Genomic DNA, 72,089 nt, shown 5'->3' on the forward strand with positions numbered 1-72,089 from the left:
TTTTTGAGGTTTTTTTTTCTCAAAGTTTTGATTTTAAAAACTCGGGAAACATCAAAACAAAAATAATTCTTGGCCAACATTTTTGGTTTTAGATAGACGCATTTATTGGGCGTCGTTTAAGATATTGTTCATCAGAATCTGTGGATAAACGGTCAATTTGGAGCCGTTTGACCAAAACAACTCAAAAACAATTTTACCTGAAATGAATGCTTTTTTTCACATAACTTAAGTATCTTACATCTGGTTGCATAGAACTTTGCAGTTCTGAAAAGCTGACAAATGCAGCTTAAAATCCGACCGAGACACTTAGTATCTGCAGCAGCAGTCTGGAAGATATTAAGCTTTCAAATTCGAATTTCATATTTTTTTGCGTTATTTTTTCCCAAAATGTTTACTTTAAAAACTCGGGAAAAGTCGAAAGTCGTTTCTCCATAGATTTTAATGAGCAATACCTTTAACGACGCCTAATTAATGCGTCTATCTAAAACCAAAAATGTTGGCCAAGAATTATTTTTTTTTCGACTTTTCCCGAGTTTTTAAAATCAAAATTTCGAAAAATAATACCGCAAAAAATTATGAAATTTGAATTTGAAAGCTTAATATGTTCCAGGCGTTAAGCTGCAGATACAAAAGATCTGGGTCGGATTTATAGCTGCGTTTGTCAGCTTTTCAGAAATGCAAAAAGATATAAGATACTAAAGTAATGTGAAAAATAGAAGCACTACCACTGAAAAAAACCAAGAAAAACGAGAAGGAACGTGTGAGTCGCTTCTGGGGACGCGACTCTACTTATACCCGTACTCAGTCAGTATATACATTTTTGAGCTTATGATTTTAAAGAATTTTAGAAAAAAAAAAAAATTTTACATTTTACATTTTTTTGCTACAAGTTATCTACATCTACATATATTATGTATATTCTACATCTAATATGTAGATTATTCATATACCATTAAGATTCTACATCTCCTCCGCTAAGGGTTGCTCGCGCACTGAACGCGGCAGGGTGGGCGAGCGAGAAGGAAAATGAGTTGCGTTGTCGATTGTTGGAGGAGGGGCAGGGGAAGCGACTGAAAATTAATTTCTTCATTCTGGCTATAATTATGATCCGATCTTATTCAGATTCGGCAATCCGGTAGATATGGGCATTCCCTACGATACTGCGTTTTTAGTTTTATCGTATCTTTTAAAAATGTGCCTGCCACAGATTTTCGTGCTTTGTGTTGGCGGAAGGGGGCGGGGCGAAATTTTGAAATACACTTGTAGCAGTGTGATATCACATAAGTGTGGAAACCAAATTTGGTTGCACTAGCTCTGAGATCTAGGCGCTCAACAAGACGGACAGACAGACAGACAGACAGACGGACAGATAGACAGACGGACAGACAGACATGGCTATATCGACTCGGCTATTGATGCTGATCAAGAATATATATACTTTATGATGTCGGAAACGTTTCCTTCTCTGCGTTACACACATCCACTTTTACCACAAATCTAATGTACCCCTTAACTCTTTTTTGAGTACGGGTATAAAAACCAGATTTTTAAAATTAAAAAAAAAAAAACGAGAAGGAACGTGTGAGTCGCTTCTAAAGACGCGACTCTACTTATACCTGTACTCAGTCAGTATTTACATTTTTGAACATATGATTTTTTAGAATTTTAGAATTTAAGAAAAATTTTACATTTTTTTTGCTACATCTGTTATCTACATCTACATCTACAATGTATATTTTACATCTAACATGTAGATTATACATGTACCATTCAGATTCTACATCTTTTCCGTTAGGGGTTGCTCGCGCACTGAACGCGGCAGAGTGTGCGAGCGAGAAGGAAAATGAGTTGTGTTGTAGTGGTCAGGAGGGGGCAGGGGAAGCAACTGAAAATTAATTTCGTCATCTTGGCTATAATTATGAACCGATCTGATTCAGATTCAGCAGTCTGGTAGATATGGGCATTCTCTACGACACGAAAATCGGTGACAGGCACAATTTTAAAGATACGATAAAACTAAAAACGCAGTATCGTAGAGAATGACTATATCTACCAGATTGTCGAATCTGAATCAGATCGGATCATAATTATAGACCAAATACTCATTCTCTTTCTCGCTCGCACATTCTGCCGCGTTCAGTGCGCGAGCAACCCCTATCGGAGGGGATGTAGATTATAAATGGTACATCCATAATCTACATGGTAGATATAAAATATACATTGTAGATGTAGATAACAGATGTAGCAAAAAATGTAAAATTTTTTTTTTAATTCTAAAATTCTAAAAAATCATGCTCAAAAATGTATATGCTGACAGAGTACGGGTATAAGTAGAGTCGCGTACCCAGAAGCGACTCACACGTTCCTTCTCGTTTCCTTTAATTTTAATCAAAGTTTATATTAGCAGATAGTTGCTGATCCTCTTCAATAAATAAATAAAATAAATAAATAAAATGCGTTCTCGAAAATCGAGCTGTAGGGTAGCCGTACCCTTTCTTGCAGCTCACGTAGCCGCGGACATACTTTCTCAGAGTTTAACGATCGACGCCAGTTAGTTCGGTGCCAAAGTTTCTGTCGAGAACACGCAAGAAGCAAATGCGCAGCTTTCTATTATATCCAATATTACAACCTCATTTTAAACATACACCCATTGTAACCAGAGCAAATATCTAATAATAATACAAATAAAACATTAAATATAATAAACACTGTCGTCCTGGATAATTTTAACAACTACGGAAAACCCGGGGCCAGAATTTTTGGGGGCTCTTTCGGGATTTGAACAGTTACAGTCGGAAAGTCATCAAACTAGAATTTGTGTTTAAAAAGATATATTGGAACATTAATTGAATCGCTTCGGAGCTGCGGACCGGAACATTCTGGAAACAAAGGCCAAAGGTCTGCAGGAAAAAGACTGCGTGTAAATCGGCAAGACTGTGCGGGCAAGAAATGAGACGCAGCAGTCAAAAAATGTAAAAGCAGAAGCAGGCGGAATAGAGAGGAACAACGTGAGCAGCACGGGCGATAAAGGAACGCAGTACTCAACCTGAGGGAACGCGAAAATATGTGGATGACCAGCAACGTGCAGTAGGCAGGATCACTGGCGGTGGACATCTGGACAAAGCAGAAAGCGTGGATCAGGGAAAGTAGCTGGCAGACCGCAAGTGCTTGGCGTTGGAAAAGTCAGGAGCATCATTTCGACGAGAAGAAGACGAGAAAATTTTAAAGCTGTATTGGTGTGGCGACAACAATTCTGGAGCTGTGTTGGTGAGAGGACGACGAAAATTCTGAAATTGGTTGGTGAGGGTGAGTGGCAGCGGAATATTGAAAAGCGAGATAAGTCTGTTCCCGAATTTCGACTGACAAAGAAGAACCGACAAACAACCTGGAAAAGCAGACAGGCAGAAATTTTGTTGTTGTATGGGAAGAATAACAGGTTGCATTTGGCAATTGTGCTGTTGTTTAACAGAGTCATTTAACATAGTGTTAAGTTTACATGTTCAATAACATAACATAATAATTAACATCAAGTTTGAAGAACGGAACCTGTTAAGTATTAAAGTCTAAGAAGCGCTGAGATTCTCAAACTGTATTAGCCGAGCGAACGGCATAGATCCATTTCTTATTCTTTCATATTGTTGTAAAAGTTTGTAAAAATTAATAGAGACGAGATTTTGGCATTGGCTGTGGCAGGGTTGCGTGAGAAATAAGCCGAAATAGGTTTAAACAGAAACGGAAGAAAAGCTGAGTTGCATGACAGACTGCTGGCTCACTATGGTATTCAGACAAATCAGAATAATGATGAAGTAAGTGACAAAGAAGAGATCCAAGATGACGTTAATGAAGGATTATCTTTTACAACGGCAGATTCGAATACTGCACAGCAGGGTAGAAGGGAAAGGCGAGAGGAAAATCCAAGTGGATCGGGTCCAAAGCGTCAAGCAGACATGTTTAGTTCAGGTAGATCCTGGTTTACATTGAAAGATGTAGAAGGCAGTGTGTCGCAGTTTTCAGGTGTAAGTGTGTGTAAATCAATGGATAGAAGAACTTGAAGAGTGTGCGCTGACGGTGGAATGGAACAAATTGCAGGTGTTTATATATGCAAAACAATTTCTCAGTGGGGCAGCGAAGTTGTTTGTAAGGAGTCAGTGCGATATTCGTGATTGGAATGGTTTGAAGAGTGCATTGATCGACGAATTTGGTGTGAGGGTGTCATCAGCGGAGGTACATCGTAGACTAGGTAAACGGCAGAAGAAAAAGAACGAAACGTTGCACGAGTATCTGTACGCTCTGATGGAGTTGGCAAAGACGATCGATATGGAGGACGAAAGCTTAATCGAATATTTTGTTAACGGGATTCCAGATTCTAATGCAAATAAGGCTTTACTGTATCAGGCTAGGAGTATGCGGCAGTTAAAGGTGCAAATCGAGGCATACCAGAAGATGTCAGGGTCAGTGAGACTGCAAGGGAAGTTTGACTCACACTTCAAAAAAGGAGAAAAAGAGTTAGTGAAAGGTGCTGAAAAGTTTAAAAAGTGTTATAATAATATACCAGTTGGGACATAGGGCTGCTCAATGCAAGGTCGAGATGACAGTTAGACAGGAAAAAGCAAAAAATCTAGTGCTGGAGAAAGGTATGACTAAGCCATCAAGCACGTTCATGTCTTCCGGATTAGAATTGAAATCGGTAAGGTATGGAAGATTAGCGTTTAAAGGACAAGTCGATACAGGTGCCGACTTGTGTCTGTTACGCAGAAGTGTGTTTTTGAAAATCGGTAAAGAAAGATTGGCAGGACATGAAAAATGTCTAAAAGGAATTGGTGAAATGCAAATTATAATTCTTGGAAGCATCACCATACCTGTACAGATTGATGATATTGACTTAATATTAGAATTTCATGTGATTGCGGACGAAGACATGGCCTTTGAAGCTATCTTGGGTAGAACTCTTCTAGAGAGAGTAGACGTGAAGGTGACAAGGGATGGCACGTCCTTTGTTCTTGGGTGCTGCAGGAAAGGTTCAGGAACATGCAGATAAAAAAGAAGAAGTTAATTCATGCATGGAGTTGATGAATGAGTTTAGGAGTTTGTGTATGGTGAGTTTTGAGCAGAATGAGACCATTGATATTGATTTGTCGCATTTGCCCTATTCACAGAGAGGTCAAATAAGAAAGATAATTAAGGAATACAAGCCGAGGCGAGATGTACAGTGCCATATAGAGGTGAAAATTGTGCTAACCGATGATTTACCTGTGTATCAGCATCCCAGACGTATAGCTTATAGCGAGCAGAACATAGTAGACGAGCAGGTCAACGAGTGGTTGACGCAAGGGATAATCAAGCCCAGTACATCGGAATATGCCTCTCCGATTGTATTAGTGCCAAAGAAGAATGGGCAGAAACGTTTATGCTGCGATTATCGCAAGCTAACGAGAGAATAGTGCGGGATAACTTTCCGATGGTACAGATGCAGGATGTTATCGATAAATTGCAAGGAGCTTTGATTTTTACTACATTAGATTTAAAAAACGGTTATTTCCACGTACCGGTCGAAGAACTTCTCAAAAGTATACAGCGTTTGTAACACAGAAAGAACAATATGAGTTTCTTTTTGTACCGTTTGGTATTTCGAATTCGTCAGCAAGTTTTACCCGTTTCATAGTAGCGGTAATGAGAGAACTAATTCAGAACGGTGACGCGGTAGTATATATGGATGATATTATTATACCGAGTATAGATGTTGAGAAAGGATTAGAGAAGTTGAAAAGAGTGCTGGAGGTAGCAGAAAAGAATGGTTTAAAGATAAACTGGAGTAAAGGACAAATTTGGAAAACTAAGGTAGATTTCTTGGGGTATATTATGGAAAATGGAACACCCAGCGACGAGAAAACGCAGTGTGTAGCAAACTTTCCTATACCTAAGGATAGAAAGGCTATACAAAGATTAATTGGTTTAACTTCGTATTTCAGAAAGTTCGTTGAAGGATACGCGTTGATAGCCAGGCCATTGTCAGATTTACTAACGAAAGATGCTAAGTTCGAGTTTCAGGACTTGCAGCGAGTAGCATTTGAGCAGTTGAAAACAGCTCTGACGAGCAAACCAGTGTTAAGATTGTACAATCCTAAATGGTCGACAGAGATACACACGGACGCATCTAAATTGGGGTTTGGAGCTGTACTACTACAAAAGGACCCAGAAGATGGTCAGTTGCACCCAGTAATGCATATGAGTAAGAAAACAACGCCATGTGAGGAAAACTATCATTAATACGAACTGGAGGTTCTAGCGGTGATAGGGGCTTTAACTAAATGGCGTATGTATGTGCTAGGACTGGAATTCAAAATCATTACGGACTGTAACGCATTCGCGATGACAATGAAAAAGAAAGACGTTCCATTGAGAGTAGCTAGGTGGGCGATGTATCTGCAAGATTACAACTATGTAATAGAACATAGTTCTGGATCGAAGATACGACACGTAGACGCACTCAGTCGGACTGCTTGTTACATGTTGACAGAGAGTATGATGCACAGGCTTAAGGAATCACAGTGTGCAAATGAATGGACCAAGGTAATTAGGAATCTGGTGGAAAATAAGGGTTACGAGGATTTTTATATAGCAAATTAAGTACTGTTTAAAGACCCGAACCGAGAGTTGATAGTAGTTCCATCGCAAATGGAAACGGAGATAATACAGATTGCACACAGACAAGGACATTTTTCAAAGAAGAAAACTCAAGATATAATCGAGAAGTCTTATTTCATTCCTAAGTTAAAAGATAAAGTAGACAAAGTAGTAGGCGATTGTGTGGAGTGTATTTTAGTTAATACCAAAGCAGGCAGACAAGAAGGGTACTTAACTCCCATTGATATAGGTAATAAACCATTGGTTACCTATCACATAGACCACGTCGGACCGATGGAGATTACAAAGAAGAGATATAATCACATTTTGGCTGTTGTTGACGCATTTTCAAAATACGTTTGGTTATATTCGACACGTAGTACTGGAGTAGATGAGGTGGTGAATTGCTTAGAGAGGCAGGCAGTATCGTTTGGTAACCCATTCAGAGTTCTAACGGACCGTGGCGCGGCTTTCACATCACACTTATTCAAGGAGTACTGTGAGAAGCAGAAGATACAGCAATTGTTAATAACAACAGGCGTATCTCGAGGAAATGGACAGGTCGCGAGAATACACAAGATAGTAGTACCGATGCTGTCTAAGATGAGTTTGGAAAGTCCAGGTAATTGGTATAGGCACGTAGGTAGAGTGCAGCAAATGATTAATAACATTGAGCCTAGGAGCACCAAAGTAACTCCGTTTAAAGTGCTAACCGGAATAGACATGCGTATAACTGGTATAGCTGAGTTGAGAGAATTGGTGCAGCAGTCCCTCATAGATGAACTAGATGAAGATCGTGAGCGTTTAAGGAAAGATGCTAGGGACAATATTCAGTCATTGCAGGAAGAGAATAAACGAGCCTTTGACAAAGAGAGAAAGGATGAAAAGGAATATAGGATCAACGACTTAGTTGCGATCAGGCGTACCCAATATGGTGTTGGTTTGAAGTTGAAGGGGAAATTTCTGGGGCCCTATAAGGTGGTCAAGGTTCGCAAGCATGGCCGGTATGATGTAGAGAAAGTAGGAGAAGGTCCTTTTAAGACCTCTACAGTTGCGGAATTTATGAGAAGCAGAGTCTGTTAAGCTAACAGCGCCCGTAACAGATAGAGAGACCAGAAGCGGCAGTCGAAAGAATAAAGAGAACAAGAGTTCAACGATTGACGCCAGTTAGTTCGGTGCCAAAGTTTCTCTCGAAAACACGCAAGAAGCAAAAGCGCAGCATTTTATTATATTCAATATTATAACCTCGTTTTAAACATACACCCATTGTAACCAGAGCAAATATCTAATAATAATACAAATAAAACATTAAATATAATAAACACTGTCGTCCTGGATCATACTAACAACTACGGAAAACCCGGGGCCACATACATGAGATGGTTTTCCGTATTCCGAGGTTTCCTGCGGTTGGTTGATCATGGCGTTCGGTGAGTAGTCTTGCGCAGCAGTCCTTGTCCCAGTCCTTTGCCCATACAAAATTTTTAAAATGTGAAACTTGAAAATTCTCTTAAATAAAACCATATCCGACCAACAAAAAATTGTTGCACCTAAATTGTTTATAATTCTCGATCTATCGACTTTTTTTTTGTTTTTGAGCAAAGGTTAGTAAATTAAAATTTTCTTGAAATTTTTGATAAAAATTACGAAATTTTGCAATTTTCTGAAAAAATAGCAATTTTTGACTGTCAGTTAGTTTTTGTAAATTCTGTCAATTCTTTATAATTTGCGGTCTATGAACGGTTTTTTTCTCTTCTTTTTTACTATGGGTTTCTGATTTAAACACATGCTCAAATTTTGCTTAACTTGGCCAAAAGCGAATATTTTGACCTCGGTCAAACGTTAACCGATTTCAAAAACTTTGTTTGACCTTGTTTTAAAATACTTTAACACAACTTTCTACGTTTTGTTTCCCTGCTGGATAGTGGACATCATATTGGTACTTTTGGAGTTCGTGCGCCCATCTCGCTATTCTACCATAGGTGCTTTCCAGGGTAATCCCATCCCCTCGAACTTTCGGATTGTCCAAATGATGGCTAGGCATTCTTTTTCGGTAGCGGTGCTATCTCGCTGCATTAACGAAGTTAGTTCGAGTTCTTTAACGGCGGCAATCTTATCTTGGTCGGTGTGAATGCCTTCTTCGCTGATCATGTGGCCAAGATATTTGATTGGACTTTGAAAGTAAGTGCATTTTTTCGAATTAATGCGTAGATTAGCTCTTCGTAGTCGAGAGAAAGCTACCTTTAGGTTCTGCAGATGTTCGTTGAAGTCTCGTCCGACGATGACAATATTGTCCAAGTGCGCGAATGCATAGGGATCAATGTTGGCACCGATCACGGTGTCGAGGGCCCGTTTGAATGTTGCCGTTGCAGAACGTAGTCTGAAAGGCATCACTTTCCATTTGTAGAGATCCTTGCCTGGAACCGTGAAAGCGATTGCTTCCCGACCACCGTCGGATATTGGTATTTGCCAGTATCCATTCTTTAAATCGAGGATGTTGATAAAACAACCGTTTAGTAGCAGTTCTAGTGATCCTGTGCAACAGGTACAGGTCAGGAATAAAGTGCTCGTTGATCTGCCGGTAATCCACGCATATACACCATTTCTCGTTCTTTTTGCGGACGAGTACACTTGGCGCGCTTTGGGGGTTTCGTGAGGGCTCGTTTAGACCCTCAGTTATCAATTTGTTCACATGTTCGTCGATAATTCACATCTTGGCAGGGTTCTTGGGATAGTATCGCTGCTTCATAGGTTGATTAAATTACTCGAAAAAACGGAACATTTTTTTCCGCTTCGAACCAAACTAACTTTTTCTGATAGTTTTGGGGCTTTCATTTTGTTTAAGAAATATGGTTCTATGGCAGAACCTTTAAAGAATTGTTTAAGTCTGGATTTTTTTAAAGCTTTTTTCAGAGGTAGCGCTTTTATTATTCCACATAACTTAAATGTCTTACAGTATCTAGAAGATTGGTAAGGAGCAGAACCAGAACCGCATCCATCCATCCGACTTGAGTAAGAGTGCGTTAAGTAATTGTACTTTATTGTCTGTGATAATTGTCTTCATAAATCTAAAAAAAAAACATGATTCAAACACCGAAATTGTGTTTTTTATAGTTAGGCCAGAAACTTAAATAGCAACCTACGTAGATGTGGGTATACAATATTTCTCGTTTCTCCAGTCTGCTCCACTCATATGAAGGCTGTCTGGTTTAACGACACGGAAACAGGCAACATACAATTGTCCGTGTGAAAAGCAATCCAAATCTATATCTAGACCACACAATTGCAGAGATTGGCCTGAGCTTTATTTATTGGCATTGCAAATGCCAATCGAATGGGAAATTGCAATCTTTTGAATTGAAATGGTGTATCAGTCGGGATAATGGGAATGAAAACAATTTTATCTTTAAAAGGTCTAGTTAAGATCGTTGCTTCGACGACGTTGTTGCAGAGTTTTGGCTGATCAATATTACGGAGCATGATAGTTGGCACACCTGTTATCATTTTATCGACAACTCTTACTGCATTCCTCTCATCGTCGATTTCGTATGTACTGATTATATCATCACCAAAAATTTACAACAGCAAAGAATTAGTCTGGACCACTGTCATAGCGAACATGTGACATCTTCAGTATATTCCTGCATGTGACTATGTATGAAGATGACAAAATCATAAGCTTTCCAACGTTAGTTAAATGTTTAGGAATTCATCGAAATTAAACAATGATAACACTACTCGACAAAATCGAACTTTTTTTCCTCAAGGAACCAAACCGACTTTTTCTGATAGATTTGGGCTTTACATTTTTTTAAGAGGTAGCGCTTCTTTTTTTCACATAACTTAAGTCTGACATTCTGAAAAGCTAAGAAGTACAGCTATAAATTAGACCCAAGTACTTTGTGGTTTAGCTTACCGTCTGGGAAATATAAAGCTTTCAAAAGCAGAAATGATGATTTTTGTGCGGTATATTTTACGAAATTTTTACTTTAAAAACTCAGAAAAAGTCGAAAAAAAATGATCCTGGGCCATTTTTTTTTTTTGGTTCATTTAATCGACGTCGTTTAAGGTATGGCTCTATAAAATATATGGCTGATCTACTATTAGTTCACCAAAAAACCTCCAAAAATCACATATGACCGGTAAATCAACGTTCACTCAAACTCTGAAGTTCATATATCAACAAAAAAGAAAACGTTGACAACAAAATTGTGCAACCTTTCACAGGATTTTTGATTCGTGGTGATAGAATGGATATACATGAAGATATAGCGACTCTAGCATTTTTAAAGTTTCTGCATTTTGATTTAAAAAAAAAAATGTTCGTAGAGTTTATTTTCGGACGGTCTGAAGCGGCGAAATCGTGAAAAAAACACTGCACAGGGTTTTCCAAAAAGCTAACAAAATATATGAGCCTTAGCTGAATTTCCTAATTTTCAGTAAAAAATAAAAAAAAACCATATCAATATGAACTAGTTTCCAAGTAACAATATTAATTGAAATGAGAAGGAACGTGTGAGTCGCTTCTTTGGACGAGACTCTACTTCTATACCCGTACTCATTCAGTAATAAATAGGCTGGGCCAAAATATGACCAAAAAATTGTATTTTTTTTTTCAAGGGGACACACAGTGGTCGATTCTGCCAATCTGGCAGGCAATAAATGATAAACGCGAAGGAACGTGTGAGTCGCTTCTGGGGACGCGACTCTACTTATACCCGTACTCAGTCAGTATATACATTTTTGAGCTTATGATTTTTTAGAATTTTAGAAAAAAAAAATTTTACATTTTACATTTTTTTGTTACATCTGATATCTACATCTACAATGTATATTCTACATCTAACATGTAGATTGTACAATGTACATGTTCCATTTAGATTCTACATCTCCTCCGCAAGGGGTTGCTCGCGCACTGAACGCGGCAGAGTGTGCGAGCGAGAAGGAAAATGAGTAGCGTTGTCATTTGCTGGATGGGGCAGGGGAAGCAACTGAAAATGAATTTCTTCATTCTGGCTATAATAATGATTCGATCTGATTGAGATTTGGCAATCTGGTAGATATGGTCATTCTCTACAATACTGCATTTAGTTTTATCGTATCTATAAAATTGTGGATGCCACAGATTTTCGTCCTTTGTGGGGGCGGAATGGGACGGGGCGAAATTTTGAAATACACTTTTAGCAGTGTGATATCACATGAGTCTGGAAACAAAATTTGGTTTCTCTAGCTTTTATAGTCTCTGAGATCCAGGCGTCAAACAAGACGGACAGACAGACATGGCTCTATCGACTCGGCTATTGATGCTGTTCAAGAATATATATACTTAATGGGGTCGGAAACGTTTCCTTCTCTGCGTTACATACATCCACTTTTACCACAAATCGAATATACCCCTTAACTCTTTTTTGAGTAAAAATTAAAATGTCGAATCTTATTAATTTTTTTTACTTTTTGGAAAGTAAACATCCCATTGATATTTATTGCTATTTTTATATATTTTTCCTATCGATAGTCTAGTACCTGCATACGAAATCTTACGGAATCGCAGAAAACTTTTCTGTCCATACCTAAGTACATTTTACCGCCTTTTTATGGCTTTTGGTAAAACAAAATAAATCTTAATGTTTTGCGATTTGTATTAAAATTACCATACATTTTGATCATAGCTGGTAAGTATTCAATAAAAAATATATGTGTTGGTCCTGTGCTTACATGTATTAATGGTAAATCGTTGTAGAACTTAACATTTCCTTTAGTGTGCTATTAATAACATACCCGGCACTTGCATGGAATAGATCTTTTGACATCCGCCCATATTCGCCTTCAATCTTTTTCTCTTTATGAAACCAGTCTTTTTTTAATCTTCTGTGTTGAAACAAATTTCAACTACGTGCCACACGTTAATTTATTTGATTTTATAGGGAAAATGGCAGTGTCAAAAAGCACGCTTTTCGCGATGTTTCGTATAAAACTGAGTAAGAAAAAAAGCTGAAGCGAGTTGGATCAATGTTTTCGCTCAAATAATTGATAATTGATAAAAACAAACTCAGCGAAACTGATTGTTAGCGAATAAAAAAAAAATTTTAATTTTGCCTCTGAGTGAAGTGTGCAGCAGAAATTTAAAATACTTCAAAAAACAGACCATAAGTTTTAATTTTGACCTATACTTTTTTTTATTAATATAAAGTGTTTATAAAAAAATTTTATAATATCTATATCTATATATTATATATATAAAAGAAAGTCGTGTTTGTTATAACACTTATAACTCGAGAACGGCTGGACCGATTGCCATGGTTTTTGATTTGTTGGATTTGTTTCCGTCCCGAATAGACGAATACATCTTAAAAACAATGAAAACATAAAAAATATGTGTAATGAATACTTAATCATTTCAATAGATGCTGATTTGTTTATTACATGTCAAACATTTGTTTTCCAATCCTGTCAAATAGTGTAACTATTTTTTTTTTTTGGAGCTTATGGCCTGGTTGCTGAGGCCTTTAAGCCACAACTTTATTATACCCGTACTCAAAAAGAGTTAAGGGGTATATTAGATTTGTGGTAAAAGTGGATGTGTGTAACGCAGAGAAGGAAACGTTTCCGACCCCATAAAGTATATATATTCTTGATCAGCATCAATAGCCGAGTCGATATAGCCATGTCTGTCTGTCCGTCTGTCTGTCTGTCTGTCTTGTTGAGCGCCTAGATCTCAGAGACTATAAGAGCTAGGGCAACCAAATTTGGTTTCCAGACTTATGTGATATCCCACTGCTACAAGTGTATTTCAAAATTTCGCCCCGCCCCCTTCCGCCCCCACAAAAGACGAAAATCTGTAGCAGGCACATTTTTAAAGATACGATAAAACTAAAAACGCAGTATCGTAGAGAATGATCATATCTACCAGACTGCCGAATCTGAATCAGATCGGATCATAATTATAGCCAGAATGAAGAAATTAATTTTCAGTTGCTTCCCCTCCCCCTCCCGTTCAAGACAATGGAACTCATTTTCCTTCTCGCTCGCACACGCTGCCGCGTTCAGTGCGCGAGCAACCCCTAGCGGAGGAGATGTAGAATATGAATGGAACATGTACAATCTACATGTTAGATGTAGAATAGACATTGTATATGTAGATGTAGATAGCAGATGTAGCAAAAAAATGTAAAATGTAAAATTTTTTTTTTTTTCTAAAATTCTAAAAAATTATAAGCTCAATAATGTATATACTGACTGAGTACGGGTATAAGTAGAGTCGCGTCCCCAGAAGCGACTCACACGTTCCTTCTCGTTTTTTTCTGAAGACATCATGTGTGCGTTCAGAAATTTATTTTTTGTAAAATGTCAACAAAGTTTAGGTACTGTTATATTTGTTTGTTTTAGACATTAATTTTCGAAAATTACACTAGTCAACACGATTTTTCCTCAAGAAACAAAACGAACTTTTTCTTAAAGATTTGGGGCTTAGAAATGGTTTGATGATATTTTTTTTTTTTTCTATGGCAGAACTTTTTTTTGAAGTATTTTTGAAAACTGGTATTTTTTTTAAAGCTTTTTTCAGAGGTAGCGCTTGTTGTTTTCACATAGCTCTAGTATCTTACGTCTGGTTGTAAAGAACTTTGCTATTTTGAAAAGATAATTAAAACAGCTAGAAGTTAAGCCCAAACACTTTGTGATTACAGCTTACCGTCTGGGAAATATAAAGCATTGAAATGCAAAAATGATGTTGTGCTGTATTTTTTACGAAATTTTGACTTTAAAAACTCAGGAAAAGTCGAAAAAAAATTATATCCTGTGTCCTCTATTTTTTTGTGTATAGGTGCATTAATTTTCCTATCGATAGTCTAGTACCTGCATACGAAATCTTACGGAATCGCAGAAAACTTTTCTGTCCATACCTAAGTACATTTTACCGCCTTTTTATGGCTTTTGGTAAAACAAAATAAATCTTAATGTTTTGCGATTTGTATTAAAATTACCATACATTTTGATCATAGCTGGTAAGTATTCAATAAAAAATATATGTGTTGGTCCTGTGCTTACATGTATTAATGGTAAATCGTTGTAGAACTTAACATTTCCTTTAGTGTGCTATTAATAACATACCCGGCACTTGCATGGAATAGATCTTTTGACATCCGCCCATATTCGCCTTCAATCTTTTTCTCTTTATGAAACCAGTCTTTTTTTAATCTTCTGTGTTGAAACAAATTGCAACTACGTGCCACACGTTAATTTATTTGATTTTATAGGGAAAATGGCAGTGTCAAAAAGCACGCTTTTCGCGATGTTTCGTATAAAACTGAGTAAGAAAAAAAGCTGAAGCGAGTTGGATCAATGTTTTCGCTCAAATAATTGATAATTGATAAAAACAAACTCAGCGAAACTGATTGTTAGCGAATAAAAAAAAATTTTTAATTTTGCCTCTGAGTGAAGTGTGCAGCAGAAATTTAAAATACTTCAAAAAACAGACCATAAGTTTTAATTTTGACCTATACTTTTTTTTATTAATATAAAGTGTTTATAAAAACATTTTATAATATCTATATCTATATATTATATATATAAAAGAAAGTCGTGTTTGTTATAACACTTATAACTCGAGAACGGCTGGACCGATTGCCATGGTTTTTGATTTGTTGGATTTGTTTCCGTCCCGAATAGACGAATACATCTTAAAAACAATGAAAACATAAAAAATATGTGTAATGAATACTTAATCATTTCAATAGATGCTGATTTGTTTATTACATGTCAAACATTTGTTTTCCAATCCTGTCAAATAGTGTAACTATTTTTTTTTTTTTGGAGCTTATGGCCTGGTTGCTGAGGCCTTTAAGCCACAACTTTATTTTTTTCTGAAGACATCATGTGTGCGTTCAGAAATTTATTTTTTGTAAAATGTCAACAAAGTTTAGGTACTGTTATATTTGTTTGTTTTAGACATTAATTTTCGAAAATTACACTAGTCAACACGATTTTTCCTCAAGAAACAAAACGAACTTTTTCTTAAAGATTTGGGGCTTAGAAATGGTTTGATGATATTTTTTTTTTTCTATGGCAGAACTTTTTTTTGAAGTATTTTTGAAAACTGGTATTTTTTTTAAAGCTTTTTTCAGAGGTAGCGCTTGTTGTTTTCACATAGCTCTAGTATCTTACGTCTGGTTGTAAAGAACTTTGCTATTTTGAAAAGATAATTAAAACAGCTAGAAGTTAAGCCCAAACTATTTGTGATTACAGCTTACCGTCTGGGAAATATAAAGCATTGAAATGCAAAAATTATTATTTTTGTGCGGTATTTTTTACGAAATTTTGACTTTAAAAACTCAGGAAAAGTCGAAAAAAAAATTATATCCTGTATCCTCTATTTTTTTTTGTATAGGTGCACTAATTTGGCGTTGTTTAAGGTATCGCTCATTAAAATCTATGGAGAGACTTTGGAGCTAAAATTCGTTAGCTAAACCTAAAATAGGGAAAAAATTAACAAAAAATACCTTTTGGAAGGTTGCGAGCTCAACTGCCAATTGGGAACAAAGCAAACGAAAAAGGGTTGTACATTTGGTACCTGATCGCGATCCCAATTCCCAATGGGCAGTTGAGCTCGCAACCTTCCAAAAGGTATTTTTTGTTCATTTTTTCCCTATTTTAGGTTTAGCTAACGAATTTTAGCTCCAAAGTCTCTCCATAGATTTTAATGAGCGATACCTTGAACGACGCCAAATTAATGCACCTATACACAAAAAAATAGAGGACACAGGATATAATTTTTTTTCGACTTTTCCTGAGTTTTTAAAGTCAAAATTTCGTAAAAAATACAGCACAACATCATTTTTGCATTTCAATGCTTTATATTTCCCAGACGGTAAGCTGTAATCACAAAGTGTTTGGGCTTAACTTCTAGCTGTTTTAATTATCTTTTCAAAATAGCAAAGTTCTTTACAACCAGACGTAAGATACTAGAGCTATGTGAAAAAACAAGCGCTACCTTGAAAAAAGCTTTAAAAAAAATACCAGACCAAAAAAAAGTTCTGCCATAGAAAAAAAACCATAATTCTTTAAAAAATTTTAAATCCCCATATCTATCAGAAAAAGTCGGTTTGGATCCTTGAGGAAAAAACAAGTTCGATTTTGTCGAGTAGTGTTATTTATTAATTATTTAATTTTTAATTCCCGAAAATAATACCTAAGATTTATTCTACAGTAAAAGCATAAAATCATCGGAAAGGAACGGAATTTAGGGAATAAAAAATCAGTTTGGTGGTTTAATGCGAGTGCACATTTTAATAACAATGCCGCGTCCTAGAAGATCTAATCTTTCCCAGCGAAGCAGTAATGCAATTAGGCAACGGAATATCGCGAGTCAATTATCTGATGGAGAACGAGAAATTGCACGAGAACAGCGCCGCGTTAGTATGGAGCAAAGAAGGGCCTTAATTCGTGCTTCTCAAACACAAGAGCAAAGAGAGGCAGCCCGTGAAACGGCTAGGTTAGAAACGAGAAATCGTCGAGCTTATCGTATAGATGAACAGAGGAATAATCTTCGAAGTGCAAGAAGAAATGGTTCAAGTATTGATTTGAATCGAGCAGCGTTTCTGTATGATTGCACCATCGACTACAGCTTGCATCGTTTAGTTTGCATTGGTCCAATGGACGTTGTTTGCCAGCATTGTGGAGCATTGAAGTTTGCTGGTGAAACGCCTGGTTTGTGCTGCCTTAGTGGTAAAGTGAAATTGCCATTATTGGTCCCGCCACCAGAGCCATTGTGCTCCCTGCTTTATGGCGAAACACTAGAATCACGACATTTTCTAGCGAACACTCAAAAATACAATGTCTGTTTCCAAATGACTTCATTTGGGGCGGAAATTATCGAAGAACATGGATATAATCCGACATTTAAGGTAATTTACGTTAAAAACTTTATTTTCTATCATTGAAAAAAAAATCTGGAATGTAGTTTGTTAGATTTCTGTATTTGTCTCTGAAATAAAAATGGCATGTTATTATTTGAAAAAAAAGTGTTTGTAAAAAAGTGTTTGTAAATCTAACTATAACTATGGTTTTGACTTTACAGATTCAAGGCCAGATTTGCCATCGCATTGGATCATTGTAACCTATAGAAGATGCACAGCATAAATTCTTGCAAATATACTTCATGGGCAATATGGAAGAACAACTTGACCGGCGTCAAGGAATCAACACAGCTATGAAAAGAGCAATTCTCCAAGATCTGTAGCAAATGCTTCATGAACATCATGCATTGGTCAGGCTGTTCAAGACTGCTTTAGAGCGCATGCCAAGTGATGACTATAAAGTTGTGATCAGAGCAGATAAAAGACCAGCTGGAACACATGATGTCTTCAGAAAAAAATAAAGTTGTGGCTTAAAGGTCTCAGCAACCAGGCCATAAGCTCCAAAAAAAAAAAATAGTTGTTACACTATTGGACAGGATTGGACAACAAATGTTTGACATATTATAAACAAATCAGCATCTATTGAAATGATTAAGTATTCATTACACATATCGAGTTTTCATTGTTTTTAAGATGTATTCTGCTATTTGATATGTAAAGAAACTTCAACTGTCTGTAAATATAAGAGTTGTATTGTTGAACGATCTATCTGCTGATGATTTCTCGAAGCAATTGCTGACTATCGGTAATGGCCGTGTTCCTGTTGACAAATCGAGCGGTTTTAATTTCATTTCCTCCAAATTTTTGCAATTTCGTATCATCAAAATACGAGCTTATCAACAAAGTATTCCCGGATATCATTGCTAACCACAAAAATACTAAATGGTTAAGTGAGCGAGCAATTTTGGCCGCTAAAAATAAAGATGTAGATGACCTCAATTTTATAATTCAAAATCAAATCGTAGGTACTCTGTATTCATTCAAATCTATCGACTGTGTAACAAACGAAGAAGAAGCCACTAATTATCCAACTGAATTTTTAAACTCTTTGGATGTGCCTGGTTTACCACCGCACAATTTAAAACTTAAAGTTGGCTCGGTAGTCATCATGCTTAGAAATTTAAACCAACCAAAACTGTGTAATGGAACGCGTTTGGTGATAAGAAAACTGATGAGCAATGTGATTCACGCGTCGATACTTAAAGGAAAATTTAAAGATGATGAAGTTCTTATTCCAAGGATTCCGATGATCCCAACGGATATGCCCTTTGAGTTTAAACGAATACAATTCCCGATTCGTCTTGCCTTCGCCATGACGATCAACAAATCACAGGGCCAATCCTTGACTATTTGTGGCCTCAATCTAGAAAATGCATGTTTTTCTCATGGTCAATTGTACGTGGCATGCTCACGTGTCGGCAAACCATCCGCTTTATTTGTTCTTGCGCCTGACCAAAAAAAAAGAATGTCATTTACCACAAAGTGCTTGAACACGACATTCATTGACTGTTAGGCGGTACGAGTCGCCGGGTCAGCTAGTTTTAAAATAAAAAAAAATTATTTTTTTTTTTAAATTTATTTTTAAAAGTTTTTAAGTTAAAAAATAAAACTTTAAAATTTATTTAAATATTCCCGCGGATTTATATTCCACAATACAAAAATATTTTTAAAAATGTTACTCATTTATCTTTTGAGTTATTAATTATTGCCTGCCAGATTGGCAGAATCGACCACTGTGGGACACCCCCATTTCTGTTCTTTGTTATACAATAAAATTGTACAATTTTTTTCAACTTTTAGTTTAGTGTTTGGGGGTTGCTACCACGAAAAGAAAATACAAATTTTTGGGTAAATATACATTAAGTAAAATTGAATTCGACGGTTTTTTCTAATAATATGGAAATTTAGAAACTAGTTCATATTGATAATAAGGTATTTTTATTTTTTTTTTAGTTACTGTTAAAAAATTAATAATTGGTGAAAATCAGGAAGTTCACCTGAGCTTGATATATTTAGTTAACTAGTTCGCAAAAACTTGTGCAGGTTTTTTAGTGCCAATAACTGATTAATGACGATATGAATATTATGAATATATGCAATAGATTTCACCAATTACACTAGTCAACACTAGAATTAACCTGCGGCCCAAAAGAACTTTTTCTTAGGTTTCGGGGGTGGGGGGGGTGGCAGCGCAAAGAGAGCAGAGCTAAGCTCACAACATTGCCTACCTGACTCTGCGCTTCGGAGTCATTTTCCCCTCCCCGAAAATCGTCAGCCGCACGAAGGCTGTGAGGGAGGCTCGTCTGCGCAGCAGAGACACTTCGAAATCTAGCATCATAAAACGTACAACATATCGTCGGTTGGCACAGTGACCTGCTACATTGTTATTAACCTTTATACAAAAACCCATTATTGTTTTCGCTGCAACACGGTCCACCACGGGTCCGCCTGTTGCTAACTCTTGCCCATTCTACTCCCACTCGCCTTGCATGGAAAATAAAGAAACTAACATAATCAAACAAACTGTGTTGTGAATTAATCAAAGTACAAATTGTCGATTGAACTCTACGCTATTGAAAAATCTCAATAGCTCAACATTTTGGTGACCCCAACGTGATCTAATCGATATATATTTATATATATACACATATATATGCCTTGCAAATAACACTTGTCGGTTGTTTAATTCGCTTTGTACCACGGTTTTTCGATTCGGCGTCTGTGCACTGCACAAGCAACATAAACGGTTCTCGCGTCATCTGCTTTGCGGTTTGTCTTGCGGTTGTTTCGTTTCGGTTTTCGGTGCTCTAAGTGTGCATGCCATTGTTGTTGTCAGCTGCACCTACTCAGTTCTTTTAAAACTGTGAACTTTCGCTGCTGGCCTGTAGAACTGTGAGCCCGTGTGTTTGAGCGCTGCGATCGAGTGTGCAGTTCCTATCAAACTGTTCGAGGTTATTCACCGGTTATTAACCTCTCCGTGCTTCAGAAACTGTAACCCAGTGCGTCGTAAACCTACCCAATGGCTTCTAATAGCACCCCCTCACTCTTGCCCCCCTCACCATTGTTCGTCGATTCGGAAGCTGCATTCTACAAGCGCAAGGTGCAATCCATGGTAGGGGCAGCACGGAGAATCGAAACGGCCGTTGGCAAGGAGAGAATTGGCGAGCTCAGTGAGGAGGAGCTGAACGTGAGGCTGAAATTGCTAGCGGAGCTTGTAGTTTCATTCAACGAGCACCATAATGCCCTGGAGAGGATTGATCTCGATGAGATCGGTAGTCCCTTGAGGGAGGAGTTTGACGAGTGCGTGGTCATGCTGGAGATTCGCATGAAACGGGAGTTAAACAAGCGGCAGCCCACAATGCTACCATGCTCAACAATGCGGACGGACCATGTAGGAGAGGCCCCAACTACGGTCGTTGTGCAAAGTCGGCCACGCCTGCCGGAGTTGAAGCTTCCTGAGTTCAGTGGTGGCTACGCTCAGTATTCCTCGTTTTGGAGCATGTTTTCCTCCATAATAGACAAGGATACCGATTTGTCAAATGTGGAGAAGCTGCAGCACCTGCGTTCCTGCCTGAAAGGACCAGCACTAGACACTATTTCGTCTCTAGAGTTCACGCACGCCAGCTATCCCATCGCGCTAGACCTCCTTGATAAGCGTTTTAATAACAAACGTTTAATTTTTCAGGCGCATGTCACGGACATTCTGGGTGTTCCGCGCGTAGAGGCTTCGTCTGTGTCGCAACTTCGGTCTTTGTCGGACACTGTGAATTCTAATCTTCGGGCTTTGCAGAGTATGGGAACAACGGAGCAGATTGCAGACTGTATCTTGATACACAGCCTGCTGCAGAAGGTGGACAGCGCTACGCAAGCCAAGTGGGAGGAAACGTCATCGCTGGACAGCATACCCACAAGCCAACAATTCACCGCTTTTCTGGAGCAAAGATGTCAGAAGTTGGAGAATCGGGAGCACGCTATGGCAATGTATACGCCTGGCATTCAGGTGGGAAAGATAAAAAAAGTACAGAGCAACCCTAGAAGTTCATTTGTAGCCACTGAGTCTGTTTCTCTTGAGTGTCTATTTTGCAATACTGCTGGCCATAGCATATATACATGCGCGCTGTTTGGGAATCTTTCGCCGTCCCTTCGCCTAATTGAGGTGAAAAAGCTTGGTCTTTGCCTGAATTGCCTGAAGGCTGGCCATCAATTGCGCACTTGCAGGTCATCAACTTGTCGTCACTGTGGTAGCAAACATCACACCTTATTGCATTTAAACGCCAGACCCTCGCCCACGGAACCCGTTGTCTCTTCATTCCCGCACCCTGAAGCGCAGCCACAGTCCTCAGCTGCCTCTCTGGTTGCACAGAACTCTTGCAGGGATGTTGTGCTCTTAGCCACTGCAGTTGTTCTGCTGAGGGATCGTGCTGGATCGCTCGTACCATGTCGGGCACTCTTGGACTCCGGATCACAAATGCACCTTATAACCTCCAGCCTCGCCCAACAACTTAGACTGAAAAGGACCATGTCGTCGGCCGCAGTATCGGGTCTTGGGGATTCCAGTTTTGTATCGGAGGGCTATACTGTGGGACTCAACTTGCAGTCCCAAGCCTCTGACTACAGTACCAGTTTCGTCGCGTTGGTAGCTCCCACAATCACCGAGCAGCAGCCCAGCTTTTCAGTTGACGTTTCTGGTTGGAAAATTCCGCCGAATTTACCATTGGCAGATCCGCAGTTCTTCAGGCCACAGCGTATTGACCTGCTCATTGGGGCTAGCCTATTCTTCGAGCTGCTGTGCATTGGCCAAATCAAATTGGATGTTGGCTTGCCATCGCTTCAGAAGACTCGCCTTGGATGGGTGGTTTCAGGAGGTGGTCAGCAAACGCGTAGGACAGCCTTACTTGGGGCTCAGGCCTCATCTGACGCCAGGCAGGAGTCTCTTGATCAAGTGGAACTGTTACTGAGGCGTTTCTGGGAGGTTGAAAGTTCCACTGAAGATTCGGTAATGGTCAAGCAGGAGGATGTCGATTGTGAAGATCACTTCAAAGCAAATTTCTCGCGCCTGTCATCTGGAGAGTTTGCCGTGAAGCTGCCCATCAAGAAAAGTTTGGATATCTTGGGCGACTCATACACGCAAGCATATCGGCGGTTCCTCAACTTGGAGCGGAAACTTGAGCGTCGTCCGCAGCTGAAGGCTCAGTACGCATCTTTCATTAGGGAGTACCAAGAGCTTAATCATATGTCGTTGGTGGAATCAGAACTGCTCAGTCGTTGTCGCTATTTTCTACCGCATCATTGCGTGTTTAAGGAGGACAGCACGACCACCAAATTGCGGGTTGTGTTCGATGGATCTGCCACAACATCAACAGGTTTTTCGTTAAACGAGGTCCTAATGGCGGGGCCTACTATCCAGCCAAAGCTGCTACATACGCTGCTTCGTTTTCGTACGTTCCTCATTGCGCTGACTGGTGACATTTGCAAGATGTACAGGTGTGTCCGAGTATCTGAGCCGGACAATTACCTGCAGTGCATCTTATGGAGGGATTCCCCTCACGAGGATGTGAAGGCGTTCAAGCTCGACACAGTAACATATGGAACCAAACCGGCTTCCTATCTTGCAATTCGTTCCATGCTCCAATTGGCAGAAGAAGAGAGGGCTGCATTTCCCATTGGCTCGGAAGTGTTGACCTCCAACTTCTATGTCGACGATTTGATGACTGGAGGAGGATCTGTAGAGGAAGTGCGCGAAAAGATGAGGCAGACATCCCAGTTATTGGCTCGGGGAAGGTTCCCAATTCGGAAATGGTGCTCCAACGTCCCTGGCGTACTTGAGGGAATTCCTGACAAGGATAAGGAAACGCTGCTAAGGTTCGACGATGGCACCGACTTCACAAAGGCTCTTGGATTGGTTTGGGAGCCTTCATCTGATAATTTTCTCTTTTCGGTAGTACCCACGCAGCTGCCATCAAAGCCGACGAAACGTTCAATGTTGTCAACGATTGCTCGTTTTTATGATCCTTTAGGACTGATTGGGCCTGTCATCGCAAAGGCAAAGATTTTCCTTCAGTTGGTATGGAAGGAGCAGCTCCAATGGGATGAGAGTCTGCCAGAGTCTCTTTCATCAGCGTGGACCATTTTCTGCGAGAGTTTGTCCACCCCTCAACTGTTTAGATTTCCTCGTCTGTCAGTTCTCCCCAATTCAACAGTGGAAGTTCACGGGTTTTGTGACGCCAGCCTAGATGCCTATGGAGCATGTATTTACGTTGTGTCAAGGACAAATAATCGCGCGCACGTGCAACTTCTGTGTGCGAAGTCTCGTGTCGCCCCTCTTAAGGTATTGACGGTGCCCAAGTTGGAGTTATGTGGCGCTGACTTGCTTTCTCAATTGATCAGTGAGATACAGAAACTTAAATTGTTCACTGGAAGCTTCTATTGCTGGTCGGACTCCACAACTGCCTTGTCTTGGGTGCGCCATGACTCATCAAGCTTTAACGTATTCGTTGCAAATCGGGTCTCAGCCATTCAGGAGCGGACTGCTCAGATGGAGTGGCGCTACGTGCCCACCGCCCAGAACCCTGCTGACATATTGTCCAGAGGCGCTTCGCCGTCAGAGCTTCTGGAATCGCATCTTTGGGCCCACGGGCCACCCTTTCTTCAAGATGAGCAACCTCTGTGGCCAGCAGCGTCTATTCAATCTGCGCCAACACTGGAGTTGCGCAAGAGAGTCCTGATTGCAGTTTGTCCATTCGTAGACTTATCTGACGGCCGAAAGTTCTCCAATTCCTTCGGAAAGATCCAGCGCACATTTGGATATGTATTCAAGTTTCTGCAGCGCAAAAGGTCGTCCGGATTAACAGTAGCTGACATCGTTGGTGGTACGCGGATACTTCTTCGTTCGATTCAGCGAGTGCATTTGTGGCCTGACTACAAGACTCTGCGTGACGAACAGCAGGTGCAGTCGTCTAGCTCCATCTCGTCACTCGCGCCGTTCCTGGATGACCATGGCTTGTTACGCGTCGGTGGGCGGTTGGAAAATTCATCACTTGATTTCAACGCACGGCACCCAGTCATTCTTCCAAGGCGTCATCCCGTTACATCTGCTGTAATTGTGCATGTCCATGAGCAGAATCTGCACGCTGGGCCTCGGTCATTGCTCGCACTTATTCGGCATGAGTATTGGCCGATTGGAGGGCGCAAGACAGTGGCCAGCGTCGTAAATCGCTGCACCAGATGTTTTAAGGCCAAGCCGCGCCTGCTGCAGCATATTATGGCCGACTTGCCGAAGGATCGTGTGAATGCGTCGTACGTTTTTGCAGTCACCGGTGTGGATTTTTGTGGTCCGTTCTTTTATAAGAGTGAGGTGCGGACCAGACCACCCATCAAATGCTACATATGCCTCTTCATATGCTTTGCCACCAAGGCCGTTCACTTGGAGCTTGTGCAGGATCTATCGACGCCAGCGTTCATAAGCGCACTAAAGCGATTCATTTTAACTCGCGGTCGGCCCAGGGAAATTTGGTCCGATAACGCAACCAACTTTGTGGGAGCAAAGAACGAGTTGGCAGAGTTGAAGAAGCTGTTCCTGGCAGAAAGGCATATGAAGGAAGTTCAGGAGTTTTGCGTTGCGGATCATATTGACTGGCGGTTTATTCCCCCTCGCTCTCCCCACTTTGGCGGACTCTGGGAGGCTGCGGTTAAAACAGCCAAGCATCATTTCTATCGTTCCGCTTCCAGCTCCTTGCTGTGCTTTGATGACCTGAGAACGCTTGTGTGCCATATCACTGCCATAATAAACTCAAGGCCATTGCTTCCCATTTCAGAGCATCCTGACGATTTAGACATGCTAACACCTGCGCATTTCTTAGGTACTGCTCCAATCCGTACCTTCGCGGAACCAGATGTGACCGGACTCAACTTCAATCGTCTTGATCGCTGGCAGCAGGTCAGCTTCCTGCAGCAGACTTTCTGGTCCCGCTGGCGAGAGGAGTACCTCACGCTTCTGCAGGAGAGGGCAAAATGGAGGACTGAGCAGCCTAACCTCAGCGTAGGCGACGTGGTCCTCGTAAAGAACGAGAACTTGCCTCCACTTAAGTGGCCGCTGGGAAGGGTGACGAAACTGATCGCCGGCAGAGATGGCGTTTCCAGGGTAGCTGAGCTCAAAACGGCTACTGGGAGCACCACGAGGGCTATCGCAAAGCTGTGTATGCTGCCAAAGAATGATGTCGAAGACCCGTGCTCTTCAACGGGGGGAGAATGTTCGGCTAAGCGCCGGCCCATGGCAGCGCAAAGAGAGCAGAGCTAAGCTCACAACATTGCCTACCTGACTCTGCGCTCTTGAGTCATTTTCCCCCTCCCGAAAATCGTCAGCCGACGAAGGCTGTGAGGGAGGCTCGTCTGCGCAGCAGAGACACTTCGAAATCTAGCATCATAAAACGTACAACATATCGTCGGTTGGCACAGTGACCTGCTACATTGTTATTAACCTTTATACAAAAACCCATTATTGTTTTCGCTGCAACACGGTCCACCACGGGTCCGCCTGTTGCTAACTCTTGCCCATTCTACTCCCACTCGCCTTGCATGGAAAATAAAGAAACTAACATAATCAAGACAAACTGTGGGTTGAACTCTACGCTATTGAAAAATCTCAATAGCTCAACATTGGGGTTTAAATTTTTTTAACAAATTATGATTTTTTTTTTTGGTTTGGTTTTTTTTAAAGAATATTTTAAAATCTGGTATTTTTTTAATGTTTTTGGGGGTTTTTTTAACTAACTTAAGTATTTTATATCTGCTTTTGCAATGAAACTTTGCAGTTCTTAAGGCCGCCATTGGGGTTCCCCATCTGCAGTAGCAGTCTGGAAGATATTAAGCTTTCAAATTCGAATTTCATATTTTTTTGCGTTATTTTTTCCCAAAATGTTTACTTTAAAAACTCGGGAAAAGTCGAAAGTCGTTTCTCCATAGATTTTAATGAGCAATACCTTTAACGACGCCTAATTAATGCGTCTATCTAAAACCAACAATGTTGGCCAAGAATTATTTTTTTTTCGACTTTTCCCGAGTTTTTAAAATCAAAATTTCGAAAAATAATACCGCAAAAATTATGAAATTTGAATTTGAAAGCTTAATATATTCCAGGCGTTAAGCTGCAGATACAAAAGATCTGGGTCGGATTTATAGCTGCGTTTGTCAGCTTTTCAGAACTGCAAAAAGATATAAGATACTAAAGTAATGTGAAAAATAGAAGCACTACCACTGAAAAAAACCAAGAAAAACGAGAAGGAACGTGTGAGTCGCTTCTGGGGACGCGACTCTACTTATACCCGTACTCAGTCAGTATATACATTTTTGAGCTTATGATTTTAAAGAATTTTAGAAAAAAAAAAAATTTTACATTTTACATTTTTTTGCTACATATGCTATCTACATCTACATATACAATGTATATTCTACATCTAACATGTAGATTGTACATGTTCCAATTAGATTCTACATCTCCTCCGCTAGGGGTTGCTCGCGCACTGAACGCGGCAGAGTGTGCGAGCGAGAAGGAAAATGAGTTGCGTTGTCGATTGTTGGTGGTGGGGAAGGGGAAGCAACTGAAAATTAATTTCTTCATTCTGGCTATAATTATGATCCGATCTGATTCAGATTCGGCAATCTGGTAGATATGGGCATTCTCTACGATACTGCGGTTTTAGTTTTATCGTATCTTTAAAACTGTGCCTGCCACAGATTTTCGTCCTTTGTGTGGGCGGAAGGGGGCGGGGCGAAATTTTGAAATACACTTGTAGCAGTGTGATATCACATGAGTATGGAAACCAAATTTGGTTTCTCTAGCTCTTATAGTCTCTGAGATCCAGGCGCTCATCAAGACGGACGGACGGACAGACGGACAGACGGACGGACAGAACGGACGGACAGACGGACAGACGGACGGACAGACGGACATGGCTATATAGACTCGGCTATTGATGCTGATCAAGAATATATATACTTTATGGGGTCGGAAACGTTTCCTTCTCTGCGTTGCACACATCCACTTTTACCACAAATCTAACATACCCCTTAACTCTTTTTTGAGTACGGGTATAAAAAAAACCAGATTTTAAAAATTCTAAAAAAATAATTACACCATAAAAATAAATATAAAGTACTACAAAAGTTTTTGTTGAGCTACTGAGCTTCTTCAGTAGCGTTGTATTGCGATACTATTAAAAAGGCGATGATTGTTCAATATATATATTCACAGTTTATTGTGGTGAAGTAAATAAGCGATACAGAGTCGAACGGATAGTTAGCTGGATTCAAGACGGGGTCAGATTGAAGACGCGGGGGTCGGTTCAAGACGGTGTCGGATTGAATAGCTCGATTCCAAGACGATGCGCAGTGATTGCAAGATCAAGACTAATTCAAAGGGCAGGCGGGCGAATTGCCCGTGCCCTAATGCGAGCGAGAGAGCGAAAGATCGAGAGAGTAATAGCGAAAGGCGATAGAAAGAAAGGTGTGGGATGAAGAGGCGAAAGAGAACGGCTGCATAGGCTGCTGCCGTGAGGGAGCATGAATGCGTGCATGAGTTTGTAGGTAAATGACAATTTAGTACAGTGGGCAGTGCAAACAACGAACAATAATAAGGATTTACTCTACTGCTGCACCACTGGCTATAATCTATGCATTTGGCCACTATTTGGCTGCGTAACCAAACATACTCCCCCCGTTGAAGATCACGGGTCTTTAACATCCTTCTTTGGCAGCCACATTTCCTTTGTTGATCCAGGTGACGTCTTTAGTATAGCCACTCCGGAAACCATGCCTGACTCGACGAAGAGGTCCAATACTCGTGCGAGGGGGCACTTTAGACTGGTTAACTGAAAATAACACAGGAGAACGTGGATCTGATGCGCGAGACTGAGACACCTCTCCTGCAATTATCCATCCTAGCCTGGTTTCCTGAAGACGTGGCAGACCAGCTCCCCAATTGGATTTGGCCAATGCAGAGAAGCTCAAAGAACAGTCCCGCTCCAATAAGAATGTCCACAGGTTGAGACTTGTAGAACTTGGGATCCGCTAACTGTGTGTTGCAGGGAATGTTCCAGCTGTTTAGGTCGATATTGCAGTTAGGTTGACTGGACGTAATGGTGGGAGCAACTACTGCCGAAATGGTCGTGGCATAGCTTGATGTGCGTGATTCCAGGTTGATATCTACGCAGCATCCTTCCGATGTGGCACGCGACTCGCCGAGACCAGACACCAAAACATCCGACACTTTCCTTTGAAGCTGCAACTGCTGAGCCAGGCGAGAAGTAATGAGATGCACCTGCGATCCAGAATCAAGCAAGGCACGGCATGGAATGAGTGTACCAGAGCGATTCCTTACGCTGATTATGGCAGTGGCAAGAAGAACGATGTCCTGCCTGTGACTCTGGGCCAAAAGCGATGTGGCTGACGCTGTTGCAGTATGTACAACGCCAGAGGGTCCCGCGGGCAATTGCGGAGCTGATGTAGAATGTGACAGTGATGGCAGAATGGATTGAGAACCGAAAGACGGGGACTCGAAGTGAAGTAGAGTGTGATGTCTGGCACCACATATTCGGCAGGATCGAGAATGACATGCACCCTGCGTGTGGCCTGCTCGGAGACAGTTGGTGCACAGTGACAGCTTCTTAGTTTCCTGAAGCCGAAGTTGAGCGGAAAGATTCCCAAATTGTGAACACGCATAAATGGAGTGTCCTGGATCACCGCAGAATGTACAGACCTTGGAGCTGGTTGCGATTAGACAGTGTTTCCGACTGCTCTGGGTGTACATATCATTTGCGTGCTCTTGGGTTTCCAACCTCTGGCATCTCTGCTCCAGAAACGTGGCGAATTGCTGGCTGGAGGGTATGCTATCCAACGACGAGCATTCCTCCCACTTGGTTTGTGTGGCGCTGTCCACCTTCTGTAGTAGGCTGTGTATTAGGATGCAGTCAGCAATCTGCTCCTTTGTCCCCATACTTTGTAACGCTCGCAGATTGGCATTAACTGTATCCGAAAGGGACCGTAGTTGGGAAACAGATGAGGCCTCGACACGCTGCAAGCTCAGAATGTCTGTGACATGTGCCTGAAAGATGAGACGCTTGTTATTAAATCGTTTGCTGAGTAAATCTAGAGCAATAGGATAGCTGGCGTGGCTAAATTCCAGCGACGAGATCGTGTCCAGCGCTGGTCCCTTTAGGCATGATCGTAAATGCTGCAGCTTCTCGACATTCGTAAGGTCAGGGTCCTTATCTATAATGGAGGAGAACATGCCCCAAAACGAGGAATACTGAGCGTAGCCCCCACCGAACTCAGGTAGCTTCAACTCCGGCAGGCGTGGCCGACTTTGCACGACGACCGTAGTTGGGGCCTCTCCTACATGGTCCGCCCGCATTGTTGAACATGGTAGCATTGTGGGCTGCCGCTTGTTTAACTCTCGCTTCATGCGAATCTCCAGCATGACCACGCACTCGTCAAACTCATCCCTCAAGGGACTACCGATCTCATCGAGATCAATCTTCTCCAGGGCATTATGGTGCTCGTTGAATGAAGCTACAAGATCCGCTAGCAGCTTCAGCCTCACGTTCAGCTCCTCCTCACTGAGCTCGCCAATCCTCTCCTTGCCGACGGCCGTTTCGATTCTCCGTGCCGCCCCTAGCATGGATTGCACCTTGCGCTTGTAGAATGCAGCTTCCGAATCAACGAACAATGGTGAGGGGGGCAAGATCGAAGGGGTGCTATTAGAAGCCATCGTGTATGTTCAATAGAAAAGCTGGGCTTAGAGTCACTGAGAGAGTGTAGAGGTTAACAGCCGGTGAATAACCTCGAACAGTTTTACACGAACTGTACAATCGATCGCAGCGTTTAAAAACACACAGTCTTGCAGTTTTACAGAGCAGCAGCGAGAGCTAACAGTTTGAAACGCACTGCACTTGTGCATCCGACAACAACAAAGGCATGCACACTGAGAGCACGAAACCGAAACGAAACAACAGCAAGCAAGCAGACCGCAAAGCAGATGACGCGAGAACCGTTTCTGTTGCTTGTGCACAAACGATGAACCGAAACACCGTGGTTCAAAGCGAATTTATCCAACGAAAATGTTTTTTGTGATACAATTTAAAGAGTTTATGTTTATATCACGTCGGGGTCACCAAATGTTGAGCTACTGAGCTTCTTCAGTAGCGTTGTATTGCGATACTATTAAAAAGGCGATGATTGTTCAATATATATATTCACAGTTTATTGTGGTGAAGTAAATAAGCGATACAGAGTCGAACGGATAGTTAGCTGGATTCAAGACGGGGTCAGATTGAAGACGCGGGGGTCGGTTCAAGACGGTGTCGGATTGAATAGCTCGATTCCAAGACGATGCGCAGTGATTGCAAGATCAAGACTAATTCAAAGGGCAGGCGGGCGAATTGCCCGTGCCCTAATGCGAGCGAGAGAGCGAAAGATCGAGAGAGTAATAGCGAAAGGCGATAGAAAGAAAGGTGTGGGAGGAGGAGGGAAGAGAGGACGGCTGCATAGGTTGCTGCGGTGAGGGAGCATGAATGCGTGCATGAGTTTGTAGGTAAATGACAATTTAGTACAGTGGGCAGTGCAAACAACGAACAATAATAAGGATTTACTCTACTGCTGCACCACTGGCTATAATCTATGCATTTGGCCACTATTTGGCTGCGTAACCAAACAGTTTTAAAATCCCGAAATCTATCAGAAAAAGTCATTTTGGTTCACAGCCTAAAAAAAAAGTTCAATTTTGTCGAGTAGTGTTATCCAACTCATTAAGCAAACAAATTTTTTTTTTATTTTCTTCAATCAAATTTTTTGTAAAATTAGGTAGCAGCGTCAAAAAAAAAAAAAATAAGAACATTTAAACTACTATTAAATCGAAGGTAAAAAAACTAGGAGGGTGTCCCGTTTGAATTTCGAAAACAAAATTTTTTTGCCCAGCGTAGTATATACATTTGTGAGCTTATAACTATAAGAGCTAGAGCACCAAATTTTGTTTTCAGACTCATGTGATTTCACACTGCTACAAGTGTATTTCGCCTCGCTCCCTTCCGACCCACAAAGGACGAAAATCTGTGGCAGGCACAATTTTAAAGATACGATAAAACTAAATGCAGTATTGTAGAGAATGACCATATCTACCAGATTGCCGAATCTCAATCAGATCGGATCATAATTATAGCCAGAATGAAGAAATTAATTTTCAGTTGCTTCCCCCACCTCCTCCAGCATGATACCCGCTATTCATTCTCTTTCTCGCTCGCACACTCTGCCTCGTTATGTACGCGAGCGCCCGCTGGCCAAGAAGATGTAGAATCTAAATGGTACATGTATAATCTACATGCTCCATCTGTCCGTCTTGCTAGTCTCTTCAGTGACTATAAGAGCTAGAGCAACCAAATTTTGTTTCCAGACTCATGTGAGATCACACTGAATTAAGTTTGATTCAAAAATTTGCCACTTTCCACAGTGCACAGAGGCCGGATTTTCCATAGTTAGGGCATAGAGTCCAAAATATAAATTTTTAAATACAGAAACGATATTTTCTTATTATGATAGAATTTACAAAAAGGGATAAAAATACAATTTTCAAAACTGTTTTGTGCAGTAGTTTTGCGAAGCCCTTAAAGGCCGCTGATTTTTAGCTTCGTTTATTTGAGGTTATAGTGCAGCTGGTAAACTTGATTTTTCATTACATTTTAAACCGTTTTTCTTTGGTTATATCAATTTCTTTGAAATGAAAACATCAATAAAGCTATGTTGAATTTGATATGCATATCAATGTTAGTGTTGGTATGTGGTTTGACTTTGCTTTTACGTGGTATTGTCGTGTTGTTTTTTTTTGGCAAACCTAACCTATAAGTCAAGTATTTAGCGGAGAAAAAGTTGGCACTATTGTAGCTCCTTCTCGGGACCAATATTGAATTTATGTTCGTTAATGTGTGCTTAACTTAGTGTATCTAATTATTTTTGCGCGTTTGGTAAATATTTGATAATGTTGTAGATATGCACGTTCGAATTTAGTAAAGATGAAATGATTTGGATTCAAGGTGGGCTCAAAACGGTTTCCAATTGGGTGTTTGGAAAGGAAAATAACAAGATTTAAAGAATAACATCCAAAGTGGCTTGCTGGAAAAATGACATTGCAAATTGATAAAGATGATTTAATAAGATATTCGAAAGGACTGCCATGCTTAACCCAATATGCCCAATGCCCAATGTCCCAAAAAAAAGTGATAACATACTAAAGCCCGTTCCAATTTTCGAAGATGAAGCTTTAGAATTTTTACTGGAGAATTCCTTTACCAAAAGGCAGTCCAACAGCATAAGGACTTTAATACGGAAACAAGGCTATGAAATATTACCCAGCTATGATAAAGTCTACAAAGCTAAGTTGACATTGAAGTCACGGAAACCATGGCTCAAGTTTCATTACAAAATATGGTAAATCACAATGCAAAGAGGATAATAACGTTTCAAAAAGAAGTTTTAGTCATAATTTATAAAGGAAATTAAAGAACATATTTTGAAAATAAACAACAGAGTAAAGGAAGACGTTCAAAATTAATCACCGTACGTATTAATGAGATTGCTGATAGAAATATTACAGTTTCATTTGGATTGGATTAGATTGGCATACTGCTAGGAGGACTTTCGAAAATAACCAACTATTTTCCTCTATATTAGAATTTTATTTAAAAATTATTGAATGCTTCAAAACAATTTTAATTGCCATTTCTTATTTCTTTGAAATAATTCCTCAAAAGTTTCATAGCTTTTGAAAATTTAGAATAGTTTTTGTAAATGCGAAAGACCGAAAATACTTGGGTGGCGTAAAGTTTTATTAAAAATGCGTGACGAAAGAAGTTCTCGGTGCGCTCGCTCGAATTCAATTTGAACAATTATATTCTAAAAATCATTACAATTCATTCTATGCCTAGCTAACCTACGGTGGCAAAGCGGGGCGAATTCGCCTTGAGCGAAAGAGCGAGCTTTTATTGCGCTCCCGCCTTGCCCTAACCTACTTACACTAGACTTCAAGAATTCAAAATAATCTTAACATAAAACATTGACTAAGACGATGACATGATGATAAAACTGCCTCCTTATATATACAGAATATACCACGCACTGGATTCTTCGGATTCCTTAATAGCGAGCTTCCGTCAGAAGTGATTGCTCTTTTCGCTGAGTCAGCTGTTATAATAAGCGGGGACAAAATTTAATTTGATATAGATTCCAATTCTGATAATGAATATTTGTATTAATTCCTTTTCATTTGAGAATGAAAGTAAAAAAAATATAAAATTTTATGTTTAAAAATATTACTATAAATTATAAATTATATACATAGATTGGTATCAAGTTCAAAGAATTTTAATATTTTAATAATATTTTATAATATATATTTAATATGGGCGTAGGGGCGTGGTCCAATCAATCTAAAAATGTTCGCAATTTTTATATGTATTTTTAATTAACTGTATCAAATTTAAAATCCCTGGGATCTGCAGTTTATTTGATGCCCCAACTTTTGCTACTGCGGCCACTATGCAGTGTATCTTTTGTATCTTGTACCTTTTTTGGACAAAGTTCTGGCGACAGCTCAAATGTTGGCTGATTTTAGTCATTGTTTGGTTTAACTACACATAATAAATGCAGTTACAAGGTCTGCCTGCCAAGAATTGGCAACTCTTTAAAACTAACTTAAACGAGAAGGAACGTTTGAGTACCCGTACTAAGTCAGTATATAAATTTGTGAACTTATGATTTATATATAATTTTAAAATATTTTAAATTTTTTTTTTGCTACATCTGCTATCTAAATCTACAATGTCGATTACACATATAAAATGTAAATTATACATACTCAATGACGATTCTACATTGCAGTCTTTATAAAAAATAAAATTTTCAAAATCAGACATCATTTGAGCTGTCGGCTCAATTTTGTCCAAAAACAGTGCACTTCGATACACTGTGCGGCGGGGCGAAATTTTGAAATACACTTGTAGCAGTCTGGAAACAAGGCTCAAGAACTAGGCGCTCATCAGGAAGGACATACAGACAGAGACTCGGCTATTGATGCTGATCAAGTATATATATATGTTGGATTAATATTTTCCTTGGTTGGATCTGCCATTTTAACAAGGGTTATACGTCAATAGAGAATTACTCTGCTTGACTCGTGGTGTGGGCAAACTCTCCAACGCAACTACTTTCTCGGTATTGCAAACCAGAGCTCCGAGACAATTATTACTCGTTACGCAATTTCTCTTTGTCTCTATATCTGCCTCCCTCACACTCACCACCGCAGAGGAACACGCTCGACTTGCGCTCCCTTTCTCTCGCTCCCTTTCTCTCGATCCTTTTATCCTGTCCGAGCGAGTTTCTCAGAATACACTCGCTAATGAACACCTGGGCGATATAGAAACAACTGCAACTCGGCCAAGGAGATGAAACATACGACAAAGAGCGAAGTACAAAGGAAACAGTAATAATACACTGAGAACAATAAAATCACCCGACAGGACAAAATATTATTTGATCCGACACGGCCATTCTGACAATTACACGTCCTCGTGTAGTTGTCTTACAGTGTCCAATAAATAACATTGACATAAAATAATACAGTTTAGGCTTTTATTAAACGAAGAGAATATTCTATGAGAATATGTTTACATTTAGATTTTAAATCAGTTTTTGCTTAACATTCTTCCTGTTATTTTTCATTAACGAAAATTACAAAATTCATTTTAATATAGTCACACCAACTTTTTCAATATTTTTTTCGTCTAAGTTACAATTCCATCAAAATAGAAAATAACTCAAATTCGATTTCTTTCAAATACTACCTTTTCATTTTAACCTGTATAATCAGTATGCAATCATCATAGCTGACCCGGCTGATTCGTTTACTTATTCAGTCCCACATGGACTCTTCATCCCTACTGGACGGAATACGATAAGTCTCACCTGGACTCTTCATCACTACTGGACGGAATACGATTAGTCTCACCTGGACCCTTCATCCGTACTGGACGGAATACGATAAGTCTCACCTGGACTCTTCATCCTTACTGGACGGGACTACTCATCAACCCTTTCAAGCGGCTCAGTCCCAACTGGACTCTAAGGCAAAATTATATCTTCTCCAGTGATATCCAATTCATTCGGTATGCGACCCTCTGGCATTTTTCGTACGTATTCAAAGATTTCAACACATCGATCCCCATCAAGAGTCTCTAATATAATAAATGGACCTCTAAACTTTGCATCTAACTTTGTCTGATGCCTTTCTTCGCTCACCCACCTTGTGTTTAACTACAGCAGCTTTACTCTTGTAATATTTTTTTTGTACATATTTATTGGTGCCCATGGCCGGCGAAAATCCTCCAGCTGAACCCTCCCAGAGGGTGCCGGCTGGGCAATGGGCACTGCATTATCCCGAATCGGGTAATGCATTGCCGCTTGCTCTGTCCGGGGTAATGCAGTGTCTAGCCAAGGCCAGGTCCAGGTCTTCCCGACCAAAAATTTGGGGGAACTGAACCATGGCCATGGCTGGAGGTGCCTGGCGGGTAGGCATAAAACGCTAGGGGGTGGTCCCCCCGAAAAATATTAACCAGCATGGACCCACTGGGCCAACAATGGAGCGGACGAAGGATGAAACAAGGGTTGGGATGTCAACCCAAACGTCGTTGGAAAGCGTGGCTGCTACCACCGGCGGGCACGGGGAGGAGCAATCCTCTTTGCGTGTCGCCAGCGGCCACACCTCTGATAGGACGGGAGCAGGTCATATCAGTTGCAATGTCACTGCCACAAAAACGCACTCCAAGTTGAGCCGCACAGGTGCCGTGGTCGATACAGACTCGGACCTGGAGAGCGTGCTCTCTGTAACCAAGACGGAGGAAGAAAGCCTTCTCCGCTCCCCGGAACCAGGTTCCAGCTCCCTGCGTAGGGAAGGGCCGAAGCGTTCCAAGGAGGGGTTGAAGGCGAAGGCGCATTACAAAGCGGCCCTCAAGATCATGGGACGGCTCCAGGGCAGGAAGGACCTCTCTGAGGAGGAGAAGGCCAAAATGACCTGGGCCGAACAACGGATAAAGGAGGGCCGGCTGCACTCTTCGCAGATGCCGCAGATGAAGGCATCGACGGAGGGATTTGCCAACAAGGTGGAGGAGAGTCTCGCCACCAAAAGGCAACGCTCGACCGAGAGTGCCAAGAACGACACTCCGGTGAGCAAGCGGCAACTCGGGCCCAAGGTGGCAGCCCCCACACCCAAACAGGCGAAACGTCCCCAAAAAGCGAAGGTCAGTGAGGTGACCAAACGACATTTAATCGTGGCACTCATTGACCGGAGCGAAGAGAATGGCAAAATAACGGCGGCGCGGTGGAAGATGGTGCACGCTCGGCTCGTGGATGCGCTGTTCGCCAGAAGGAGGACCCAACGGCCCCCATGCCCACGTTCGATGGTGCAGGGTGGCTCAACGGGGTGAAAATACTTAAATGTATGGACGACCCCACACTCAAGTGGCTGACGCAAACGGTCTGCCAACTGGAAGCGTTGTGGGAGGGGGCCAAGCTGGAGGTGGTGGACAGGGAGCTAATCCCGTCCATACCAAAGGCAAAGGTACTCTTCCCCATCGTAATCCAAGGGGACCGTGCGCTGAAGCTGCTACAGAGGCAGAACCCCGATGTGCCAACGGCTAACTGGAGGATTCTGCATATCGGGAGCCCACTACCCAACGAGGGGGGCCAGAGTGCGATCATCCAGATCAGCAAGGAGGCAGAGGACCTGCTATACCCAAGATTCGGGAAGATGGCGTGGGGGATAGGCAGTGTGTACCTGCGGCTGAAAAAGTGCCACCCCGAGGACAAAGATGCGCACACTCTGCAGGCGGGCGAGGTGGAGAAGGACCTTGGTCTGGACACCATCGTGGAGGCCGCAAAGGGTCTTGCGCTGGACTCGGAGGAAGAGGGGGAGGACGGTGACCTGACGGTAGTAGTCAACCCGTCGAGTGGAGCTGAGCCAGACGCACATGGTGAGTGTGCTGCAGCTCAACCTCCACAAAAGTAAAATTGCGTCGGCGGAGCTCCTCTTTGCCATGGAGCAAGGGCCCGCCGACATAGCCTTAGTCCAGGAGCCATGGGTTGCCTCAGGCAATGCTGTGGCCGGGCTAAAGTCCTCAAATTTTAACGTATTCTATCCACCATCGGTAAGCAGGAACAGAACCGCCGTACTCGTACGGAAGGGAATCCATGCTCACCTTATGTCTCATTACAGCACTGACGATCTAACCGTGGTGATGCTAGAAAGCAAGGAAAGGCGCCTGATGGTAGCCTCCTGCTAAATGGCACACGACAGGCCAGCTCCACCTGAAGAGTTGATGCACCTAGTGGCGGAATCCAGCCCGAAGGACCAGCAACTTCTCGTCGGTACGGACGCAAACGCACATCACAACGTGTGGGGAAGCCCCGACATCAACGATAGAGGTGAGTCCCTCCTAGACTTCATACTATCAACTAACCTAGAAGTAGCAAACGTAGGAGAGGAATACACCTTTGTAGGTCCCACCTCTTCAAACGTGCTAGACTTAACACTCGTAGCGGGAACAAGTACGGTGGTATCTGGCTGGAGAGTCCTTGAAAGACCATCCTTCTCAGACCACAGGTACATCCAGTTTAAGTGCGAATTTGAACACTCTCCGAAGATAACTGTCTATAGAAACCCCCGGAACACAAACTGGGAAAAGTTTAAAAAGACAGTTACCTCGAAGCTCGCGAATCGTCCGGGCACAGTGAAATCCCCGGAAGACATAGAAACGTCCCTAGAGACCCTATCCAAGGAACTACTGGATGTGTACCACGCATCGTGCCCACCCTCGAGAACGAAAAAGAGGACCAAACCACTCTGGTGGAACCAGGACCTATCGCTCCAAAGAAACAACCTCAAAGAATTCTTCAAAATCGCCAAACAGGCGAACGAGGATATAATCAATGAGGAATACAAAACCCTACTCAGGGAGTACAAGAAGGAAATACGCAGGGCACAAAGAAACTCGTGGAGGAACTTCTGCTCCAATATCGAGAAAGTCCCAGAAACGGCTAGACATCGGAAGCTGCTATCAAAGCAACCTACCATACAGAGTCAGCTGAAGCGAGAAGATGGACAGTGGACTGAGGGCAGTGAAGAAGCCTTAACAGCACTAATGGAAGCTCACTTCCCAGGATGCACCGAGGTTGCTGACGCTACAACGCATCAGGACCTAGCAACTGAGGAAGAGCATCCCCCAACAGGTCTCATATCGTCTAAGAAAATCCACTGGGCTATAGACCCCTTTGCGGGTACAAAAGCACCTGGACTAGACGGTATATTCCCATGCTACAGGTGACCAAAGACGTGATCACCCCATGGCTCTCTGCAATATATACTCAGCTTGCCTGAGCACGGGCTATATCCCTATTCAATGGCGGACCTCGAGGATTGTCTTCCTTCCAAAGGCAGGAAAGTGCAGCCATATGAGCCCCAAGGATTACAGACCGATAAGCCTCACCTCCTTTCTACTCAAAACACTAGAAAAGCTGCTGGATCTACACATCAGGAATGATGTAGGGAGACTGATGTGAACCAACCAGCATGCCTACACCAAAGGGAAATCGGTAGAGACGGCACTACACTCGCTAGTAGCCACCATCGAGAGAGCCCTCCATAATAAAAAGTATGCTCTAGGAGTGTTCGTAGACATATCCGGAGCATTCAACAACGTCACTACGAACGCTATTATGGACCGCCTAGAAGCGACCAACACACATCCCGCAATCAACCTCTGGATAAAGAACCTTCTAAGTTGCAGACGGGTGCAATCAGAGTGGGGCACCGCTTCCATGGTGAGGGGGGCGCATAGAGGCACACCACAAGGTGGGGTCCTGTTGCCCCTCCTGTGGAACCTGGTGGTCGACGACTTAATAAAGAGATTCGAGAGGAGAGCCCCAAAAATAACAGCCTATGCAGATGACATAAGCATAATTATTACGGGAGTATGTCCATCGACCCTCAGCTCCATAATGGAATCAACACTCAGGGAGATATGTGAGTGGGCAGGAAAAGTAGGACTCAGTATCAACGCGGACAAGACGGACCTCATTCTCTTCACCAAGAGATACAAGGTACCGGCATGGATCCCCCCGAAAATTGAAAAAACCAGTCTGACCCCTAAAACACAAGTCAAATACCTCGGCATAGTACTGGACAGCAAGCTGGCGTGGAGACCCAATGTAGTGGAAAGGGTGAAGAAGGCCACCATTGCGCTATACGCATCCAAGAAGATGCTCAGCAGCACATGGGGCCTGTCACCTCTTAATGCACTGGATCTTCATATCGGTGGTGCGACCGACTCTGCTGTACGGAGTCTTAGTGTGGTGGCAAGCGACAGAAAAGAAGACGTACAATAAGCTTATGGAAAGGACCCAGCGGCAGGCACTGCTCTGCATTACGGGGGCGCTGAGGTCAACCCCAACAAAAGCTCTCGAAACCATAATCGGAATCGACCCCCTGGACATCCACGCTCAACTGATTGCAGCAAAGGCGGCACAACGCTTAGTAGCATCAGGAAACATGTCTCTACAGGGATTCGGGCACAGTTCAATTGGCCGAGACATGACCAGTATATCTGACTACATTATCCCCCAAACTTGCCTGGACGTAAACACAACCTCATTTATGGGACCCGACGACTGGAAAAGGGGTCGGGACCAGACCCAACACATCAAAATATACACGGATGGCTCCAAGATGGAGGAAGGAGTAGGTGCGGGCATATATTGTACAGACCCTGAAATAAGGCTGTCCTATAAGCTACCGGACCAATGCAGCATATTCCAGGCAGAAGTCTTTGCCATACGGAAAGCGGCGGAGGTTGCTCGATGTACGGTACGCCCACATAATGTGATCAACCTGTTCGTGGACAGACAGGCGGCGATAAGATCCATGCAGTCGTCAGCGGTCAGTTCCAAAAATGTCCTGGCAGGGTCTGGTCAGGGAGGCATTAGATTTCCTAAGCACGACTAAGTCAGTGCGGATCTATTGGGTTCCCAGCCACCAGGGCATCGAAGGCAACGGGACAGCAGACGTACTGGCTGAGGAAGGCGTCGGGCTGGCAAACGACAGGACTGCGAACGTGCCTGTCTCCCTCAGAGCGCTCCAAAGCGATCTAGAAAGGAGAGCACACATACAGGCCACAAAACCATGTGCAAGGAGAGCAATGGTAAACTCAGCCAATACCTACTACACCTACCACGGAAGGACTGTAGGATGCTAATAGGTATACTCACAGGTCATTGCCTGGCTGCAGCACATGCAGTCATACTAGGCATCACCAACAGTGACAAGTGCAGGAAATGTGATGAATCTGGGGCTATCGAAACCCTGGAACATCTAATCTGCCAATGCCCGGCCCTCTCAAGGGCAAGAAACAAACATCTTGGCAGCCCGGTACTGGCATCGCTGGAAGATGCATCCAAGAGGACGCCAGCGAAACTCCTTGCCTTTGCAAAACTCTCCTTGATCCTCACGGATTTCAAAACCGCGTAAAAACACTCAGAAGGTCTATACGCACCAATCCGGACAACTAAGGGCCATATTGTCCTATGCGTGGCCCCGTGAGGGCCGTCCGGGACAACCTAACCTAACCTATTGATGCCCATTGGACGAGCCTCTTTGCCGATCAGAAGCTCTAAGGGACTAGCTCCAGTTGCACAGTTGACTGTGCAGTTGAGGGCAAGCTGTGTTTTTCCCAGGGCATCCTGCCAAGACCGTTGGCTTGATTCAACAGCGGTTAATAGATTTTTCAGAATGCTCATCACACGCTCAACCTGGCCGTTAGCACGGCTAGCTCCCGTGGCAATTAGATGAAGCTTAATATTTTGTGATGCACAGAACATCTACCCTGATCGGCAATGATTCGGGTCGGAACCCCAAACAAAGAAATGGATGATTTCATAGCCGTCACACAGCTCTCGGTATCCAGTTTGAGAGTATGAAACAAGTAAACGTACTTTGTGAAAGCATCAATCTGTACAAACACATAATCTGTAAGGTCACTTTTGCCGCTTAATTTTCCGGTGATATCTATATGTACGGTATGCCAAGGTATATTCCCTTTTAGAATGGGATGAGGCTCTGCCTGAACTTTTCCCGACGACCCCTTAACTGTTTTACAAGTGATGCAATTATCAACAAATTTTCGTACGTACTTGTTCATCTTTTCAAACCAATAATATTGATAAACTTTATCAAGCGTTTTCTTCCAACCTAAGTGCATAATTGATTCATGAACTTGATTTATTACTGACCATCTAAATGCACTTGGTACTACCGGCAATCAACGCGTTCTATTATTTCTTTGAATTTTGCGAAACAACACACCCTTTCTTTCGTATATATTTGTCAAATCTTCAGCAAGCTCACTGTCATTAAGTTTGTTAACAATATCAATCAGATCTGAATCAAGTCGCTGCTTAGCTAAGAGCCAATCGTTGGAAATCTCTGCCAGTCTCACTCGTTTTTAAGGAATTTTACATTTTATAAAATCGGGTTTTACTTGAATTGGATTTCTTGACAAAAAATCAACATGGGCCATACGTTTGCCTTCCCTATACTGTATATCGAAGTTAAAGGACTGTAAATAAGCCCACCACCGATACACTCTAGGGGTCAATTGCAATTTTGTGCGTGAAGCCTTTAAAGAGTTACAATCAGTATATACTACAAACTCACGTCCCAGCAAATAGTGACGAAAACGCTTAACAGCTCCAGACCCAACCCAATGGTAGGTGACACCACCATAATATCATCCATGTAAACAATAACGTGTGACTGAGCTAAGTCACCAAGAGCATTCATGACGCTACGTTGAAAAACGGATGATGCATTTTTCAAACCAAACGTCATTTTCAAAAACTCTTATTTACGTTCTGGCGTTACAAACGCAGTGTATTCTACCGAATCAGGGTGCATTGGTATTTGATTATATCCGCTAGCCATGTCTAAACAAGTAAAATAATTAGCTCCACATAGCCTGGCAATCTGGTCATCGATGAGTGCAAGGGGTATTTGTCAGAAACCGTGATTGAGTTTGGCTTTTTATAATCGACACAAAGTCGGTCCGAATTGTTTTTCTTTTTAACCAGCAAAATAGGGCTAGCGTACGGAGAACAGCTGGGTCTAATGATGTTACATTTTATTAACTCACTTGTCTGAGACCGAACTGTTAGCTTTTCTTCAGGGCTGAGTCTATACGGTCTCCGCTGCACGGTTTTGTTTGAGCCTATTAATCGTAATTTAATTTCACCAGTACTAACAAAAGAGCAAGGCGTTCCGTCAATGAAAGCTGCAAAATATTGTTCAAGTAATTTAATCAACTTATCTTTGGTCACTATCAATCAGGTCAATATTAACATTAAATAGACTAATTGGCATTTCATAAGCTGCACAAACATTAACAGATTTGGGTTTCAAGATTTCAAATTTATCGAACGAAAGTAAAACAACACCTTGCTTAAGAATTTCTCGTCCAATTACAATATCATTCTGAAATTGTTTATCTTGTACGGAATGAAACAATATTTCAAGGGCATTTTCATTAATTACAACAGTGTTTATGATTTGCATTGTGTTTTAACCCTTTTACCCTTTAACATTACAATGTTATTGATGCGTTTCTCCGATAAATTTTTACCAATACTTTCTCTGATCATCGGGCATTCAGCCCCAGAGTCAAAACAAATTGGAAAGATCGTACTACCTAGTGTCATCTGCCAAGTGTCGCTGTGTCATACTTCCTTAAGGCTCTGTCACAAAGCACTGATTGATGCTCTCCTGCTGAAATGCTCCTGATTTGGTAAAGGTCGCCTCCTTGGAACTCACTATTGGGAGGCGTCAGGGCCCACTGCGTCAGGGTTAAATTTTGGCGGAGGGACGCCAGTCTTCTGTGTAGTCGATGCGTGCATATCTTTGGCCAGCTCCAGAACTACACGCAACTGCTCCACTTCTGATGTTGGATTAATATTTTCCTGGGTTGGATCTGCCATTTTAACAAGGGTTATACGTCAATAGAGAATTACTCTGCTTGACTCGTGGTGTGGGCAAACTCTCCAACGCAACTACTTTCTCGGTATTGCAAACCAGAGCTCCGAGACAATTATTACTCGTTACGCAATTTCTCTTTGTCTCTATATCTGCCTCCCTCACACTCACCACCGCAGAGGAACACGCTCGACTTGCGCTCCCTTTCTCTCGCTCCCTTTCTCTCGATCCTTTTATCCTGTCCGAGCGAATTTCTCAGAATACACTCGCTAATGAACACCTGGGGCGATATAGAAACAACTGCAACTCGGCCAAGGAGATGAAACATACGACAAAGAGCGAAGTACAAAGAAAACAGTGATAATACACTGAGAACAATCAAAAAGGGGATACGTAGGCAACCGACAGACAAAATTACACTGGTAATAGTATTATGATCCGACATATACTTTTTGGGGTCGGAAACGTTTCCTTATCTGCCTTGCACACATCCACCTTAACTAAAAATCTAATATACGATTTGTGGTAAAAATGGATGTGTGCAAGGCAACGTGCTAAGGCCAACACTGTACACTGGACAATACGTCCCAACCAATCGATTGGGATTGAGTACTAATATAAAAATGTATTTTTAACCATAAAAATGTGGAAACTTCTAAACATTACACTAAAAATTAAAAACAAATTTTTTAATTTTATTTATTAACAAAGAATCGCTTGAAAAAAAAAATTTGTTGTCAAATTTTGGCCAAGCCTATTGTATATATTTTCTTATATGTATATCGCTCAACATTCTGCCATAACATCAGCTGATCATTTGAGCGTTATATGCTCCAATATATGTTCCGAGAGCGCAACAGCTACACATATAAAATTGTATGGCACAAAATGCATAAATATAGTTAATGATAATGATCTTGTTGATCTTGAAAATGTTTTAGTCATTTTGATACTGAATAGAATAAGGATATACTGTCTAATCATTATAGTATAAATCAAAAATTATTTAAGTAAATTACAATACAAAACAAATTAATTTTGCTTAGCTATTTTCTAAGCTTTTTTTTTGGAATTCCGGGTTTTTACATTTTTCTTCCGTACAAACCTACTTCTGGCAAATCCGAACAACTGAAATAAATTTAAGCCAAATCGGTCCAGCCGTTTTAAATATTAATTTTTTCTCGATCGAAGGTTGGTTTAAAAAAAAAATTTTTTTTCATACAAACATTCTCCTGGCAAATATGAATGTTGTTCAAAACAATAAAAACATTTTCAGAAAACGAGCCACTAGGTGACCGGTTACTTGCGAAGATAAAACCCCTGATAAACCTCCCAGCTGTTCGTGATAATTGGTTGCTTAGTAAAGGACACATCGCTTCTGGGGACGTGACTCTTCTTATACCCGTACTCAGTCAGTATATTCATCTTTGAGCTTATAATTTTTTTGAATTTTAGAATTAAAAAAAAAAGTTTAAATTTTACATTTTTTTGCTACATCTGCTATCTACATCTACAATGTATATTCTACATCTAACATGTAGATTGTACACGTTCCATTTATATTCTACATCTCCTCCGCTAGGGGTTGCTCGCGCACTGAGCGCGGCAGAGTGTGCGAGCGAGAAAGAGAATCAGTAGCGTATTTCATGCTGGAGGAGGTGGGGAAGCATCTGAAAATACTACGATACTGCGTTTTTAGTTTTATCGTATCTTAAAAAATGTGCCTGCCCCAGATTTTCGTTCTTTGTGGAGGCGGAAGGGGGCGGGGCGAAATTTTGAAATACACTTGTAGCAGTGTGATATCACATGAGTCTGGAAACCAAATTTGGTTGCCCTAGCTCTTATAGTCTCTGAGATCTAGGCGCTCAACAAGACGGACAGACAGACTGACATGGCTATATTGACTCGGCTATTGATGCTGATCAAGAATATATATACTTTATGGGGTCGGAAACGTTTCCTTCTCTGCGTTACACACATCCACTTTTACCACAAATCTAATATACCCCTTAACTCTTTTTTGAGTAGGGGTATAAAAAAACATGATTCAAGCACCGAAATTGTGTTTTTTATAGTTAGGCCAGAAACTTAATTAGCAACCTACGTAGATGTGGGTGTACAATATTTCTCGTTTCTCCACTCTGCTCCACTCATATGAAGGCTGTCTGGTTTAACGACACGGAAACAGGCAACATACAATCTAGACCACACAATTGCAGAGATTGGCCTTGAGCTTTATTTATTGTCATTGAAAATGCCAATCGAATGGGAAATTGCAATCTTTTGAATTGAAATGGTGTATCAGTCAGGACAATGGGTGTTTGTAGGAGGGTAGATGTGGTCGGGTCGGCTGCGGTTCCCAAAACTATTATTCCCAATAAAAATCTTCAGTTGGTGATTTAAAGTATCGCTGGTATATTGTCTGATCGTTACAGATGTACGCGGAGCTTGGCTAGACGTCGAGAAAAGTGAGTATCGCACTCACACGCGTCCATGTGCAGCAACGTGTGGTTATTCCGGTCACCGATCACCGCTTCGGCAATCCTGGCTGGAGTGCAGTAGCTGAAGTGGAGGACAGCTTGGTGCCTCCTTTCGCAATCCAGGCGAAGAAAGCTGCGGCATTTCCGTAGAGGATGGATTTCAGAGCAGACTCGTCATTGGTAAGCCTTAGTACCTCGGGAACGTCTGCTCTCCACGGCACCACGGTGTGGTCGAAATGGCATCGAAGAGCAATGTCTGGAGGTGGAACGCTAGGGCGAAGTGACAAAGTCGAAGAAGCATTAGAAATGAGCTTGGAACGGATGACGGGCACATTTGGGACATTGGAAGCTGCTCTGGAAATTTGACATGAAAATGTTGCTCGCCGTATTGGACACGGGACCAGTGAGCACCCAACCAAAAATGGTTTCTTGGCCGAGGAGAGAACCACATATATTGGTTTGTAGGCCGCTTAACATTAGGGATGGAAGAATGTCGGCTAGAATCAGGACATCGATTGGTGTGTTCTCGAAAAACGTCGTATCCGCCAAGGGAAGGCTTGGCAAGTCTTTCAATAATCTTTGCCAGATCGAATGCAACGGAAGATTCTTTGCCAATTCCGGGAAAACATAGGCTGTGGCGTTAAATTATAAGCCCGGCCTCTTGGGGAGCGAATGGAAAACTGACAGAGCTTACTGTCTGATTGAGACTGAAGATCTGTGTCTGAATACGTTGAAATGGCAATTGAATCGTGTTGAAAAGGCGTTCCGTAATGAACGTTGCCTCGGAGCCCGAGTCGATCAGAGTGACATTTTTTCCCAGGTGGAAAATATTAATAATTGCCGTGCCTAGAAGGACAAAGCTTGTGCCGGAGGCGAAATACGTCTGAACGTTAGGATGAGGTTTGAAAGAACTTGAATTTTGTGCGGCAGATACTTGCCAGCTTGCCAAGCTGTGGAATTGGACTCGCTGGACACTGGACTGGAGAAGTGTGTGGTGCCGGCCCCCACAAGTGATGCATTTGCGGGTGCTTTGGCATTCGCTAAGTTTATGGCCTTTTGCGAAGCAGTTTAAACAAAGCTGAATTTGCTTAATGCAGCTGGAACGTGCAGGAAGTGATGAGATACTCCTATCAAGTGATTGTCTTTGGAACAGAGATCACATGTGCTCCTGCTTGGATTACCGTTGCTATGGAACGAGTGAGGCGTCCCTGGAACAGAATTGGTTTGGGAACGGAATGGATTGCACTGGCTTCTGGAGTGTTACGGATTCTGATTACCATTGGACGGTGGTGGGTTCAGATCGCCTTTGGAAATGGATGGGTCGCACTCCATGGCCTCTAGCGTCAAATAGCACTGAGTGAGGAATGCGTCGATTTCCGTCCATGGAGGCACCTCCTTCTTGTCTGTGACGGACGCTTCCCACAAAGACCGGGTCCACTTCGGCAAATTGGAGGAACAGATAGTACCGAGGAGGCTATCCCAGTTGTCGGTGCAGACATTGGAGTGAGCAAGGGCGGTGAGAACCCCTTGCATCGTGCTTTGCAGCTCTTTCAATGCCCGACTGGTTTCGGACTCGACGCGAAGCAATAAGAGCAAAATATTTATCTGGTTGGTCACCAGGAGCCGATTATTTTCATAACGGTTTCGGAGGGCCGACCATGCCGATTCGAAACCATCGTTGGTGAGCGGGGACTTCTCGACTATGGACTTAGGATCGCCACTTGTCTTACCGGGGGTATGACTTCTCTACCGGAGACAGCCTAAAATTATTTATGTAGATTAAAATTATTAAATAAGTCGCTGAAAGTAGGCCAGCGGACGTAATCTCCTGCGAAGACTTCAATGTCGCACTCGACAGCCGCTCTGGGAGGTTGGCTGTGCAGAAGGAAGGACGGTTGTTTGTACCAGCTGAGCATTGAGGTTCACTAGGCATTGCTCAACTACACCGTAGCACTCGTCGTACTTCTCCCGGATGTCTTCTTGTACTTCTGGATCCTCGTCAACCATCGCTGCGGAGCAAGCCCTATACTCCGCCTCGACCTCCGCGCACATGCTCAGGATTTGGCCTCGGCGAACCTCGGAAAGAGAGGCGGATGGAGCGGCGGTAATGCTCGCTTCGAGGTGAGACAGACCGCCAATGGTGGCGAGTAGTCTTGCCCGTGCAGTAGTGGTGGCGGATTGAGCCATTGTGATGGCTCTAAAGCTGACGGTACTGGTAACGCGAGCGCTGGTTGGATCGTCTTGGATCCGAACTGGTACCTGGAGGGTGACGGGAGATGGGAAGAAAACCTGGTCTTGGAGTGGGTGACGACTTGATGTTTTCAGTCTGCGTAGATCTGGAGGCAGAAGAGATGCGTAGCCGACTTGGAAAAGACTTTTTGCTGTCCTTTTGGTGTGTGTCTCCGCTAAGGCTTAGTGTCAGAGAGAACCGGTAGAGGGAGCCAGAGCATGGAGGTGGACACGGAGGCCGACGCCAGCGATGCTAGCCTGGCTTGTGTTGGGGCGAGCACGTTGTCGAGAGTCCTCGCCCGTAGGTAGCGTCGACAAAAGTCAAATGCGGCAAAAAAGGGAGCTAAGAAGATTGGGCTGGGGATTGGGGCGACGGGAAAGTTGCCAATCCCAGCAATCAGGTCGCCGCCGCCGTCGCTCCCCTTTCGTGCAAATGAAGCCGCGGCAGAACCCTCTGCCACTGTCGCTGCCACTGCCACCGCCAACAACGCCGCCGCTACCACTGCTGCCACTACCACTGTCGCCGCCACCACCGCTGCCAGCACCGAGCGCTGTCGCCCCACCGATCGCGAAGCCGCGCGAAACCTGGTCGGCTCTTATTAAGAGCACGAAGCCGGAGGCGACTGGGAAGCAACTAGTGGAGCGAGTGAGGAAGGACGTTGTGCCCAAACTCGGAGTCCGGAGGAGCGATCATTCGCACGCCTTCGGTCAGTGAACTCAAAAAGGTATTGGACAGCGCGAAGGACTGGAAGTGAGGAAGAGCCCGGAGACCAGGCCTCAGGTCGTGGTGTATGACGTCGACAGGTCCATCACGCCTAAAGAGTTCATGGAGGAGCTCTTCACCAAGAACCTAGAGGATTCCATGTCCGCTGCGGAGTTTAAAAAGACGGTTCACCTGGGCAGCAAACCCTGGTCGGTCACCGACGGCGCCGCAGTCAACGTGACGCTGGAGGTCGATGCGAAAGCACAAGAGGTGCTACGCGATTGCGTATACATCAAGTAATTCCGGTGCCGCTGTCGTTCCCTGGTCAGGACCTACGCCTGCCACAGGTGTGAGGGTTTCGACCACAAGGTGTCCCAGTGCTGCCTAAAGAAGAACGTGGGCCACCAGTGCGGACAGGGTGGCCACAACGTTTCGAAGTACCCCAACCCGGTGAACTGCCGAAACTGCCGCTTCAAGGGTTTCCCGGCAGCACATTCCATGCAGTCTGTGGAATGCCCAATCTACGCAGCGGTATTGGCGGTGCAAGCTTGACATTAAATGTTTAGCTTCATCCAAGCTAATTAGCCGTGGCCGAGCGGCTGTGGTGGATCTCGGATCCATCATGCGCAACTCTGGCCATCTCTCGCACTGGTCCAGGAGCCGTACGTCGATAGAGCAGGGCGGATTACTGGCCTTCCTTCGGGAATGCGAGTATTCCAGGACGGAAACGTGACGTGACGGAAACGAGACGTGACGGAAACGTGACGAAAACCCGAAAGCTGCCATCATCGTCGATGAACCGGAAGTCATCTGCACGCCAATAGACCCCCTTACCACCGAACATGGAGTATGCGTCAGAGTGCAAGGAAGATTTGGCTCAATCATCCTATGCTCCGTATATTGCCAATTCAACACCGACTTGGCGCCGTACCTTAAGTACCTAGATGCTGTGCTGCTGCTGGCCAGCCGCACTCCCGTCATCTTTGGGCTCGACGCGAACGCAGTATCCCCAGCGTGGTTTAGCAAACTCCCCGAGCATGCTAGGGGGTAAGCTAACTATGCACGGGGTGAGCTGCTGTCTGAGTGGATTACCGACAACCGAGCCAGCGTGCTCAACGAGGTCAGTCGGGTGTTTACATTCGATAACCGCAGAGCCCACAGCGACATCGATGTAACAATCGCCAATTAAGCTGCGACTATGTGGGCCACATACGCTTGGGAAGTGAGGGAATGGGATACGAGCGACCACAACATGTTGAGAGACACAGTTGAGAGCATTGCTTCTGTGCCGTCCTGGAAGCTTTCAAATGCGGGCTGGCGATTGTTCGAGGAAGAGGTGTTAAGGCAGACATCCGAATTGCCAGAGGACATCGCCGAATCGCCGTTGGACAACCGAGTGGCTGCACTGCGCTCTGTAGTGCACAGTATGTGCTTACATTGACATCACGTCCGAAGCTCCACCGGCCCACGAGGTTACCGAGGTTGATGCTTGCGTCGCCAGGTTGAAGAGAAGACGCTCTCCCGGCATGGACGGCATCACAGGTGCCATTTGCAAGGCATTGTGGCGTACCATCCCTCAGCATAGGACAGCGTTGTATTCCCGCTGCCTGGAGGCCGGATACTTCCCCACGGAATGGAAGCACCCTAGGGTGGTTCCACTCTTGAAGGGACCCGATAAGGACATGACGAATCCAGCTTCATATCGGGGTATCTGTCTGTTGCCACTGCTGGGCAAAGTGCTTGAGGGAATCACGGTGAATCGTCTGAAGGACACCATACCGGATGGCTGCAGATGGCAATTTGGATTTCGCCAAGGACGCTGTGTGGAGTATGCTTGGAAACACGTCGTGAGCACTTTTTCAGCCAGCCGGTCGAAATATGGGCTCGGAGTCTTCGTGTATTTCAAGGGAGCCTTCGACAACATCGAGTAGGATGCTGCACTACGTCGGCTCCTAGAGCTGGGCTGCCGTAAAGCAGGCTTGTGGCGAAGCTTCTTCTCCGGCCGGAGTACGAGCATCGTCAGCAGGCATGGAGTAGCCACTGTTTCGGTGACAAGAGGTTGCTCACAGGGGTCCATAAGTGGTACATTCATATGGAACATCTTGATGGACGTGTTGCTCCAGCGCTTGGAGCCACTTGGAGCGTTAAGCGCGTATGCCGACGACCTGCTCCTCCTCATCGAGGGAAACGCCCGTTTAGAGCTCGAGCGAAAAGGAGAGGAACTAATGTCCATCATAGGCGTTAAGGGAGTTGATGTCGGCGTTGCCGTTTCATCTAGCAACACGGCGGTCTTGCTGCTCAAGGGCATACTTAGACGGCCGCCATTGGTACGGTTTGCTGAAGCAAGCCTGCCATAAAGCGCGAGTATCGGTACCTTCGCATCACAGTCGGTGAGCGGTTGAGTTTTCTCCCGCACATCACGGGCTTGCGTGATAGGCTGACTACAGTCGTAGGGGCATTGTCTCGCGTACTGCGAGTCGACTGGGCAAAACGGACAATATACGCCGGACTCATGGTGCCTTATTTGGGGCCTTGGTTTGGTCTGTCGCGACGACGACGCAAGTGGTTGCCAGGGGGAAACTTCTTGCGTGCCAAAGGACTATCCTGATTGGATGCCTACCGGTATGCCGAACAGTGTCCACGGTGGCACTGCAAGTACTTGCTGGAGCCCCCCGTTTGATCTGGTAGCCAGACGCCTGGCAATTAGATTCAAACTCAAGCGTGACTACCCGCTGGAGGACAGCGATTAGCAATACGGCGAAGATTTGGCAAATCTTAGCTGGAAGCAGAAGATGGCGCGACTATGTGTTTGTCCGCTCTATGCAGATTTTCGAGACCTCGATGGACTTGGAGTGCAGCACACGGATGGCGAATGGATAGTCCCCGAAGTGGTGGCTTCGCAGGAGAAGATGCAGTTGCTGGATAGATACGCTGGCGAGGCGTTCTGCAGACAGCAACAACTGATTGACCCAATGGCGACAGACGGGCCGAGAGCTGCGGACTTGGAGAGTCCCCCTCAAGGGTACCCTATCCGAGCCAGTCGGGCCTAAAAGGGGAGGGTCCACTGAGCCCTAAAGATCGGTACCACGGGTTGTTCAGCGTTCCAAGGCTGTTCATTGAGGTAGGCCCCCTAGTGGGAGCATCGTGGTGGCTGTGGTAGCCTGAATTTTACGCGGGAAGAGCCGCTAGGCTCCACGTGGAGTTGCGATCTCAACCGGGTGCCGAGACCCTTAGATCACTCCTCACCAAGGGGGAAAGTATGCCCGACTAGTATACTTTCGAATTGGTACCAGGATGGGTCGCTATGGATTTGCTATAGCTTCTTATTCTGGGGCGTAAATTGGCGCATGGTACCAGATTTACCGTGACATGTGCATTGCACGAAGCACATTAAACAACGTGGTTGAAATCACTTCCTGTGGAACCGCTACAATTAATCTGTCCTTGTGTCCTGTTGGCATACTACTTACTCACACACGCAGGATTCGGATGCGAAGTCGGATGCGAAATCCGCGGATTGGTGAAAGAAAAAACTTAGGCTGGGCTGGGCATCACCCACGAAGGCAATAAATCCCTTAAACACCCAAATGAGAACCCACTACTGGGTGAATGGAAGAGAAAATGCCTCGCGCGTTGCTGGACACCGATTTTCATTACCGACTCGGATTATTAGTGGTCGCTCTTGATCGAGGTTCTCAAACAATGAGTGGATCAAACTGATACACGCCGAGGAGAGGAACGGTCACACTGGCTGTGGCAATATTTAAAAAAATATTGTTAGTACAACCAAAGACAATATAAGTATAAGATGCGTAACGCTCATACATTTCAATTGCCATATGCAAGCCAATTTTTCGGCGAGTGACGAAAAATTGGAGAGCGTACGAATCTAAAAATAGAATCCGCTTGCATGTGTCAGTACACACAGAACCAGCAAGTGCGTAGCGGACGATTTTCGAGACGAAAATTTTTGTATGAGTTGAGGAACGAATTTATTTACAGTCGTTGAATACGTCGCAATGAATACCCTAATGACAATTATCCCAATGTGAACTAATGTATTTAATATATATTTTATTTTTAAAATTTTGCCCACCACGTTTCTGCATTTCCGAAACAGAATTTGTAACATTCTTCGACCTACTAGGTTACCGATTTATAGCAGCTGGTGACTACAATGCCAAGCACACCCATTGGGGATCTAGACTTACCAACCCGAAAGGAAGACAACTATATAACGCTATAATAACCCCACGAAACAAGCTAGACTTTATCTCTCCGGGCAAGCCCACATATTGGCCCACAGATCCAAACAAGCAACCCGACTTGATTGATTTTGCAGTTACACGAAGGGTGCTGCAAGCTCAGATTAATGTAGATCACTTAACAGATCTATCATCGGATCACTCGCCCATTCTACTTCACCTTTACGACCATCCACAGCATTCGGAACGCCCACACTTTCTAACTTCTAGCAAAACAGATTGGCTCAAATACAGGAAGTACATAAGCTCTCATATTGATAGCTGCCCAAACATTAATTGTAAAGATGACATTGATAGGTCAGTTGAAGCATTGGTTTCCTCAATGTCACTGGCGGCAAAACACTCAACACCAATATTAGCATCTAATAAACATTCCAACAGCAGTCGTATTTCTAGGCACATTGAAGTGCTGCTACGCGATAAAAGAAGGCTTCGCCGAGAGTGGCAAGCACACAGATCACCTGCATCGAAAGAGCGGCTAAAAATAGCCAACCACCTACTACGCAGAGCCCTAGAAGATGAAAAAAACCGAGCTCAAATATCCTATATGGAGCAACTCTCCCCAACTAGCAAACGATTCCCACTGTGGAAAGCAAAATCAGGCGTATGCCCACCAATCGAGAGTGAATCACCTTTGCGTACACAAACAGGAGAGTGGGCTCGCAGCAACAAAGAGAAGGCAAATACATTTGCCGTCCATCTAGAAAACGTCTTCAAACCGCACCCAGCAACGAATAGCTTAGTGCTCCCACCAACCAACAATCCCGAAGCTACTCCGCCTATCATATTCCAAACAGGAGAAGTCACAAGGGTCATTAAAGACCAAATCTCAAAGCAAAAGAAAGCTCCGGGCCACGATTTCATCTCTCCTAAAATGATCATAGAATTGCCGAGCTGTGCAGTGTATTTTCTTACTATGATATTCAACAGCATGATGAAATGGGGCTATTATCCTCAAGAATGGAGGAAATCAGTCATCACAATGATCCATAAAGCCGGAAAAGACAAGTCCAAGCCATCATCATATAGACCTATCAGCCTACTGCCTTGCCTATCAAAGATATTTGAAAAGCTGCTCCTGAATCGTATCAAACAACACCTACACATCAACGGTGCCATCCCGACTCACCAATTTGGATTTCGCGAAAAACACGGAACCATTGAACAAGTAAACCGTATAACCTCTGAGATACGAAATGCATTTGAAAGACGGGAGTATTGCTCCGCTGTTTTTCTGGATGTCGCACAGGCTTTCGACCGCGTTTGGTTAGATGGCTTAATCCACAAAATCAAAATATTACTTCCACAGAACATCCATGGAATAATGGAGTCATACGTACAGCAAAGAAGTTTCGCAGTACGATGCAAAGATTTCCTCTCTGAATATCATCCAATTGAAGCTGGTGTACCGCAAGGCAGCGTGCTTGGACCGACACTGTATATCATATTCACAGCAGATCTACCGACAAACAGCCTAACAACAACTTCGACATTTGCTGATGATACTGCCATATTAAGTCGCTCCAAGTGCCCAAGAAGGGCCACGGATCACTTATCATCTCATCTCGTGGCCTTAGAAAAATGGCTAGCAGACTGGCGGATACATGTAAACGAGCAAAAGTGCAAGCATGTCACCTTCACGTTAAACAGACAAACTTGCCCTCCATTATGTCTGAACAATATCAACATTCCACAAACCACCGAAGTAACATACCTTGGTGTTCATCTGGATAGAAGGCTTACTTGGCGTAAGCACATCGAAGCGAAGAGAAATCTACTTAAATTTAAAGCTAGTAATCTACATTGGCTAATAAACACCCGTTCACCACTAAAACTGGAGTACAAAGTACTTTTGTACAATGCAGTTCTCAAACCTATCTGGACATACGGCTCCGAGCTATGGGGAAATGCTTGCGTTAGTAATTTAGAAATAATCCAGAGAGCTCAATCGAAGATACTAAGAACTATCACTGGGGCACCATGGTACATACGGAATGAAAATATCCATAAAGACTTAAATGTAGGATCAGTTAAAGATGAAATTGCCAAAGTGAAAGCAAAGTACCAGGCCAAGCTTCAAGCCCATCCTAATAGGCTTGCGCAGTCTTTAACTTGGCACACTAGCCATACACGACTCCGGCGAAGAGACCTTCCCACCCAGCAATAATACTTAGCTAGGGACGTACTCTAAGTAATTAAGTGTAAATAATTAAATAAATATATTAGTCTAAGATTTGTATACTTGTCGTAAGTCTCTAATAGGGAAGATTCGATAAATAAAATCCCGTAAAAAAAAAAAAAAAAATTTTTATATATGTACATATATCCGATCATTATTATAGAATATACCATCTTAAAAGAAATTATCATTGGAGGGATATATTTACAATATAAGAGTTTTTTAATATTGGGGTGGTAAGCGTCTTGCAAAATTAACTTACACTTATAAAGTGAAGGGTATATTTCGACAGCGCTGTAAAAAACGTATGCATGTGCACACATACATTCGTCGCGACGACTCGTCTCGGCTGTCGCAGCGGCGGATAACCAACTTCGTGTGCCTTCGAATGCCGTATGCACTAGAGCGCTCTCTCTCTCTAAAAAATTTCAAGAGAGCCTGAAGGCAGCTCTAAAGTTAGCCTGCAAAATTCGTGTGCAAAAATTTCGTATGGCGTTATGTATCCTATTGTCTTTGGTACAACGCTCCGTTTACCTTTTGACGGACTTGTGCAGTGGGCGAAATATCTTGTTTGTTTTTTGCGGATGGATGGCATATGGAATTTTTCTCTATTTCTTGCTCCCTTGTTATGCCATGGCGATAGTAGATCGGATCTGAGACTAGAACACGAGATTTGGAGTCAAGAAATTAACTGCTACGGCTGACTGTGGTAACTTTGGCGAAAAACTATTGGAACGAATATGAAATAAAACAATGATGCCTTACACAGTCGGTTTTTACTCGATGCGGAACAAACATAACACTTGGATTTTTTGACAATTCGTGGGCTTGAATATATTGATTGGCTTATATTTGATGTTCGGGCACTTTAATTTCCTGTATTGAGATGCGTGATCGCTTTGTCGGTGATACCGATAGTTTTTTAATTTTGTCACCACTAGTTTCTCTTGATCCCACGAACACACAATTTGAAAACATTCACGGAAAAAATGCGAAATAGCTGTGAAAATGCGCTGTGCCTGGGTTGAGGATAATTTATCACGTATTTGGGGATAATGTTCTTTATTGTGGCGACCGAAAGGTGTGGCTGGAACGCGTAAATTGCTCGGAATCGCAGAATTTTATTGTTCAATGTATTCGGGTATGCGCGGAATGTATGTGTAGAATGCGGTATAAGATATATCGAGAGTAGTATGTATATATGGAGTGATATGTAGATGTTTGTATATTTTTATATATTTATATATATCTTCTTTGACGAAGAGCGTTTTTAAACTCTTTACGCCTGCTTCCCACAAGCCCCCCATATGTGGAGCTCCTGGCGGGATGAGACTCCATGCAAACCGGTGATGGCTATATGCATCAGTCAACGAGTCCTTGAACGCCTATAGGAAGTCCCGAGAAAGTACAGTTGCTGCTCCCACGAAAGTTTTTCCATTGTCTGAATGGATATGCTGCGCACAACATATTCGATCGACGAAACGAGTGAAGGCGGCTAGAAACTTCTCGGTGGTCAGGTCGGAAGTGGCCTCCAAGCCTTTGTCGAAGAACTTACAAATACGCACACATAACCTTTAGTGATCAGGCAAGCTCTCCCGGTATAATTCTTTATATCAAAGGGACCGGCGTAATCAATCCTGGTATGGGTAAACGGTCTGGAGAAAGAAGTTCGATCTGTCGGGAGATCACCCATCAGTTGGGTCTGTAACTTATTCTTGTGGACGATACACACTTTGCATGAGTTCACCACACTCTTTATCAGGTTCCGGATTCTCGGAATCCAATACTTGCCATGAATTCGGCGAGTCATCAGTTGATTGCTGCCATGGAGAGTTATTCTGTGCGTGAAGAGAGCCAGAAGGCGAGACAGGCGGCAACTATAGGAAAGGATGATTGGATGACGCTCGTCATACTTCAGATCTTGAGAAGTTGTGACACGGCCACAGGCTCTCATGATCCCATGTCGGTCGAGAAAGGGGTTCAGGTTCAGAATAGAGCTCGCACTTGACACGGGACGTTTACCACTCAGGCAGTGAAATTCTTGAGAACGTCCCAGCGCTGAGTCTCTAGCATAAGAGTTCATTCCGCTTCTTTTATTTCCGCGCTAGAGAGGGGGTCCCCACGTGCGGGTGATACCTTCCGGCAACACTGAATAAAACGCAGAACATACGCCCGCACTCGAAGAGCCCGCTCAAGCTGGGAGAATCGATCCAGGAAATCTTCGGATGGGCTGGGAAAAAAATGGACTTTCACGGCCCGCTGCTCTAGGGTCATAATTGAAGTTTCGTCAGCTTGGGCTGGCCATTGATCACGTGGAGATTGCAACCAAACTGGTCCATGCCACCAGAGTTGGTTATCTACCAGTCCCTGTAAAGGAACGCCTCTATTGTCTAAGTCAGCAATCCTTGGTTTCGGTGGTTTGAGCTATTTTGGTCACTCGATTGACTACAAAGGTAATCCAGTGACAAGCGGGCTTGTTCAACCAAGCCAGTGCAATCGTAGAATCGGTCCAGTAATAACATTGAGGACTTGCCATCGGCATGCTTGGCAGAATAGCCGTTGCCATTTCGGATAGGAGTACTGCACCGCACAGCTCTAATCGGGGAAGCGAAACGGTTTTCACGGGAGCATGTCGTGTTTTCGCCGACAACAGATGCACCGTAATATGCTGGTCACACTCCACGCGCTCGTAGATCAAGGCACCGTACGCCTTTTCAGATGCATCGCAGACACATATCCCAGCCACACCGCGGGGTCAAACAGCTTTGCAATCTGGGAAAGAACTTTTGATGACTCGGATGACTCGACCGTGAACACGATAGGAACAAAGAAGAAGTCATCGGACGTTGCCTTCCAGCGAATTCCGAGGGTCTTTGCCGTGCTCTCGGCCTCAATTTCCAGCAAATCGTTGTGAAGGAGGTGGTCACTCGGAATCCCATCCAAAATCTTCTTTTGGTTGGACGTCCATTTACGCAGTGGAAAACCTGCAGAGCTGAGGCCTGCAATTCGTGGATAGCCAGTTGAGCCTCCTTGATGGAGTCTCTCTCGGCTAGGACGTCGTTGACGTACATGTACTGCCGCACACTGTGACTTGCCTTTGGATATCGAGACTGGATGCCGTCGGCAAGCTGTTGTAGTACCCGGATGGCTAAAAACGGAGAGCAATCGACTCCCAAAGGGCACGGTTTTCAGCTCGTAATTTCCCCCTCCTGGTTTCGAAATAATATTCGCTGGAAGGACGTGTGCTTAGGATGTACCCAAATCTGGCGATACATCATTGTAATGTCGGCGTTGAAGACGTATCGGAAATAGCGCTACTTCAGGATTTGGAAGGCTAAGTCGGATTGTAGGAGCGGACCAGCATGAAGAAGATCATTCAATCTCGTGCCGTTCGCTGGACTTGTTGAATACCACGCGGTGTTTCGTGGTAGTGCTCTCAAGCTTGACTACGGCATGGTGTGGGAGATAATAATTGGCGAATTCGTTAGTGGAGGGAACATCTGTCATATGGTCGATCTCTAAATATTTCTGGATCACAGAGTTATACTGCTCATGAAAGGGAATGTTTAGCCGATTCTCATTTCGGAGAAACTGAGCTAGGGAAATGGACCTTGAATGCCCCACAATGATCGGGGTCACGAAACGGTAGTGTGACCACGTAATTTCCGCTTGACGTTCTTAACGTGGTTCGAAGAAAATTGCTTTCGCAATATGAGTCCGACTCTCCTACTACCTTGAAAAAAACTTTAATGAGAAGTTTGTCCAATGGAGCGTCGCGGACGTGGGAAATTTGGGTGGAGAAAGATACAATTTAGTCTGGAACATTACTCGGCACTGGACCTGTAAGCACCCACCCAAAAATAGTTTCTTGTCCGAGGAGGAAGCCACAGATGTCGGTCTGTGAGCCGCTTAACAGGATGGACGGAAGGATGTCGGCACCGATCAGAACATCTATCTGTGAGCTCTCTTAGAATGTAGGGTCTGCTAGTGGCAGGTTCGGCAAGTCTCGCAGCGCACTTTGCGGGGTCGGATATGAAGGGAGATTTCCAGCTATGTAATCAGGGAGCGGATGGAAAAATCGCAGAGCTTCTTGGACTGAGCTGCTACAGTCTGATTAAGGCCTGAATCTTGGGCCTGAATAAGGCAGTATGGTAATTTAATAATATTGAAGAGACGTTCCGTAATGAACGTTGCCTCCTGAGTCGATCAGAGCACGGGCACGGAAATTTGTCCCCAGGTGGCAAATGTTGATTATAGCAGTGCCGAGAAGCACAGCCCTTGTTCCTGAGGCAAAATAATTCTGAACGTTGGGTGGAGCGACGGAGGAAGCGGGATCCTCCGCTGTGGTGGAAGTCGATTCGCTGGGAGCTGGAGTAAAACGATGCAGAAGCGTGTGGTGGCGGGATCCACAAGTGAAGCAACTGTTGGCGCTTTGGCATTCCCGGAGCTGATGACCTCTGGCGAAACAGTTCAAGTACAGCTGCCTCTTTTTAATGCAGCTGGCACGTGCGTCCACGGTCATTTGTAAGAAGTGCGGACATAGTCGAATCGGGTGATTCTCTTTGGAACAGAGATCACACGTTCTTCTCTTCGGACTAGCTTGTGTCTGGAAGGAGTGAAACTTCCTTGGCACGGGACTGCCATGAGACCAAAATGGATAGGAGTTGCTTCCGAAGAGCTGCGGATTCTGGGAACCTTTGGACGTGGACGGGTCGCTCTCCATGGCTTCTAGCGTCAGTGAGTGAGGAAAACGCCGATTTCCGTCCATGGAGGCACCTCCTTCTTATCTGTGACGAACGCCTCCTACAGTGACCGGGTCAATTTCTGAAACTTGGAGGCACAGATCGTAACGAGGATCATATCCCAGTTGTCGGTGCAGACATTGGAGTGAGCAAGGGCGGTGAGAACCCCTTGCATCGTGCTTTGCAGCTCTTTCAATGCCCGACTGGTTTCGGACTCGACGCGAAGCAATAAGAGCAAAATATTTATCTGGTTGGTCACCAGGAGCCGATTATTTTCATTACGGTTTCGGAGGGCCGACCATGCCGATTCGAAACCATCGTTGGTGAGCGGGGACTTTTCGACTATGGACTTAGGATCGCCACTTGTCTTAGCGGTGAGATAGTATAACTTCTCTACCGGGGACAACCTAGAATTATGTATGTAGATTGCCGTAAATAGGTCCTGGAAAGTAGGCCAGCGGACGTAATCTCCTGCGAAGACCTCAATGTCGCAGGGGGGCAGTCGACAGCCGCCATGGTAGGTTTGCGGTGCAGACAGATGGACTGCTGTTTGGGCTAGCTGCGCATTGAGGTAGCTAGGCACTGCTCAAATACCCCATAACACTCGCCGTACTTCTCTCGGATGTATTCTTGTACCCCTGGATGGTGCGTAGCCGACGTGGAGAGGTCACAGCCAAAAACCCTTTGCTGTCCTTGTCACCCGTTGGCATACTACGCACTCACAAACGCAGGATTTGAAGGCGAAGTCGGATGCAGAATCCGCGGATTGGCGAAAGAAAAAACTTAGGCTCGGCTGGAAGGCTGAATGGAAGAGAAAAGGCCTCGCGCGTTGCTGTAAAACAATTTTTAGAGGAGGATACCAAATGTATCACCATTATTTACAATGAAACGTCACGAACAGATTTATGTACATATATGTTTGTTTATTGATAATATGCCTGGTCGATTAGGCGACGATGTGTCAAGTGCGAGTGCTACGTCCAGACTCTGATAAGGGCAGACGGACCGAATTGCCCGTGCCTTACGCGAGACGAAAGAACGGTTGAAACGGCTATTATAGTGAGGGGGCGGGTGTAGATACATTTCAATTACAATAAGGTCAAGTGGACAGTGAAAATAAAGAACAAATAATAGGAATTACTTTAAAGCTGCACCACTGACTAAACATACTAAATTATGCTCGGCTGGGAGACCGAACAACCAACTCGGATTATTTGTGGTCGCCCCCGATCGAGGTTCCCAAAACAATGAGTGAATTAAATTCATGCTCACTGAGGAGAGAAACGGTCACACTGGCTGTGGAAATATTTAAAAAATATTGTTAGTACGCCGCTCCTCCGTTTACCTTTTGACGGACTTTGAAAATTATTATTTTTTCCTTCTCTTTGGTGATTGCGGATGGAATGCAGACGGCCTCGGCGATAGTAGAGCCGTTGGGATAAAGAACCAAGAGGTTGGCATTCTGGAGTGTTCGCGCAATTGTGCTTATTGTAATTCTCGTGACATCTAGGTGGCGATACCGATAGTTACGGAAAATATGTCACCAATAGTTTCTCTCTGTCGCACGAACTCAATTTGAAAATTTTTACGGAAAAATGCGAAATAGCTGCGGAAATGCTCTGTGCCTGGGTTGAGGATAATTTATCACATATTTGGAGATAATATTCTTTATTGTGGCGCCCGAAAAGTATGGCTGGAACGCGTAAATTTCTCGGAATCGCAGAAATAATATTAAATAAATGCCCTTTGTGAGCGAAATGTATGTGTGAACAGCGGTGGGTAGATGTCGAGAGTGGTATGTAGATATAGAGTGGTATGTAGATATGGAGTGATATGTAGATGTTTGTATATATGTGGTGTATTATAAGTTTCAGTAGATGTTAAATGTGAGGACCACTTGGGCTAATAAGTTAGTTATTTATTAACCAGATGCGGTAATAAAAGGAAAAGACATCAACCCAATTTACTGTGTGAAATGTATTTAAGTATGTAACTATGTATAACACTTAAGAAATGTTGACAGCGCGTATTTATTATGGGGGTGGATTGCACTTGGAGTATGGCAATATATCAGGGGTCGGCACACAGACTCACACATTTTTTTGGTGCGTTTGTGTGCGAAGACAACAGACACGAAGTCAAATACGTTACTTATTTCTCTGCTGCTGCGAAAGCCGAGTAAGTGTGCATAGAGCACACGAATGATTCTCTGCCGCTAAGGCAGGCGAGCAGAATCCGTTTGTGCATAGCCCGAAGCATGTTTCTCTGCCGCTACGTCAGTGAGGCAGAATTTTCTCTGCCGCTACGTCAGAAGCGCAGAATAACGAAACCACACGAAGTTTTTACGCTGTACGTGTGCCTACTGCGCTGCTCGAATTTGTTCCTATGCACGGTGCATACGACGCTGCCGGCCTCTACATTATATGTGTTAATGTGTGTTTGTGTGTGTGTGATTTGGTATGCATACGGTACATAAACCGTTTACAAATTTGTCGTCGCAACTAGAACTTGAACCAGTTGGACTGCGAAGAGGGTTTCCTACGTCGAGCAAATGAGGGTCTGAAGACACGGCGACAGCCTCTGTTGATTGCAGTTGTAGAGAATGAGTGAACAGGCAGTGATGGTACTGTTTCTGATACTGATTTTATTCAACAAACTTAATTTCTATTTATAGGTAACAAAAGGTACAAAGTTGTAGTAAGAATGGTAAAAGGATTAAAATTGATTGCGTGTGGGCTTCCCCCGGGGGGGACTACGGTACAAACCGACAAATTTGTCGTCGCAACTAGAACTTGAACCAGTTGGACTGCGAAGAGGGTTTCCTACGTCGAGCAAATGAGGGTCTGAAGACACGGCGACAGCCTCTGTTGATTGCAGTTGTAGAGAATGAGTGAACAGGCAGTGATGCTACTGTTTCTGATACTGATTTTATTCAACAAACTTAATTTCTATTTATAGGTAACAAAAGGTACAGAAAGTGCTGAGTCTAGTAAGAATATGGTAAAAGGGAATTGAAATTAATATTGAATTAATTTGGATTTAATATGACATTGTGTTATTGGGCAATTGTGATAGTCAGCAATTGCACCAGTGTTTTTGCCCTCTGAAGAGCGATCGCATCGTTTGCAGAAATTGCAGCAGAAGCGGTTATTGTTGACTCAGCTACAATGCTTTGTCGTTTGTTATTACGTCTCCCGTTACATGGGTCGACCTGACTTCTTCGATAAGTGTATGTTATGTAATATTAATTAATGCATAAATATGCGACTGAACAATATGCATGGGCGTGTATGTATGCACCTATGTAGATCAGCCGTTCTTGTGAACTGGAATTTTTGTTGTCTTCTTTGGGCGGCTGGATTTGGGTGAATATTTTTATATTTAAATTCACAAGCGTAAGCACAGACAAAGCGGAATGGATGCACTACAGTAAAACTGGTAGTTGGTGGTGAAGGGCCGGAATCGCCGATAATATGGCGTTGGCGAAAAAGAAAGTAAAACAGAAACTGGATAGCACTGTATGAACAGATACATATGTATATAAGAATATATATACATATATCGCTGAACTCGGACTTAGCGGGGAATAAAACATAATCGCACTCGGAAGCGATTTGGGAAGACGAAATCGTACTTATCTTCGGAACGTAACGATGTAATCCACCGATGCTTGAAGGTTGAACTCCTCCTTATGGAGGCTTATCCGGCTCGAAGGACCAATTTTTTTAGGAGGGTGGATGTGGTCGGTTCGGCTACGGTTCCCAAAACTATTATTCCCAATAAAATGCTTCAGTTGGTTATTTGAAGTATCGCTGGTATATTGTCTGATTGTTAGAGATGTACGCGGAGCTTTTATGCTTTGTCTGGGGGTGGAATCGACACTGTAATAGCGCAGTCGCACCGTTCGGGGGGTAGAAAGAGACTCCATTTGTGCGGTAGCCGTTCTCCGTTCCTTCACCTCCAACTACCAGTTTTACGGTAGTGCAAGCCCGCTCGGGAGCCGTGTTGATCGTGTAAGCGGGGTGTACAGCCCACACACAAGCACAGTATGTGTGAATACATGGCACACACACATTTACGTAACCTGGAAACGAAACTCAAAACAAACTCAAAACGGTTTCGGAAAATAAGAATTGATACAAAATTTTGTCGTGTCTGTTTACACACATACATTTGCAATTCTCAGCTTGCTTTCGCTTCCCGACATGAGTCATACATGCCGAACGGCCCAGCTCCCGACCCGAATGGCCTGGCTCCCGACCCGAGTGTCTCAGCCTCACAGAGCCGAAGCGCTGGGAGCCGGGACAGAACACTCAGCTTGCGCCCCTTTCGATGTATGACCTGGCACATCTATATACTGTATGGTTAGTGGTACTGCTTATAGTGCATTGCTTCGCCCTGTTCTCGTGGCAGTCCAAATATTTGTCGAACGCATCGAGTCGTAGTTCACGGCCACGGCCTCAAAACCTTTGTAACCCGTCGATAAAATAAAAACATTTGTAAACTTAACCAACTGAGTAAATTATTGTAAATGTGGAGTCAGAGTTGCCGAAAAAGGTTGAAATTTCAGGAATAGATTAATATACATGTATATTCATTTATTAAATGTGCCGAATTGATTAGGCGATGTTGTGTCAGGTGCGAGTGCTACGTCAAGACTTTCTAAGGGCAGGCGGACCGAATGGTCCGTGCCCTAATACAAGCAAGGGAAAGATAGATGGAGAGAACGATAGCGATGGCGAAAGAAAGAAGAAAGCTAGATGCATGTATAGACCGCAATTCGTGTTTATATCTGCGACGAGAGAAAAGTGCGAGAGATTGCAAAGGCATGCAAGTGCTAGACCAGATCATGACCATTTGCATGTTACGGCACACGGACCGAATTGCCCGTGCCCTACGCGATGCTGCAAATAGAGAGCGAGAGAGTGATAGATCGAGAGAGTGATTTCAAAAGGTGATAGAAAGAAAGATGCGAGACGAAGAGACGAAAGAACGGTTGAAACGGCTATTATTTTGAGGGGCAGTTGTAAATACATGTCGATTACAATTAGGTACAGTGGGCAGTGAAAATAACGAACAAATAACAGGATTTACTTTAAGGGTTTACCACCCAGTCATAAACACTGAATAATGCTGGACTGGAAGACTATAAAGTAGTTTCTAACACTTTGTAGCTTCACCTTACCTTCTGGAAAATATAAAGCTTTTAAATGCAAAATTCATTCACTCTCATCACTCTCTCACATCTACTTCCACCCATCCAAAGAACTAACTTTCTCCCTTTTAGTAACTTACCAGAATGCTAGCGGCTTGCGTAGTAAGCTCAGGACTCTTTTTCTGGACAGTCTCGCATTCTCGTCCCACGTAATTGTGTTTACCGAGAAATGATTAAGGCCGGACATCCTTAGTTCCAAAGTTTTGTCAGGTCGGTATACAATCCTTAGAAAGGACCGTTCGTCTTGACGTGTCTTTTTCTTGACGTCTTTATAAACGGCTTGTTAGATCTATCCCTGTCTCAAGTCAAATATGTGAAACATTCCTTGGGTCGATTGCTTCATCTGTGCTTTGTTCCGGATCCGACCAAAGCGTTGCAAACCCGAGCCCTTCCGCTCACTATACCTGGAGACTCCTACCATCCTACATTCGAAGTGTCGGTCGATATTGGGCCTACTGTATTGGATCGAACGGGTGGCTATCTGAACGTGACCGCTGCTTTCGTAAAGCCGAGTTTACGAAGCTTAATAACCTCATTAGGCATTTTGATTCGTCCGCTCATTTTTTACAATGTACTTGACACATTTTTTTTATTCTTGTGTCCCACTTTCTTGACCGTTTAGATCTGGAAAGGCTCCTTGGCTTACCAAAGAGTTATCCAGTCTAAAAAACTTAAAATCAAGATTTTATAAAAAATTTCGAGAAGTTGGTTCTCCCTCTTCTCTTTCTCGCTATGTAATAGCTCGGTCAAATTTCTCCGTTGTTAACGCTCAATGCTATAAAAATTACATATCTCGATGCGAATACGATTTTTACAGGACCCTAAACAGTTTTAAGCTTCGTAAATAGTAAGCGTAGAACGTCCGCACGTCCATCCTCGCTATAATTTCTCAATATGTCAGCAAACAATGTTCATGCAATTGCCGATCTTTTTGCCAAATTTTTCCAAACAACCTATTCTCATGAAAGCTACTCTGGTCAGCCGTATCCATACAGTTTACCAAAGGTGGAATGGCATTTTCAGCCCCTTGTTAAATGAAAGCTCACTGCTTCATGATCTTCGACTAGTTAAGCCAGTGTTTTCACCAGGTCCCGACGGAGTTCCCGGCTGTGTACTTAGGTACTGTGCCGACGCTCTGTGTGGACCCCTGCTTAAACTATTCACCCTATTCATTAACTATTCATGCTTCCCCCCAACCTTGAAGGAATCTTTTATTATTCCACTCCATAAGAAAGATAGAAAGTCTGATGAAAATAATTATAGAGGTATATCTTAGTTATCTAAATTTGAGCTCGGCATTTGCAACATCTCTGCAAATCACTTATATATCCGTCTCAGCACGGATTTATAAGGCGACGATCAACAACAAAAAAATGATTAGAGTTCAACTCTTTTATCATTAAAGGATTCCAATGTAACTTGCAGACGGGTGTTATTTACACTAATTCAGTAAAGCATTCGAATCTGTAATCCACTCCCTTTTAGCACAAAAACTTGACCTTTTAGGGTTTCCGCCCAATCTTGTGAGATGGATGTCTAGCTACCTTTGTTCTAGGTCTTAAAGAGTCCTCTTCAAAAACTCCTTCTCTTCACCTGTTAAGGTTACTTCTGGAAGTACCACAGGGCAGCCATCTAGGCCCCCTACTTTTCACACTCTTTATTAATTAACTAATTAATTAATTACACTAGTCAACACTAGAATTAGGCTGTGGCCTGAAATTTAAATTCTTATAGATTTCGGGGTTTAAAAATTTTTAACGAATTATGGTTTATTTTTTTATGGTTTAGTTTTTTTTTAAAGAATTTTTTAAAATCTGGTATTTTTTGTTTTGTTTTTTTTCAGAGGTAGTGCTTCTATTTTTCAGATAACTTAAGTATTTTATGTCTGGTTTGCAGTTCTGAAAAGCTTACAAACGCAGCTATAAATCCGACCCAGACCTTTTGTATCTTCAGCTTAACGCCTAGAAGATATTAAGCTTTCAAATTCCAATTTCATAATTTTTTTACATTTAAAACTCGGGAAAAGTCGAAAGTCATTTTTTGGCATGCATATTTAGTTTTAGATAGACGCATTAATTGGGCGTCGTTTAAGGTATTGTTCATTAGAATCTATGGATAAACGGTCAATTTGGAGCCGTTTGACAAAAACAACTAAAAAATAATTTTACCTGAAACTAATGCTTTTTTTCACATAACTTAAGTATCTTATATCTGGTTGCATAGAACTTTGAAGTTCTGAAAAGCTGCCAAACGGAGCTATAAATCATACACATAAACTTTGCATCTGCAGGTCAACGCCTGGAAGATAACATGCTTTCAAATTTAAAATCATCATTTTTTTGCGGTATTTTTCCAAAAATTTTGACTTTAAAAACTCGGGAAAAGTCGAAAGAAAAATGTTTTTTGGCATGCATTTTTAGTTTTAGATAGACGCATTAATTAGGCGTCGTTTAAGGTATTGTTCATTAAAATCTATGGATAAACGGTGGAGCTTAAATTCGTTAACCAAACCTCAAAAGTGAAAAAATAGACAAAAAATACTTTTTACAAAAATTCAACCCCTTTTCGTTTGCTTTGTTTCCAATTGGCAGTTGGGCCCGCAACCTTCCAAAAAGTATTTTTTGTCTATAGATTTTAATGAGTTTGTTTGCCCTTTCCCAAAATTTGTCAGCTGACGAAGGCTATGAGGGAGGCTCGTCTGCGTAGCAGAAGGCTCTTCCAAAATTATTATCCAAAATTATTCTATCAAACCTCTTGTTCTCGCAACACTGTACAATTTTGTTCCGCCTGTTGTTAATTCTCGCCCTATAATTTCCCACTCGCCTTGCATAGCAAATAATGCATAGATAATATAATCGAACAAACCGTGTCTTGATTTCAATCTAATTTCAATTTCGATATAAATCTACGCTATTGAAGAAACTCAATAGATCAAAAAAATATATTAATTTAAAATTAAGCTTTTAAAAAATAATTCAACACTTTTAAACAGTATGAAAGCTTAACTAAATTAAATTTCATTCATTAGGAAGGTTCGGAAAAACTTTTTGTTTTCTGGCCTTTTAACTTTGAAAAAAAAATTTTCATATCTAAGCTAACACTGATTGCCATATAATTTTACTGTCAGGTTACACAGATATATTTATGTAATGTGTTATTTTTAGCTTACCGGTATGCAGAAATAAATGATTCTTTAGATTAGTTTGCTTGGAAAACCCGCGGTGGCAAATAGAGCAATTGTAAGGCCAAGAGCCGCTGTGAACGTACATATGAGCTTTTAAGTCCCCGGGTGTTGGAAATGATTTCGAACACAAATTACATTTATGTGGTTTTTCCTAAAAAATAGAAAAAATATTATACAATATTAACTAATTATAGATAATTATAATTTTCCACACCCATCCTTGTTATTGACAACTAATGCATGCAAAAATCATGTCGCTACACAATAGATAGCAGCCGAAAATATAATGAAATGCAATATAGTTGATAAATAGTTGAAGTTATGAAGTACTTTATCCTAAGAATTACCGCCAATGTATTAGCAACATGAACACTATATGTAGTAACACGCTCGCAGCATAGCCGAAAAAGCTATGCGTGGGAATAAAACAGTCGTAAAATTGACTGAGTTGCACAGGGTTCGTTTTATCTATTTTTATCGCCGCCCACAGCCTTCGTTGATCCTGCTAATCCCTCGCGTCCAAGCCTAAATAAAGGCATTACCATTAAATTAATTAAATTAAAATTAAAATTTTGATTGGTCCGCTCTGTACTTGTGCACTGACGTTATGAAAGGCACAAACATTTTTTACCATGTACTTGACACATTTTTTGATTCTTGTGTCCCACTTTCTTGTCCGGTTAGATCTGGAAAGCCTCCTTGGTTTACCAAAGAGTTATCCAGTCTAAAAAATTTTAAATCAAGACTTAATAAAAAAATTTCGAGAAGTTGGTTCTCCCTCTTCTCTTTCTCACTATGTAATAGCTCGGTCAAATTTCTCCGTTGTTAACGCTCAATGCTATAAAAACTACCTATCTCGATGCAGGATACGATTTTCACAGGACCCTAAACAGTTTTACAGCATCGTAAATAGTAACGTAGAACGTCCGCACATCCATCCTCGTTATCTTTTCTCAATATGTCAGCAAACAATGATCAGGCAAGTGCCGATCTTTTTGCCAAATTTTTCCAAACAACCTATTCTCATGAAAGCTCACTGCTTCATGATCTTCGACTAGTTAAGCCGGTGTTTTCACCAGGTCCCGACGGAGTTCCCGGCTGTGTACTTAGGTACTGTGCCGACGCTCTGTGTGGACCCTTGCTTGAACTATTCACCCTATCCATTAACTCTTCATGCTTCCCCCCCCATCTGGAAAGAATCTTTTATTATTCCGCTCCATAAGAAAGGTAGCAAATCTGATGCAAATAATTATAGAGGTAAATCTAAGTTATCCGCTATTCCTAAAATGTTTGAAAAAATTTTAACTCCGCACTTGCAACATCTCTGCAAATCACTTATATCTCCGTCCCAGCACGGATTTATAAGGCTACGCTACACTAATTCAGTAAAGCATTCGATTCTGTAAACCATTCCCTTTTAGCACAAAAACTTGACCTTTTAGGGTTACCGCCTAATCTTTTGAGATGGATTTCTAGCTACCTTCGTTCTAGGTCTCAAAGAGTCCTCTTCAAAAACTCCTTCTCTTCACCTGTTAAGGTTACTTCTGGAGTACCACAGGGCAGCCATCTAGGCCCCCTACTATTCACACTCTTTATTAATGATCTGCCTTCAGTATTAACAAACTCTCGAGTGCTCATGTATGCGGATGATGTTAAACTTTGTGTCCAGTATAAGGACATTTCATTTCACTCTCGCTTGCAATCCGATCTCAATAACTTTCAATCATGGTGTTGTGCAAATATGTTACACCTAAATGCCTCGAAATGCAAAGTAATGACATTTCATCGCTCCAGCCCCCTTTTGGCTCCTTATAGCCTCTGCGGTGGTTCTCTTGAGAGAATTACCTTGGTTGATGATCTTGGTGTTAAATTAGACCCAAAGTTAAAGTTTTCTGAACACATTTCTACCATGGTAAATAGGGCCATGGGTGTGCTTGGGTTTATAAAGAGGTGGTCAAAGGAATTTGACGACCCCTATATAACGAAGACTCTCTACATCTCGCTTGTTCGTCCGATTTTAGAGTACGGCTCTTGTGTATGGTGCCCCCAGTACAAAGTACACCAGGACCGTATAGAATCAGTCCAGAAAAACTTTTTACTTTTTGCTCTGAGTGGCCTTAACTGGGATGCAGGTGTGAGACTGCCATCTTATCCTAGTAGATTGCTTTTAATAAACCTTCCAACCTTAGTTAGTCGTAGAAAAATGCTTGGTGTGATTTTTATGCACAACCTGATCAAGGGTGACGTAGATAGCCCTGACTTGTTGAGCCGCATAAACTTTACGATTCATATTAGATCTACTAGAAACTTCATTCCTTTGTTCCTTCCGCTTTGTAGATCGAATTATTCCTTGCACGAACCATTTAGGGTACTTTGCTCGGACTTCAATTCCCTCTACCACATAATATCAACTACTAATTCCCTTCCTCTTCTTAAATCACTAATACTAACATACCTTTCCCGTAATTAGTTATATTTTTTAGCTATCTTTGCATGTTTAGCTCTTTGAGTTGTGTTTAGCTCTAATTTTCCTCGAATTTTAGTCTAACACCTATCTTTCCTGCATGCCCGCGATCGGTTCGGTAACACGCGTCGTGCGTCGCGCGTGTTGCGGCAGCGCCCCTCGGACGGCTGGGCGGGAGGAGGGCTGCGTTTCTGCCTGGGTTCCGCGCGTAACAGGCTTCGGCTTGGTGCCGCATGGGCCACTTTATGGTGCAGTCATTGCATATCAACGTCCAGACAAAAGTAAAGCCTTGACAAGGTTGTTTCGAGTAACCCCATATCATGGATCTCTCGATTCCAGATATTTTGAATGAACAAAAGAAACATTCAGATCCGAGAATCTCTAGTTTTCTCCACAGCATTAGAGTAAAAGTAACTGTCCACAACATTTACAGCCTAAATGGATATGAACAGGTAGGGTATATATCCGAGATATATCCATACCTAGGACTCAGTAAAACCAAAATTAGAGGTCTTTTTTGTTTTCTTCAATCCGATTTTGGCAGTTGGACCAACAACCGTACGGTATTCTTCAGGTAATATGAGTTTTGAGTCGTTTTGGTCAAACGGCTGCAACTGGGCCGTTTATCCATCGATTCTTTCAAACGATACCTTAAACGAACCCTAATTAATGTGTCTATTCTATGTTTTTTTGACTTTTCCTGAGTTTTTAAAGTCAAAATTTTGGAAAAAATACCGCAAAAAATGATCATTTGAATTTGAAAGCTTAATATCTTTCAGGCGTTAAGCTGCAGCTACAAGTCGTCTTGGTCGGATTTTTAGCTGCATTTGTCAGCTTTTCAGATACTTAAGTAATGTGAAAAATAGAGTCACTACCTCTGAAAAAAAAAAAAAATTAAAAAAATTCTTAAAAAAAAAAATAAACCAAAAAAAAAACATAATGCTATACAAATTTGTAAATCTCGAAATCTATATCAGAAAAAGT

General features: G+C 42.7%; 3 protein-coding genes across 4 annotated transcripts; 2 read left to right on the forward strand and 1 right to left on the reverse strand.

Annotated features, from left to right (window-relative positions):
* Positions 1–16,920: 16,920 nt before the first annotated feature.
* Positions 16,921–18,044, forward strand: LOC111075304. Of its 2 annotated transcripts, none has more exons than XM_022368495.2 (2): positions 16,921–17,525; positions 17,699–18,044. In XM_022368495.2, exons 1-2 carry the CDS (start codon positions 17,040–17,042, stop codon positions 17,735–17,737), a joined length of 525 nt encoding a protein of 174 aa, XP_022224187.2. In that variant the 5' UTR covers positions 16,921–17,039; the 3' UTR covers positions 17,738–18,044. The 2 variants fall into 2 exon arrangements, 1 of the variants encoding a protein (XP_022224187.2); XR_002607914.2 differs by lacking the exon at positions 16,921–17,525 and adding an exon at positions 17,571–17,642.
* A 2,992-nt stretch (positions 18,045–21,036) lies between these two features.
* LOC121403923 lies at positions 21,037–47,465 on the forward strand. The gene is made up of 4 exons (XM_041592215.1): positions 21,037–21,518; positions 21,816–25,730; positions 35,492–35,740; positions 47,222–47,465. The coding sequence occupies exons 1-4, from the start codon at positions 21,037–21,039 to the stop codon at positions 47,463–47,465; spliced, it is 4,890 nt and encodes a 1,629-aa protein (XP_041448149.1).
* A 10,430-nt stretch (positions 47,466–57,895) lies between these two features.
* On the reverse strand, positions 57,896–58,571 carry LOC121403924. The gene is made up of 2 exons (XM_041592216.1): positions 58,473–58,571; positions 57,896–58,210 (listed from the first exon to the last, which is right to left on the reverse strand). The coding sequence occupies exons 1-2, from the start codon at positions 58,569–58,571 to the stop codon at positions 57,896–57,898; spliced, it is 414 nt and encodes a 137-aa protein (XP_041448150.1).
* Positions 58,572–72,089: the final 13,518 nt, after the last annotated feature.

Source organism: Drosophila obscura, unplaced genomic scaffold (genome assembly GCF_018151105.1).
Source record: "Drosophila obscura isolate BZ-5 IFL unplaced genomic scaffold, ASM1815110v1 contig_176, whole genome shotgun sequence".
Lineage (NCBI taxonomy): Eukaryota > Metazoa > Arthropoda > Insecta > Diptera > Drosophilidae > Drosophila > Drosophila obscura.

Coding starts and splice junctions, on each gene's coding strand:
- LOC121403924 (XM_041592216.1), bottom strand. CDS start 58,571: ATGTACGTCAACGACGTCCTAGCCGAGAGAGACTCCATCAAGGAGGCT. Junction 58,211..58,472: donor CTCTGCAGGTTTTCCACTGC/GTAAATGGACGT, acceptor GCATCTGAAAAG/GCGTACGGTGCCTTGATCTA.
- LOC121403923 (XM_041592215.1), top strand. CDS start 21,037: ATGTTTTCCTCCATAATAGACAAGGATACCGATTTGTCAAATGTGGAG. Junction 25,731..35,491: donor ACGAGGGCTATCGCAAAGCT/GTGTATGCTGCC, acceptor TTACTTATTCAG/TCCCACATGGACTCTTCATC. Junction 35,741..47,221: donor AGTGATATCCAATTCATTCG/GTATGCGACCCT, acceptor TGCTTAATGCAG/CTGGAACGTGCAGGAAGTGA.
- LOC111075304 (XM_022368495.2), top strand. CDS start 17,040: ATGGAGCAAAGAAGGGCCTTAATTCGTGCTTCTCAAACACAAGAGCAA. Junction 17,526..17,698: donor GATATAATCCGACATTTAAG/GTAATTTACGTT, acceptor TTGACTTTACAG/ATTCAAGGCCAGATTTGCCA.